Raw genomic sequence first — 62740 nt, 5'->3', positions numbered from 1 at the left:
GAAGGAAGTGGCCATTATTTTTGCCGCTGCCCAATGACTGTGTCTATCATTTGACTAGAGCTGCGTTGCTTGACTGCCTTCAGGAGATGGAAATTCAGTCTCCATCATCACAGTGTGTGTATGTGTATATGTATATGTGTGTGTGTGTGTGTGTGTGTGTGTGTGTGTGTGTGTGTGTGTGTGTGTGTGTGTGTGTGTGTGTGTGTGTGTGTGTGTGTGTGTGTGTGTGTGTGTGTGTGTGTGTGTACACGTTCTACAGCTGTTTGATGGAGACCAAGAGTGAAATAGTGCATATGTGTGTGTGTGCGCACGCGTGCACATGTGCATGTTTGTACGCATTCAGCCAATTTCCCTTTCAGATGGGCTCTTATCGGTACACAGGCGAGCCAGCCAGCCAGCCAGCAGAGAGAGGTAGTGCTGGTCCCTGTTTCACAGGCGCAGGCAGGCAGTGTGCGCTGAAAGCACAGAGAGGAGGGGGCCATGGGGAGGTGAGTTGAGTGGTGGCGGGGAGGGTGCACTTCCGACTCCATATATGGTAGTGCTGGAATTCCCCCCGCAACAGGGCAGCTCATCTTTGGGTGCGTTCGGTTTCCTTTCGGTTTGTGTCACTGGAATCCTGGGGGGAGCGGAGGTGACAGGAGGGAGTCTCCTCTGCCGTGTGATCCAAAGGTGACACCCATCGCCTTCGACTCCATCCACACGACCTGATGGTGTCGCTACCAACCGTACAGTGCCCTCCTTTCATTCACTTCCAGGCAGGCACTATGTGTGGTGGAAATCTTGTATCTCCATCTTACTTTACCGGCAAAGGTAGAGAAAATAGCTGTTCTACAAGCTCACAACATGTTTAGAGAAGTTTGATATGCACAGAAAAGGAAAGCCAGGTTGAAAGTGGTTAAGTCTGTACTGTATGTGGAGGGTTTTAGAAACTAAATAATAACTACATTGGAACACAGGTTATGTTTTTCCTCATACAAGGTTTCTGTCCGACATAGCACTGTCACGGTCATGACATTTTAGTTGACATTTAAAAAAGGTAGAGTAAGTGATATTTCTTTGTTAAAATAAGTGTTAAATAACTCACATTTCTGAGAGTGTTAAATAACTCTAATTCATGATACAGTAGTTCTCATTGATATAGAGTGTTTGTTCAGTAACAGGAGTCTCCATGTATCTCCAGATCTTTAGTAAACAGAAAATACATTTTCAGGTCAGGATACCAATTTTATCCAATCAGGAAAGCGAGCTCACACAGGATACATATTAAACAAGTGAAACTGGAAGTGATGAAACAAAGACATGAGCAGACAACATTGGAACTGGAACACTATAGAATTGAAGCTGATAAATGGGTACTCTCTCCTGTAATTCTATTATGAGCTTGTAGACCCGCTATTTTAGCTCATCAACACATGCATGTATACAGATGAATCTAATTGATTCTGACGATTATGCAAAATAATTGCGGCTAGGCGATTATGTAATACTTGTGGCAGACCTCGTCCGACAGCGGCGATATGCTCACATATACAGTGCAGTACAGTAGGAACACCGTGCAGGCTATCAGTTGTCAGATCACTAGCTGGATATCAGCCGGAGGGTTTGACTGCTTCATGAAACTAACTGCAGTGTACAAAGTGGATTCATTTTTGCCGTTCATCAGATGATTTGCCTACTGGAGCGAGAACAGAACATATGAAAGGAGATAAGAGAACATGGTTTATCATTTGAGTGGGAGGAATCTATGCCATACATGAAGCCATACGTGTGTGTGGGTGGGTGTGTGTATGTGTGAGCGACTGTGTGTGTGCGTGTGCATGTGCGTGTGTGCGCGCACGCCAGGGGATACAGCCTATTATAGTGGTGAGATAAAAGCCAGTTCCTGCTTCGAATCCCACTAGCACAACCACTGCCTTCATGATTAAATGTCACTCTAAAAAAGGTAGCAATGGGAAGGCAAATCTCCAATTAAAAACGCACGCACGCACACACACACACACACACACACACACACACACACACACACACACACACACACACACACACACACACACACACACACACACACACACACACACACACACACACACACACACACACACACACACACACACAGAGCAGTGAATTCTGGCTTTCATTTCCTCCTCATGCCTCTTTGCTTCTCTTTCCCTCTAATTAGAGCTGGAACTCAAGCACAAAAGGTCCCCAACCTCCTCTTCAATCCCTCCTAGTTTTTTTCGGAGAGCCGTCCCCATCCCCGTAACGTTCTTCTCCACCTCTGCAGTCATATCAGTCTCCATCTCTGCACCTCAACTGAACGTAGGAGGTGCCGTTAAGACTACATTCCCAGCAGAAGCAAAGGGCTTGAGGGTGGTGACAGCTATAGGCTATACAGTGCATGCCAAGAGCTGTAGGACAACAGTTGGTATAGGAGGCCACGGGACACACTGCAGCTTCCACCTGCACAGCTGCTAGGCAGTGTTAATTTCGCCGACTAAAAATATGACGAAATGTTTTGATAGACTACGTTTTTTCACTGACGAAAACTAAATAAAAACGAAATAAAAACTAAGCTATGATGACTAAAACTAAGACTAAATATATTGACAATTTCGTCAGCGAATAAAGACTAGACTAAAATGTTAGGGAGGGGACTAGTGGAGAAGAGATCCAGTAGAACAAAAAAACAAAAACAAAAAAAAAACATTTTATGTTTGGTTTTATGTTTGTTTCAACTGTATATTTAGTCGGCTAAAACTAGACAAAAACTAAAACATTTCAGATGACTAAAATATGACTAAAACTAAGTGGAATTTTATTCAAAAGACTATGACTAAAACTAAATGAAAATTTGCTGTCAAAATCAACACTAGGAACGGCACGTGCCTGCTAGAGTGCACATCCAGGGTTTCCCGGGTGGAAGTGTTTAACAGATGCGCGCAATCCCTTTGAGACAGAACATACTGACTCTCTAGAGCAATTAAACGTGTAAACTCGTGGACACCTCTGCCACGTACTGAACATGAACATGTCGAGGAACGCCCTCCTCTTACATAATGCGCAACAATAGGCAGACAAGGTCATCACCGTAATGCTTAATTGCGACGCGTTGCCATTAAGAATAGATTAGGCTGAACCACTTAAACCCTATGTATTGCTCGTCATTGTAGTCCCGTAGGGGTCTATACTTGCCCCCCTTTTCCCTCACAATGTGTCGCAACGCGACGATAGCTTGTATTTTCGACGACATGGTCAGAATAAGGACGCTGGGGTCCATATGGTTGAAGCTGGTGAAACGCTGCCGTTGTTGCTAGAGACGCAATGGGAAGGCCTGGGCTGAAAGGAAGCCTGGAGCCGGGGAAGACTCAGTGGGATAGATGCACAAAGCCGGCCGTGTAGCTCCTTACAGAGACAATGGAGTTTGAAAGCGATGTGACTAATCAGGGGAGGGGGGCGGTGATCACTACTTTGACACAATCATACTGGAAAAAGCCGGTCTTGGTGGAACAACGTAAGCTAATCATGGGGGGTGGTGGTGGGGGGCTCCTGAACTCACCTCAAATGATCTCAATTGCAAGAGAGAAGGGAACCTCGCCCGAGTCACTCGTCCACCCACGGGCGCTATTTGTGATGTGACATGATACAGGAGTGTATTCATCATCCCCATGCATGCGTGTGTGTGCGAAAGGCATGCATGAGGAGAGGCTGATGGAACTGTGTTTCTTTGAGAGGATAGACAGTGTTAATCTGCCTATGGTGAAAGATGCCAAAACCCCCCTCCCTTCCTCCTTCCACTGCTGCACTCATCCAACCTTATGGGCTGGATCTCTCTCACACACACACACACACACACACACACACACACACACACACACACACACACACACACACACACACACACACACACACACACACACACACACACACACACACACACACAGAGAGTTTGTGTCGGTGCTGTGTAACTGATAGGCAATAACTCATGTGTCGCCATTGGTTTTGACAGTTTAATGGACCACAATCCAGTTTTAAATGAAACCTTCCTACAAAATCGAATACTATAGTGGCCAGTGGCCACTATAACATCACAACAAGCATAATATTATACAGTATGTTTGCTGTGAGGTTATTATAATACTATCACAAGTCTATTGTGCCGTATGATTTATAGAAAGCAGTTGGAAAACGACTGTTGTAGAGTGAAACTCTGTTTGCCAGTAACGCTCCAGAGAGGAAGTAGGAAGAAAGAGCTGTTGACAGAATGTACTTCTGTGCTTATGGGGATCAAGTGTTTGTCAGCATTAACATTCCTCTCTCAAGAACAAATATTTCTGGCATGTGTGTGCATGCGTCATACAGTATGACCCATCTACAGCCTCAGTTCTTGCCCTTGTGCCTTGAGGCTCATGCTGGAAATATGACAATATTTACAAGTGGGGATTTACGGCCTACGGCAGCTACCGGGAGACAGCAGGTGATGCAGTTACAGTACATATGTGCATCCGAGGCTTTTCTGCAGGGAAGATTGATGAGTCAGCCTTAAATAAAATTGCTGGGTCACTTTAATAGCAAGTTTCATTAATTACCGTTCAGCAACATGGTATTTACTCATAAACAAGTAAATTCCACACACACACAAATGTTATGGTAATCAATCAGCTGAACCAATCCAGTCAATAATATCTCCATCATCATTGTCTACCTATTCAGTCAAACATAAACCAGTGAGCTGACAAACATCAGAACAAAACTGCTCCTGTCTCACCACATTTCTTAAAGCCTATCACACTGCCTTGGCTGAATAGATACGTATTAGGCAAACATGGGCGCATCGCACGCACACACGCACACACACACAGTGCATGTATCTGTCAATCCAAGGACACAAAGCTAACCACATGTTACAGTACCCAGAACATTCACCGTGCCATTCACCTGGCCCACAGTGTGTCATTTAACGAACCTTAACGTCCCTATTCTGGGGCAAACAGTAGATTGGCGAAAGTAGCCAATCTACAAGCTCACAGTGTGTAGATCAGTGTATAGATTTGGTGTAGACGTGACAAAAGGAGAGGGCCTCGAATAGATCCCAGGGGAACTCCGGTCAATGAAGTACGTACTGTATAGCTTTTAAGTGGTTAAATAACACATTTAAATTGATACGCTAACTGTTTTAGCAGAGCAAGAGATTAGAGATTTGTTTTAAAAGGCATTTGAGGCTACAAATTATATTACGAGGAGACTACAGTATGTGACAAAGGTGATGATTACATTTTAATTTGGCCACTGTCAGATCCAAAGTGTGTTAGAGTAACCATTACCACACACACACACACACACACACACACACACACACACACACACACACACACACACACACACACACACACACGCACAGTTGTGTGTGTGTGTGTGTGTGTGTGTGTGTGTGTGTGTGTGTGTGTGTGTGTGTGTGTGTGCACCTATGGGGTGAAGGTTGGCAAAATGTGAGCAAGGTTGCAGCAACCCACATTCCTGTCCACAGATAAATTCCCAGCCCCAGTATCAGTCAGTGATATGGAGGCTGAGATACGCACGCGCGCACACACACACACACACACACACACACACACACACACACACACACACACACACACACACACACACACACACACACACACACACACACACACACACACACACACACACACACACACACACACGCTTGTGTGAGTCACACAATATCGCGTTCCCACAGCTCCCCATCTTTCAGCAGTGTGGTGATGAGATTACTCAGCAGTTGTCAGGTTGAAGCATTCAGTTCAGTTCTTATATTGGCTCAATGTGGCTGAACTGCCTCAGTCCTCATTTATAATTTGTGGTACAACAGTATAGCTCACCAAAAAAAACTGTTCAAACTTCTATTCTTGGCCAGTAGGCAGCTGGCTGGAGGCTACTACACTCTTGAACTCTTCAGTTAATTACCCTGCTCTCTGGTAGTTTTGCTCTATTCATACCAACAGTGTACAGTTCAAGCCCCCTTCTCGGCCTACATGCCACTGGTTCTCAACATGGGACACCCAGGGGTCCTTGAGGCCTTGCATCTCTGCAACTCCGCGAGTGTACACAAACATGGAACCAAATGGACTCTAATGGGTCCCATGTTTTAAAGGACCGCTTCACCCATTTTCAACCCATCTTCATATAATAGTTCCTCACTAATGCCCATTATAAGAATAATGGCACCATTTCTGATCTCAAGATTTTACACACACACACACACACACACACACACACACACACACACACACACACACACACACACACACACACACACACACACACACACACACACACACACACACACACACACACACACATCGGACCCAAAAATCTACCATCGGTTGGGGCGTCAGGCAGACCATATACCGTTTGTTCTGTTGTCTGGGATCACTGACTCCTGCTTGACTCTGGTGCACTTGCACATGGACTACTGGGATGTAGGCCTACCCCACAGAACCAATGACTAATTACCCAACACTTGAAAAAAGGTGGCACATTACTAGCTGGGCTCACAATCACACGCAGCCAGTTCAAAAATCTCTCCATTAGCCATCGAGTGCCAGTGTGTGCCACCATCTAAGCCTCGACATTAAGCCAGAGAGCATCAGTCGCTCACAATCAGTCCCCAGCAGGAGGTCATATTAGCAGTGTTCTTCTGCCTCTCTGAGCACCTGCTGCTCCTGTAATGATGCTTCCTGCTGATGGAGGGAGGAAAGAAATACCACTGTTGAACGTCTCTGAAACAGAATTCTCTTTTCGCTGCCCCTGATTTTTAATCACTTTCCATTTTTAATTTACCATTTTATTTTACTTTAAAAAAAAATGTTTTACTCTAATCTAGACTACGTTTTTCAAATTGTTTAGAACTAGAACTAGACCACTCTGGAATGAGGCAAGTTGGAAAAGCATGCCCAACCCGGTTATGCAATACCCGTTGTACCTGTTGTCTGTATATCCCTTATATGCCCCTATGTGGAGATTTCTGTAGGCTATCCCTCTACCTGTATCCCTTTTAAGGCCATATATGGAGTTCCATGTCAGACATGCCCAAACATGGAGACCAGTCCAGTATAGGACGTCAGTAGCACTATGACATCATATTGATGACATCGTGTACTGTACTCTTACTATGGAAATAGCATTCGGATCGGCGGTTCTGGACAACACAATCTCCATATCCGACCAACCCGATGGCAGGCACGGCACTCCCTCGGGTCGTTGCTGACGTGTGCGCCGAGTTTTTCGCACATTTATGGTAGGATAGATTTTCCACTTCTTGACAAAATATTGGTCAAAACATTACTAATCGCTGGGCTAGGACTCTCCAAAATCGTGATCGCCATTGGACCCCAAAATCCATCCCTATTGCTGGCCTTTTCTCTTCTTGACAAGGATTTTCTTCTCTGCATCTCTGTTTTTTTTTACTGCTTACAGCTTACTTCCTCCTCATCCAGTTACTCCTCCTCATCATTATCTGCACTCTCCTCTTCTTTCTTTCTCCCCCTGTCCTCCTCCTCCCTCCTGTCTTCTGGCATCTCTCCAGCTTTTAATGATCCAACAGAAACGTCCCTCAGGGTCACAGCGGCAGGCCTTGACTTCCAGAGTACCATTGATCCCCCATTAGAATTCTTTCAAGAGTGTGTGTGTGTGTGTGTGTGTGTGTGTGTGTGTGTGTGTGTGTGTGTGTGTGTGTGTGTGTGTGTGTGTGTGTGTGTGTGTGTGTGTGTTGTGTGTGTGTGTGTGTGTGGTCGGTCGCACGAATACCTCCAAGGTCTAAAATCTCACATTAGAAATTTAATCTGCACCTGTCATCATCACTTCACTATATCAAAACAATAACTTGAATAGGCGGCACATGACAAACTTTGGGCTTTGAACAGAAGTGGTTATCTCTCCTCCCCACTTTCTAGTCACATAACACCACCACCAGTTACACTGCCATTCCTCTGCCAAACGTGACTCCGTCTGTGAACTCTCCTTGACCTGCAACTAGTGTTCTCCTCCTCCCAAACCACAAGGCGGAGCATCAGTGTCTGCACACACACCTGGCCTTACAGAAACCCTTCTCTTTCCATATTAATTTAGAGTTAAATTGAACCACTTCACCGACCAGAGTACGCCAGTTTCTATACTTGTGGTCCCCCCCCCCCCCATCAACACAAAATCTCCTCACGGAAAATAGCCGATCTACAAGCTCAACATGTCTTCTGAGCTTGTACGTCAGCTATTTTAGCTGAAGGTTTGACCGAGTGCTTGGGTTCAAGTGGTTTACAAATGGATTCAAGTGGGAATGTTTTCACACAGTTTATCTAATGCATCATCCACTATACTTTACTTAAACTTGACTAAGCTACAACATTAACCTTTCACTATTCAAGATTTGGATTTAAAGATCTCTGGACTGGACTTCAGAGCTGTTGTTGGTGATTATAGCCTATCTCTCTAATGAGAGAACAATTGAATGCAGACATGCAGCTGAACTCAGTCAGTTTCATGTAGTGACTGACAACTCCTCCCTTATCATGTCAAAATGAGCAGTCACTCAGCCAAGAGGGAAGCATATAATGTACACTTTGCCGAAGCCCTGATATTATAGCTATAGCCAGTGGTGGAAAGTAACTACGTACATTTACTCAAGTACTGTACTTAATAAGTACAATTTTCAGGTACTTTTACTTTACTGGAGTATTTCCAATTGTTTATGTTTTTACTTCACTTTTACTCCACTACATCTCAGAGGCAAACATTGTACTTTTACTCCACTTCAATTATTTGAAAACTTTAGTTACTAGTTACTTTGTAGATTTAGATAATTATTACAAAATATACATTAACCACTTCAGCCCTATTTAAAATTCTATTTGAAAATAGCAGATCTACAAGCTCACAACACATCCCATGCTGACACCTTGTGAGCTTGTAGGTCTGCTATTTTCAAAAGATTTTTAATACATTTTAGACATAATGATATCTTGTGAAACGGGACATTCTGCATGAGTACTTTTACTTTTGTTACTTGAAGTATATTTTGATGACAATACTTTTGTACTTTTACTATGGTACATTTACAGGGTATTTCTACATTGCAGTATTGATACTTTTACCTCAGTGCATTAAAAAAAAATACTTTTCCACCACTGCAGTTTGCCCAAGCCCGGCTATTACAGCTATACTGTAGCTAGACTGGCTGCACCAATGTGTGAAGAAGCCAATGTTAAATAAACGACATTGCAGGCAATCAAATCGACAATGCACAACAGCTTGGACAAATGGGACGTTTAGAAGTTTAGCCGACGACTCGTCCGCTCGTTCCGAAGACAGCTGTCGACGGTGCAGCGGCAGCAGCAGGTGTCACCAATACACAAATGGAGTTTCGTTATTATTATGCAACATGCGGAGTCAGCGGAACGAAACAGCTGGTGGACACACACATAGACGCATCATCATCTTACCTTATATACATTCTCCGTTATACGGTGCACGTCGTCGGTCCGGGACATCTTTGAAGTGTCAGCCTGAACAACCATAGACAAAGATCTCTTCTTGGACTGATATGGGGAGCTTTAACCCCTTTAAGTTGTTTTGGTGGGGGAACTGCAGCGGTGGTATAATTCTTCAGCTGAGAGAGAGAGAGAGAGAGAGAGAGAGAGAGAGAGAGACGAGCTCGTCTGACTGTGGAATCCCTGCTTTTATAGGAAAGCCCTCCACTGCACCCACACTGTTGTGTGTCCCACGCAGTCAGTCAGTCAGTCGGCGGTACAGTACAGTGAGCTATGTGAGCGCAGAGGCGCACTTCTCACAGAGCGCCTGGTGCCATTTGAACGAGCCACGCCTCCTCTCTCTCATGCGCTGCCCACGACGAAGCCGCCCGCCCGCCTCTGCGTAAAAATCATTCATAATACCTGAATGATGCTGCTACTGCTGCGCCCCATACAAAAGCATGGAAAGGTTATACCTATTACCTACTAGCCCTACGCAGTAAAATACACAGCTAACTCCCGAGAGTGTACACATAATGTGTTACACAATGGATAACCCTGGGGATTTGACTTCTACTGTGTGTAGGGCTATGTACATGTGTGATTGTATATTTGTCTCCGCCAGGCCGAAGGCGTGGCAGATACTATGTTTTGCACCCTGTCCGTCCGTCCGTGTGTGTGTGTGTCTCTGTGACCAGCTAATCTCCAGCACCGTTGGCTTGGTCGCAGTGAAACTGTGCACACACTCCCTGGGTGCCAGAGCTGAACCTCTGCCCCAAATCTTTCACATGGGCCTGTTATAGCGCCACCAGGAGGCCGATTTTTGCAAAACTGTTTTTTTTTTACAGTACTCTACAGATTTTTTTCCAAACATAACGCAAATCGGTGGACAGTATCTCTATAGTCATTCAACGAAACTGGTCTTTCAGATTCTTCATATTCCATCCTGATTGCCTAAGACTGGCTTCCAAAGTTTGCAGGAGTTCTCAGTTTTGAACAAAATGCCTCAAATCATTAACACAGCGTGCGATTTCCGCGAAATTCTGCACCCACATTCCCACAAGGCCAAAGAAGAAATTCCACTTGAAATCTTTCAGCCTCATGGTGGTGCTATAACAGGGCGATTTGCGTTTTTACCTATAACTGCACCGATCTGCGTAAAACTTTGTATGCACACTCCCTAGAGTCCAAGGAAAAATCTTTGACCTGCATTTTTCACATCTGCCTTTTATAGCGCCACCAGGAGGTGGTATAATACTCCTTCAGATTTTATCCAAATTTCACGCAAATCGGTACACATGATCTCAATATATCATGTGATCAAGACAAATCTGTTTGATTTTTTATATTCCATCCTGATTGGTTAAGATTGACATCTTAAGTTTGCAGGAGTGGCCCGTTTTGAACAAAATGCCTCAAATCATGAATGCAGAGGAACAAATTAATTACTCCCTACAGATTTTGTCCAAACATTACACACATCGGTACACATGATCTCTATAGTCATGTGATCTAGACAGATCTGTCCGATTCTTCATATTCCATCAACTTTGCTGGCCCACAATAACCTACCTGACCTGGCGGAGACCTTCTAGTTATTTAACCTTCTATTTATTTCTACATTCCTGTTATGTTATTTTAACAACCATTTTTTACAGAGGATCGTTTGGTAAACAACATTTCACCTAAAGATCAATACAGTTAGGCTGTTTTTTTGCCCGGCCTTGCTAACCTTTTCTTTGACTGAATGTGGGTGCACATCTTTTCAAGTCACGATCTGTAGCCTTAAAATCAAACAATCAATCAAATATAAAATATATTGTTCATGAAGCCATGTAGATCTATAGGCCCCACCCAATAGGATTGCAGCAGTCATTTAGGGCAGGCTACATGTCTTATTTACAGGTACTGTTTTTCGTGTGAGACAATATTTCACTACACAAGGGAGATTGAAATTGTGTACGTTACTTGGCTAAATGTTTCCATTGTTCAGTGAGATATGAACATTCTATTATCAAATCCAGAAAGTTTGTGAAAATCAATCTTGGCTGGTCTTTGGAAATGTCATTGTTACGTGTATTTTGGGTCAAATTAGGCTACACTTCATTATGGATATTAAAACGATGAAAGGTGTGTAATATGTAGCCTACAGTCAAAGTATGTATTGTCTTCTTGATGTCACCTGAAATCAACAAGGCCAGGCCCAGGGCAGTTTGTAACAGTCCACTAGCCTACTCACACTGTTCTGTAACTGAAGATCGTGCATGTGATGATACAGTGAGTGGAAGACAGAATGAGAAAGAGCAGACATGGATAAAAAGAAATGAATAACGCGTGTCTCTACAGCGAACCTTCTGACCCTCACACAGAGACCCTGGAGGATGAGGTTTGACTGTGGAGGACGAAGGTAGGTTGTCTTAAGAGCCCCCACCCCACCTACACACACACACACACACACACACACACATCAATAAATGCACACATCCTTTCTGCCACTCTGCAGAGGTGGCCTAATCCCCCTTCTTCTACAGCCTACTCATTGCAGTTCTCTCAGGCTCTCTCTCTCTGCTTTCATTAGTGAATCATAAGGCAACGTCCTCTACCATTCAGAAGTCTCCCTGCTGTCGACGCATCGCCCACTCCCACCCACGTCACCCCCACAGTAGTGGTAGTGAGCAATCAGCCACCAGTGGTGTAAAGTAACAAAGTACATTTACTCAAGTACTGTACTTAAGTACAGTTTTGAGGTATTTCTTTTACTTTACTGGAATATTTCCAATTATCAGTAGGTAGGTAACTTTAGTTAATAGTTACTTTGATTAGATTTGTATTACTAAACATAAATTAATATAATTTGGCTATTTACTACTGAAATATTGTGAGCTTGTAGATCTGTTATTTTAAATAGATTTTTAATTCATTTTGAGAACTTGAAATGAGACATTCTGCAGAAAGCTTACTTTTAGTTTAGGTACTTTAAGTATTTTTTGATGACAATACTTTTGTACTTTTACTCAAGTAAATTCTGAATACCAGACTTTTACTTGCAACAAAGTATTTCTACATTGCAGTATTGATACTTTTACTCAAGTAAAAAAATTGAGTATTTCTTCCACCACTGTCAGCCACCAAAAGATAATGGAGGCATGGCAACTCATTAAAAGTAATATCTTAATGTCAAGGTTGTTTTTTCTCACAAACTCCTACCGAAGTTCAAATGGTGATAATACACTTTAATATTTCTGGACTGTAGTTCGGATATGGAAACGAAATATGAGTGATCTCACGGAAAGTGTCATATTTATGAGTCCAAAAATAAATACTAGAGGTCTAGTTCTTAATATGTAAAGCCACCTGCTGCACCTTCCAGTTGATAGTGTATTTGTCATTTGCTGCCACCTAGTGGGCAAACAAATACAATTCACCAAAGGCAAGCTCAAGTGTGAGAATGAAGGGCAGGGCAATAAAAAAGTTTTTTTTTAATTGTTAGAGAACAACAATAAAGAGGTAAATTTTCTGAATGAACCAGTTTAAATAGAACTGGTTTGTCATAGTCCCAGTTGTGAAAGAACTTCCACAGCTTGAGAGAATTAGCAATAATAAGAGTGTTGCAAATCTGTCTGCCTGACAACCTGATTGTACAGATTAGATGTAAGCGTTAGAATGATCCTCTGTGTTGCACAACACAGTCCATTGTACTCTGGCACACTAATATAAAGTACTGTATTAGCATAAATCTTATGCAACAATGTGAGTTTAACAATGTGTTCTGTGTGTGTTTTTTTCTGCAGTTAAACGTAAGTCAGTCTACCTAAGTGACTATGTGGTGCCGTATGTACAGTAAATTACCAACTATATTTATAATACTCATTTGGTTCATGCTCTTATTTCACCAATTGCCATGTCAGTTTGATGTTGTCAGTCAGAAATTACCGTGGACAGATGCTAGCATCCATCAAATAATTGTTGTATAGAGTACAGAGGTAAGGCCACCTTACAATACGATTAGCCTTATCTCCAATCAAAAAGAAACAATCCACAAGGGAGTGGATAATTAGATGGTTTAAGCTGTTTGCCAGAAGGGGTCAGAGTGGGACAACATTATGTGAAACAAATGCTTACGCAAACATTCCAATGCAAAGAATGTTCAAGGACACATCATATGAGTCTTACATCTTGGGCAAGCCGTCATGGCTGGGACCAATAAGGCAGACCGGGCCAGAGCTCAACGTAGAAGATAACACAGCCTCTAGAGGCCCTACATGTTATCGTCACTGTCAGGTGGAAAACTTATGTCCACAACCGTAACTTTTCAGGAAATGGAGGAAAGAACCTGTGCTCCCTAGGGATCCAATGTAGTTATTTGGTTACACGCTCTTGTTAATACTTTTCATTGGTTCAATATTTATCAAACCCACAGACAGACTTGACCACTTTCAATTAAAAAAATAATGATCTTGTACTTTTTTGTGACACTGTAGTATGACGAAATAGGGCATTCATTTACGAAAAATCACAAAAAGTTGAAATATGGAAGGTTAGATTTCTGCCCGACAGCAAAGTTATGTTATGTCAATCCTGCCATGATGTGTGGTTAAAATGAAAGTTGTAGTCACATACTTCAGTAGAGAAAAAATAAAAAGTGCCATATATGTGTTAGTTCATCGCAAGTGAGTAATATAATTAGTCCTTCACAAAAGTTTAAACACAAAATAAAATGATCAAATAACGATGGGGTTTAGGCACAATTACTGAAATCCTGTACGCCTTCAATATTTATGTCAATGTCCAATAAGCTAGGCGCTGCATCCAATTTGCTAGATAGATAACTAACCAGTTATTTCCACAGCCATATAGGGAGAACTGGCCTGTATCCGAGGCCAGAGAGGGTGTTGGCAGGTAGGCATATTACATGGCCAGATGCTGGCTGTAGCTGGATAGCTGTGAGGAGGTCCAGTCTTCATCACTGCGGATGGTAATCATAATGGTAGATAATATCAGGCCTCTTGGTAGACAGATCTCCAGGCAATGTTTTTGTGTTGTGTCTGTGTCTGTGTCTGTGTGTGTCTGTGTGTGTGTGTGTGTGTGTGTGTGTGTGTGTGTGTGTGTGTGTGTGTGTGTGTGTGTGTGTGTGAGTGTGTGTGTGTGTGTATAGAGGGCAGTCTGTTGAAGAGCCACCAGGTCACCTGAGCGGTTCAGGCATGTATCTAGGCAGCAAGCATCTCTCGTTCAGGCTTCTTCCTTGGCCGCTCCCTCTCTGCAGCAAAGACAAGATTGACAAGCAACACAGTGACATGTTTAGCCTTGTATGCTACAGACAGACATCACAAATGACCGGTAGGGCTGTCACGATTACAAAATGTAAGTTGACGATTAATTGTCATACAAATAATTGCGATTAACGATTTAATTGTTTCCGTCATTGAAAACTGGAGCATGATGCATACAAATTACATTTCTGTTTGGCTTTTAGGCTTCGTAATCAAAAGCTGCACAGAGCAGATGACTTGAATTTACAAAGAAATTACTGACATATCTAATCACTTTTAACTTTTAAAGGATGTAAAAATAGCGGAAATAGCTGATCTACAAGCTTACAACGCGTCACGAAGTGACACCAAGTGAAACGTGATTTTTGATCATGGAAACGATCTTGACGATTATGCAAAAATAATTGCAATTATCTCAAATAATTGCAATTATCATAAACAATTGCGATTAGACGATTATGTAATAATTCTGACAGGCCTAATGACCGGGCCACAGCAAATACAAGGAAGGTGTAACAACTGAAACCTTAGGAAAAAATTAAACAAAGACGGATGGACAAAACCAAGACTGGCAAACTTTCCTGTATCTGTGTCACGTGGGTTTAGGAGACCAGAAGTCAACACACACACACACACACACACACACACACACACACACACACACACACACACACACACACACACACACACACACACACTTTGGAGATCCAGCAACACTGATCATAGAATGTTTGCGAGATCTGACGGTCACACAGATGGAGTGATTGTGCCCACTTAGGAGACCATGTTGTGTACAGTTGTGTACTGGTGGTGAGGCGTGGGATTGTCTATCGTGGTAATATTATTGTCGCTGTCAGGCAGAAACATTTATACTTTTAATGGTTTTTTTGTAAATTAATGTCCTCATCGGCCTTCGGTTAAGATGGCGGTATGCCGTCTCAAATCGGCCTTCGGGTTAGACGACCGATCAACTAATTTTAGCTTTTTCTAAAAACTTTTGAAAGTGTAAGTGGAGTGTGTGTGTGTGTGTGTGTGTGTGTGTGTGTGTGTGTGTGTGTGTGTGTGTGTGTGTGTGTGTGTGTGTGTGTGTGTGTGTGGGCTTTATAAACATTGAACCATTGAACCAAGTATTAACAAGTGCTTGTGACTAAATAATAAATACACTGGATCCATTGGAACACAGGTTCTTTTTTACATTTCCTGAAAAGTAACAGTTCTGGACATATGAGGTTTCCACCCGACTGTGACGATATCAAAGATGTTTGATGAAAACACATGCCTGGCCTCTCCTCCTCTGTTGCCTCTGGGACTTCTGGCAGGTCCTCCGTGGGAACCTCAGGAAGCTCCACATCTCCCTGAAAGTAAATAACAACACATATTGACTGTGAGAAAAGCATCGGAGCCTGGAACCATAACAGATAGATGAACAGCAGCACTGAACAGAGAACTGGCAGTGGTAAATGATCATTACACCTTGTTTTAACCACTTGAACCCTGACATCTGAAAATAACCAGTCTACAACGCACAACGCACAAATTGAGCTTGTATATCAGCTGTTTTCAGCAAAGAGTGGAGAAGGAAAAAAAGTGTGGACCAAGTACATTTGACCCTGGTCAACTAAGTATTAGTTTACTAAGTACAAAGGGTGTTAACCCATTAACGTGTTTCACGTGTTTTAACGCTATGGTGCAACGTGCCATTAACGTGTTTCACGTGTTTTTGAAAAAAAATAGAAAAAAAACTCAAGATATCATTATTTGAAGATTTGCAGCTCCATCCACTCCTTGTTTAACTTATAACTGAAAATATGTATCTAGCTTCCTAAGCACTTTTTTTTTTACTTTGAAAAAAAGAAAAAATCTAGATCGTACGGGCCAGAAATAGCCAGAAATAATTCGGGAACTCAATGAGTTAAGTGATTAATAATACATTTCTTCACTGTCTGCATACTGTATATCTGTACAGATATTCAAAGCTTTATGGGACAGACTCTTCAGATCCGCTGAAAGAGAGAGTTACGACAGTCTTTGATCTCGCCACGAGTATTGAGTGCGATTCATAACACATGATGAATGGGGTTCAAAGCTGGAACTACACAGTAACCATTGGTCGCCCGTGGCAAGCATTACATCTGCATACTTCTTGTTCTTGTAATCTCTAAGCACACCAAAACAAATTCCAAATCCAGTGTAAGTTGGTTTTGATCATATATTACTGAACGTTCTTAGTTTACAACAGAAGTCTCTCTCTCTCTCTCTCTCTATGGCTCAGACCAGGTGTCACTTTTACATCTCACTAGAAAATAGGACTGGCCAGTATATCCATATATTGATATCTTATGAGACTAGATATCGTCTGGGATTTTGTATATTGTAATATGGCATAAGTGCTGTCTTTTAATGGCTTACGTCTGCAATTTGAGCTATTTTTGAAAAATTAAAAAACAAAATAAAATGTATCGTTACAATATGGTATTTCCACATCGCCCAGGCAGCCCTACTAGAAACACTGACCTGAGTGATAGCCTCCAGCTCAGCCAGTACAGCATCTTCATCTTCTTGTGTCAGAGACCCTGCTAGCATCTCATCTATTTGCTGTGTGGACAGATGACAAACTCTCAATAAATAAACAACCAACACATTTCAATGTTAAACCCACGATAGTTTCAGAAATTAACGATGGCCCAATATTTCCTGGAAAAAGATACCAAGGTGTCGGTTTCATTTTCATTTAGACCAAAATGAAAATGAAAGCATTATCTGGAGCCCTCACCCTTTGGTACTCAATAGAATCCTGGGTTTCATCCATGATCCGTTCCACTTCCTCAATGGACATCACCTAGTTTGTGGAAAACAAGAGCTCATCAGTATCCAAGTAGACATCCTTAGAGCACAGTATGAGAGACATAGCCTAGATCAATGGCTCTCAAAATGGTCCTTGAGGGGGTTCCAGGTGGTCCCCATCAACATTAGGACAAGTTATACACTTAAGCCCCATTTATTTTTTTTATTTTTTTGTAATTCAAATGTTTATTTGTTTTTCAATATGGTACAATATGTAACTTCAGTGGTACAAAACAGCATACAGCATAAAACAACAGTACAGCCATTCCAAGAAATAAAAAACAAAATACAAAATAAATGCTGTCTAGCAATCCCAATATCAGAGAAGGTTCATATATGTCCAAAATCTGTCCCATGTGTCCTTCATCTTTCCTTCTCCATTCACTCTACCCAATTTTTTGACAAAATCTGGACACATCTTTGCTAATGGGGGTCCCCTGGCATAACATCTTTTCAAATAAGGGTCCGCAGAAAGATACATGAATTTGGAGGTCCTTTACATGAAAATGTTTGAGAACCACTGCTCTAGATTGCATGGTATGGAATTTGGTATGGAAAATGGTATTTTTGTTGTGCCTACCTCATGCATTTTTTTCAGACAGTCATTTCCCACTTTCAGCCCTTCGATGACTTTTACTTCAATCTGCACAAATTCAAGATCTTGAACCTGTATTGAGTGAGAAATAGTTGCATTATTTACAAGTGGACAAAATCAAAAGTGTTGGTGCATTTGCATGTCAATGACAGCTGTCAGTTTACTCACCATGCGCTCCAGGTTGCTGATCTGGTTCTCCGTCTTGTCAAGGAGCTGGTCCTGGTAGCGCTTCTTCTTCAGCAAGAGCAGGGCTTTTCTGTTTGGAGACAAATAGAGGGTCAAATCAGAAACGATATCAGATCACTTTGCCCAAGGGACTGTGTTGGGACTCAGTTCCAAGCCAATTGTAGGTTTGATAACAGATGGCATCATGGCACAGTAGGCGGTATATTTTATGGCTGTCTTATTAAGATGGGGGTTTGTACTTACTCTTTCTTTCCATTCTTCAGTAATTGCTTAGCTAGAAGTCTCTCCTTCTCTAGGTGCAGATTGATCCTCTTCTGATATTGCCTCAGCTTATCTCTCTGTTGTTTCAGTTGCTGAAATGAGACAAGAAAGATAAGACATAATGCAGCATAATAACACACAAGACAAGTCAACATGAATGCCTGCCTGCCTATACCGTTCCTGTCATTTAAACCAGTGGTTCTCAAACGTTTAAAAAAAATATAGATACATAAGTACTTTATTTCAAGGACCCCCATAACTCAAGTGTACAAATGGGACCCCCCACGTCGAGAACCACTGATTTAGACCAAGTTATATTCCAAACAAAACAGGTGTTTTCGTAGTGCAGTTTCTCATGACAGTAGAAGTACAGTATAACGTTACAGTTAATGCTAATACTGGCTATAGCTAACATCACTCACCAATATCGCCTTGTCTTGCTCTGTCACTCGAGTGCGTTTCTTCTTGCCAAAGATATTCCCCATAGTGACACCGCATACCAGCCGGTAAACACTAATCTGAATAAAAATGTAAGATTAATACTAGTTAAGTGTCAAATCCTGCAAATATAGATCACTGCTGGTTATTAGCCTCCATAGGCTGTGTAGTCATCTGTTGACAATGGAACCGTCCGCACCCACACCAGGAAGTACGGAGGCCGGAGAGGGACATATTGCACTTTCCATGAAATGGATCATACTCATAGAGTTAAAAAGATCATACTGTACAGCAGGGGTCGGCAACCTTTTTGACATGAAGTGCCATGTTTTTATTTTCTTGATGGTCAGTGTGCCATCAATATTACGTTTATTTATGACACCCCATAACAATAAATAAAATACATTTTGATTGCCCATAAATAAAACAACCTTTTTTCTTCTTCTTTTGAAATATTTACATCAGGACATTGTAATGATCATTAGAATCAGAGCAATAACCCACCTATATCTCCCAAACTCCCTCCCCAGTCAGAATTCAGAGTTTGAATGAATGTAGAATTATGTGCAGGATGTAATTTGCATACAGATCATGTGAGGGAACTTAATTTAATTGACCAAATGTTTTAAAGTATTTTATTTTAAATATCTCTCTCACTTATGCCAGTGTGCCAATGTTGGCACCTGTGCCTAATGTTGCTGTATAGTCAAGAAAGACGTATTTTGTTTCTCAAGCTTTTTATTTCAAGAACTCCCAAATAATATGCATCTTTTGGCCACAGCTCCTCACCTTTTTTTTTGTTTGTGACCTCAATACTGTACAATTCTCTGTTAATCTAACTCAGGATGTACAAATAAAAAACAAATAATTAACCCGTAAGGGTCCATTTGTACACTATCTGAAATACAGAGCCATATGGGTCCATTTGGTTCCTAACCTGAGGACCCCCATGGAATCCTTGCACGGGTCCCTGGACACCATGTTGAGAACGAACTGGTTTCAACAATTTACTCACTATTGTAAAAGAAGATAAAGACTACATTTTATTTAATATTTTATTCATGAGAATGTGGCATAGGGAGGGGAGAATTCATTTATCACCTGTGTTCATTTTGACATGGGGCATTATAGGAGCAAATCACAGCACACTGCTAAACCACACAGTCTTTAAAGTAAAATCAGTGCATAAATAATCTTACAAAGATTGCATAATATACAGAAAGGTTTAACATTTCCCAGAAATAGTGCAATTATACCACCACCAGGAAAAAAACAAAAACAAAGAAAGATTGCCGTACCAAATGCCTATAATTATATACTATAGAGCCAAAAATCTGTTCCAGGTGAAAGACTCTCGGTTTAAATTATTTATTTTCTTCCAATCTGGTAGCAGGTATCAGAAAAGTGCAAAAAGAAAGCAGATGATATTTAAATGGCTACATTTGACTGCGAATGACAATTAAAACCACAAACACATGGATATTGCAGTAGTTGACAACGTTCATATTAAATGTTTGTAGTGAACACCATGTATCTACAGTACATGTAAAATCCTCAGTGTCTGTCTATACACGGTCAGAGTAACCATCTCTCACCTATCCCAATCACACGCAAATACCAACCTAACTGTAAGACAGATAGTCTACTCTATGTACGTGCCCCATTCAAGTGCACAAGGCTACATGTGTGCAAAAAAATACATATGTCAAGTAAAATAAAGGTCATTCAACTTCCTCACTTTGTGTGAGGTTCAATAATCTTTTGGAAACTGCCCCCCCCCCCCCCCCCCCCAACACCTCCGTTATTAACTTGATACAAATAGACAATTGTAGCTCAAAAAAATATCTTGTGACAATTAAGTAGAAATGTTTAAATAGATGAAAATAAAACATTTAATGGCAAAAAAAAACTGCAATATTTTTGAAGACAAACATCGATCTCATAATATTCATAATCAGATTGAAAATGCTCTAAAACATGACTTCAACATTACACAGCGGGATGCCAAACCACATGAATTCTAGCATCCCTATTCCAGGCATGTCATAATAGGCGAACATTCGGGGAAAATAATCGAACATTCGGCTAAAATAGCTTTCACTATTTGATGTACAACAAGTGTATAGGGTTTAAGTGGTTAAAGTGAAGCACAGGTTAGTAAAACAGCTTCTCTGCGCTCATCAGTGACAGTAAAAAAAGATAAGAGCCCATAAAATCCATTACACAAAAAAGAGAGGACAACAATTCTAAGCCACTTCAACCCAAACACCTGTAATACAAAAAAGCCCCACACTAAAATGAATCATTTTAGGATCGGACAACTAGTACAAGTGTTGGCATCTGAAATTTTGGAGTTTGATGCATGATGAAAGATTTTAGCTTAAGAGACTAAATTGAATTCATGTACACAGTAAAATCCTTAGCGTTAAAGCTGCGATCCGGAACTTATATTAATGAATAAAATGTTTTTTTGAACCAATCTCTATACGTTATAGAGTACGTTAATACATTATCTATCTAGCACATCTGCAGTGGTTGGAGGTGGTCTCCCTACTCCATTGAAAAATGTAGACCCTGGTGTCTGGAAGCACAAACAGCCCTGTCTGAAGCTGATAAGCCCAATATCTCCCCTGGCCAAGGGCGGATTCCCTCTTGTCTGAGCAGTAGATTGTTTGGTTTTCCCACACAGGAGACCTGGCTTCTATTGACCAGGTGTTACTGTTGCAATTACCTCTCGTGACAGGACATAAAACTTAGGGATCGTAGCTTTAACTTCTCTCTGAAACCTAACCCGAGTGTACAAATGGAACCAAATAGAACGACCTCATAATGTAAATTGTGTCTGCTGCAACTTACTGCAGAAAGCCAGAGGCAATAATTGTCATACTTTGAATTGAGGACTGTCAAATAAGCAGCACATAAAAAAAAGGTTAAGAGCAGCCTCAGCTGTTCATCGTCAGTTACAGGCAATCAAGTGAATACTCTACACTTGAAATTCCTAAACACCTACTCCTCCTCTCACCTGCATATAATAATAATAATAGGTTAAATTACAATTTGGAGGGTTGCAGATATTGCACCAAAAATGCATTTCAGTACAAGTACCAGCCTATACAGGCATACCCCTACCATCCCACCCTCCCCCCAAATAGTCACCATCTGTACAACACATACATATACAACTAAACACACAAAATAGGCTAGAGGAATCTAACAAAATAATGGTCTTTCTATGATTAAAAGCGGCACCAAAGTGTAAAGCCTGAGTTATGCTTACTTGCGCGTGGGTGTCACGCACCAAAAAGATCTATAAGCTCACAGCGCATCTTCGGTCCACGACACTGGCACACAACTAAGTATAAATCAGGGATAAGAGTGACATTGGAGCTCCATAGATTTCTTTCCAGAATGGTATGGAGTTAGCCCACTCCTGCCCTTCTCCTTGGAGGCCCAACATACATTCAAAATCTAATGTCAAAAATATCCACCCCCATAAAAGTTGGCGGAGAAAAAATCTTTAAAATATTGTCTTGAGAAAATGACTGTATGTACATACATGTATTGATTCAAATGTGATGCTGCCACGACTCTGAGGTTAGTGCCCGTGCCGAGTGTTTGATGAGAATGGTGTGCTAATGGCGTGCTACATGTACTGGAGTGCATATTCTAGACTACATTCTCAGGCTATTTATTCAATTCTGAAGCTTAAACCTACAGAGAGGAAGGCCACGGGGCAGTGAGCATTATGTCCAAAAAATCAAACATCCCAATGAATGTCCATCTGTCACATTCTAAAAGACTTCCTCTCCAGCATGCACGCTGTAAGCAAGGAGAGATTATGTCCGAGCTCAGAGAAAAACAAGCAGTAGCAACATCTCTGCTGAGCAGTGAAGCGTTCACCAGTAATTCCTTTTGGGACACTCTAGGGCAGTGGTTCTCAACCAGTGGTCCGGGGACCACCAGTGGTCCTTGAGGGGGTTCCAGGTGGTCCCCAGCTAAATGATGTTGAGTTGGTAACCAAATGGACCCTTATGGATATTTAACTATTGAGAGTGTAAAATGAAACCATAAACATCTGCATTGCTTAAATAATTGTTATTTTGATCAACGTTTGCCTGTTTATCTCTGCTATGTTACCAACATGACTACAGCATGGAATTGTGGACAAAACCAACAAAATCAAACGACAACAAAATCTTTTTGGGTCTGAGAGGCTAAATCTCATCAAACGGTGGTCCGTGGCTCAAATGCCGAATAAATAATGGACCTTGATATGAAAAGCGTTGAAAACCACTGCTCTAGGGGGAACTGCGAGAAGGGGCACTCTTATTCTGTACAACATAAAATGGCATCTCTCCACAACTTATATGCTTCATGCATCTGTGCAGCAAATGGGCATATGCACTCTGCCTCCACTCCCATTGAGCAAGTGCAATTTCATCCACATGCTACCGACACTAAAAAAAAAAGTGCCCCTTAGTGTCACTGTGCACAGGAGTGTATGAGTGTGTGTGGTTTAGAGATGTGCTGCTTTGGTGCCATCGTGAACGGATCCCACTACTGGTAGTTTTTAATAAACACCTATAAACCACTATAAAGTTTCACAAAAACAAATGGATGAAGAGCAAACACGCTTACTGTAATGTCTCCCATCGAGGAGAATGGATGGAAAGGTTTACAAATTATAAATATCGTGTGTGTATTTATATATACAAATACACTTTATATATCGTCTCTGTCGGGTGGAAACCTCATATGGCCAAAACGGTTACTTTTCAGGATTCAAATAAAAAAATAGCAAAAGTAGCAGATCTACAAGCTCAAAATGCGTCGTTTTGATGCTTTTGTGTGACGCTGTAGGATGATCAAGTAGGGCATTCATTTACTGAAAAACACAAAAAGTTAAAATATGGAGATAAGAGGTTTCTGCACGACAGCAAAGATATATTTTCTCTGTGTGAAGATAAAAAAAAGTAGGTGTCGCGTTAGTGCTTCGTCTGCAGGCTCCACGGTCAGTGCAAGTCAGAAAACACAGAGCACTCTGCATACAAGAGTTATAGACGCACGCACCTCAGCCCCGTGGACAGGGAGCCTTAATACCCCTCAGCCCCACCACCCCACCCGACCCCAACATGCACGCACACACACAGATCGGCCCCATGTAGTAATACACGATCCCCTCCAGGGTCCAGCCCGTAGAAGAGGTCCGTCTCATCCACACGGGGGTGGGTGGGCGAGCGTGGAGCGGGGCGAGTGCTAGCATGTGCCCCCGCTGCCCCGGTGGCAGTTGTACCCCGGCAGGTCAGTATTAGTTGATCGCCGCCCTCCCTCAAGGTGGGTGGATGGGGGATCACAGCTGATGCACGATGCTGTCCGTGTTGTTGACTGACACAGGGCCGTCCTGACGCAGTCTCTGCCACTGGAAGGTGGTGCTCAGAGAGCCCACCTCCTCTTCCTCGTTCTCCTGCTCCTTGGCAAACTCCATGAACACCTAGAGGACGGACGGAGAAGAGAGGGAAGGGGGAGAGGTGGTTTAGTGAGCGTTGCAGGTAATGCTGACCTAATTGAAAAAGGTAGAAAAAACAGGCGGAACAATTAGAATGTATACCTGCTCTAACGTAGACTGTGAGAAGTTGTACTCTTCAAAATTGAAGCTTTGCTTTGCTGGAGGTGAAAAGAAATGCATGATTAATCTGTTAACCCATTGAGACCTGGACCTGTGTCATTTTTAGATTTGAGCTAAAAAAGCATTATTTTACACTTTGGGCTATTCAAAAATAGCAGATATACAAGCTCATAGCGCGGCACCGAGTGCCACACTACGAGCTTGTAGATCTGCTATTTTTGAAAATTTGTGAAAATGTGTTCAAATCTTTGAATATATATATATTTTTAAAGCAAACATTTTTAACTCAAATCTTTGCTTCTGGGGGTCCCTGGAACAAACTAATTTGATGGGGGTCCGCGGCCAAATACATATAATTTTGGGGGTCCTTGACATGAAAAAGATTGAGCACCACTGATATAGAAACATACGTTTTTCAGAAAACTGTTTAGGAGACATGTAGAATCGGCTTCAGGTCTCAATGGGTTAATATCCATTAATTGAGGCAGTACACATAAGGCAGATGACCAATGTGTGTGTGTGTGTGTGTGTGTGTGTGTGTGTGTGTGTGTGTGTGTGTGTGTGTCTGTGTCTGTGTGTGTGCGTGTGTGTGTGTGCGCGCGCGCGTGGAGTGACGACTTACCACTCTCTAACTGAGAGAATGCTGTGGCCAGTGATTTAACGTCTTCCATGGGGATCTTGTAAACCATCAGTGTGGCAAAGCTGCAACATGGTGCCAAAAAATCAGACAATTCCGTTCGAAAACAGACCCACACATACAGAGTTATATCTGATTTATACACAGCATATGGCATAAATTAGGCATGAGGTCTCACCTCTCCTGTCGGGCAGCATGAGGGAAGATTCTGAGGATCTCCTTATGCAGCAGTGCCACTTGTTGCAGACCCGTCAACTCCTCTCTGAGCTTCACTTCCAGGCTGTAGCCTCGGCCATACTTCCCTTTCAGGTGTTGGATAGAGCCGATACACCTGAGAGAGAGAGAGGGTAGGGTTGTATTGTGGTAGATTGTGATGCTGTTCGTTTTGCCCTCTGGGTGTGTGAATCATCAGCCTTATGTTTTTCGTATGTCGTTTGATTATGTTGTGTATGATGTTGGTTTGTTATGTATGCCTTTGGTTTGTTTCTTGTTCTTTGTTTTTCTAATTTCATTTATATTTTGTATTGTGGTATTGATTTTATCTGTTAAAATCCTGTTTTTATTATTCATTGAAAAATGCCTGAAAAAAATGCAAAAAACTGCAAAAAAAAAAAGTATGCCTGCATAACTGTAAAGCCTGATTTATACCTACACCTATACTCGATCGGCTATGTTCGGCGTGCTTGTGTGCGTGCACTAACCTCAGCTGACCAGACACCATGATTGCTACACGGTCGCACACAGCCTCAGCCTCCTCCATGTAGTGAGTGGTCAGGATGGCTCCCCGCTGTTTATTCTTGAAAGCAGCACGAATTGCCCTCCTACACACAAGAGGGAAAGATAATACAGTCATAAGCCATTTAGAATTGGTAACAACAGAGGTCAACATTTGGACACCTTCTACTAAAAAGACCACCCCAACAAAAAAAACATATTTGATGCCCCATGCTACAATTTCTTTTTAATTTCAGCTGCAATGAAGAGCTTTTATTGTCTCACCACATGCGCTGTTTAGACTTGGGATCCATTCCTGTTGAGGGCTCATCCAGTAACACAATCTGAGGGTTCCCCAGCATACTAAGGGCAAAGCACAACTGAAAACAAGAGACAACAGGCTGGTCAACCACAGAAATGCAGCAATGATTAATCCGTGAAAGAGAAGCTCTATAAGAGAATATGCACTTGGGAAATGAGCTGAAATAGGACAAAATATTCAAAAGAACTCAACGAATTGTACACAACAAAAATAAATAAATAATGTTGTCTTCTTTAGAGGCCAAAAGCTGAAAAGGGTCTGGATGGCCGTGGGGGTAAAATAACGTTTTATTTATACTTAGTTGTGCACAAGTGTCGACACAACTAAGAATCCAAGCAACAATCTAGGGGGAAGAGCTAGAGGGAAGCTCTTCTCACCTTCCTCTTGATTCCTGCAGACAGTGTCTTGGCTTGCTTGTTCAGGTGGTCCTTCAGCTCTAGAGCATTGACAACACTGGAGATAAAAGAAGAACTGTGACTAAGTGTAAACCACATGGACAGACATGGTGATGAAGAGACAGTGCAGAGGAAATTAGATGCAAGTTGAGATTTCCAGTGCCAACCTAGCAATCTATTTCAATAAATAATTATAGGAATTTGCATTAACATACCGTTCAATGATACCTGGCACCTCCTGTGCTCGGATGCCCTTAATGGCCGCGTAAATTTCTAGGTGCTCCTGTAGGGTGATCCTGGGCCACAGAGGGTTGACCTGTGGACAATACCCCACGTGCTCCAGGGGACTATCCACCGGACGGAACTCTGTACTGTAGTCACCCATTAGCACCTGGGGAGGAAAGGTTCCGCACAGACAGTCATAACTTTGAGAGTTAAAGGGATATTTCACTTTCAAATATGTTTGGGGTCATTTTATCGTCTACTCAGGCTTTTGTGATCACCCCAGACAGTTTTTAAGTTGCTTGATTCAGTATTTACATATTTGATATTCATTTTATCAGACACGCCACCTTCAAACCCATTGTAACTTCAAACTCCATTTTAACCATGTTAGATTCATTGAAAACACCCGTCGGTTGGTTCTGGTGATTCATATTGTCCTTCTAATACACAAGTAAGACGCGCGAACGCTGGAAGCAAACGCAGCTCGAAAATATTGTGTATTTACGGACTGTGTGTGTGTGTGTGTGTGTGTGTGTGTGTGTGTGTGTGTGTGTGTGTGTGTGTGTGTGTGTGTGTGTGTGTGTGTGTTTTGACTGCACTCTGGTGCCACTCTGTTGGTTGCACACAGGCAGTGCAGTGCACACATACTGCACACAGACAGAGACACAATGAGAGCCTTTTTTTAAATAAAATACATTCAATTATTTGATTATCTGAAAAAGTAAATCGATAGAATAATCGCTAAGTAGAGTTTTTTTGTAAGTGAACTAAAGAGTCTTTTTACCTGACCAGCAGTAGGGTCTGTGTCACCAGACAACATATGCATAATGGTGCTCTTCCCTGCTCCGTTTGGCCCCAGCAAACCGAGAACTTCACCTGAGGGAAGGAACATCAGGGACAACATTAGTGAATCAAGAATTTTGCACAGTGAAATATGATCAAACATAAGTCTATCAGGCAGTTAACGGCAGTGTGGTCTGAACATACCTTTGCGAACACAGAAGGAGATGTTTTTCGTCGCCACTTTCCTCCTCTTATGCAAAGAAAATCCTTCCCTCCTGCCCTTATACTGCTTTCTCAAGTTACTCACTACCACCACGGGTTTCTAAAGGGGGACGGTGTCGAGAAAAGGAGATAAATTAGATTTGCTTGTAGTCAGGGCTTTTGATGCTGGGATAAAGCGCAGCCTGCACACTGTAATGCTGCTTTAGAGTTGAAAAAGTCTAGTGTCAGAAGTTGTCAGATCAATTGAGTGCATGGGCTGTACCATTTATTGAGAAACATTAAGATCGGTACACTTTCTGACAGTAACTGACTCCTTGTCTTGAGTGCATGAGCCGTATGAAATTGAGAAACTCACTTTCAATTGAATGGAGTTTGCCAAGCACTACTTACTTCCTCACAGCACTGGCAGGTGATGGCCTCCCTCACCCTGGCCTTCTCCATCTGTACATCCTCATCCTCCTTCAACCCTTCCTCTGGGTTCCGCTCTACTTTGGGCTTCCCCTTCGATGAGATCCTTTAAAAAAGGAAAATGAGCATTCGGATCAATTCACTCTAATTTGGTTTATAGAAGGCTTACAGTTATTTTATGCTTAATAAATTGTTTTTGTCCAGATGTAAAGTGATTTGACTTGAATGGAATCTTTAATCATTAGTAAATAAACTGCTGTTTAAAAGTACATTCATCATAAATGTATTAAGAGCAATAGCTTAGAGCTTTAAGGTGTTTAAAAGTACATTCATAAATGTATTAAGAGCTAGAGCTTAGAGCTTTATGGTGTTTAAAAGTACATTCCTAAATGTATTAAGAGCTAGAGCTTAGAGCTTTATGGTGTTTAAAAGTACATTCCTAAATGTATTAAGAGCTAGAGTTTAGAGCTTGGCTTTTAATCAAAGCCAAGCTTTATTTTAACTTGATCACCTCCTGTTTGATTGTTTGTATAATTGTATTTGATTTTATTGTTTTGTTGTACAGCAGTATACAGTCGAATACAGTCGTTTTTAAGTGTGCTATATAAATAAAGTTTGATTTGAAGATTTGTCTAAACGACATCTACAGAATCACCTGCAGAATTGGTCATTCTTCATGGTCCTCCCTCCATAGCGGATTTCCAGCCAGCGAAGGAGGAACAGCAGCAGGATGCACTGAAGATAGGGCTGCACACACACACACACACACACACACACACACACACACGCACACACACGCACACACACACACACACACACACTAAAGGATCAACGTTTCCTTCTACAGCAAGTGTTTTCTATATGTTTGGACGTCAATGTTTTGATGTACTACATACGGCCACGACAGCAATGAGCAAGTTCTTCCACAAGAAGTTCTCTTCATAGAGTGAAGGCAGGAAGGTAGCCTGGAGAAGGACAAATGCACTGAGTGACTGTAGTGTGGGATTTTATCACACACACACCAACAGGGTGGGGACCACCGGAAATCAGGTGTGTACTTAATCTTTAAGTGCATCTACATTATGTTTTTGGCAGATTTGTACTTAGCCACACTGATTTTGCTTTAGTTAATACATTCCCTACTATGAGAAAAACAGTTGGCTGAAAATACTGTACTGTTGTATGTATCTTGGCTTTGAACACCTATGCGTTGTTATACCTTTCAAGCCGGGAACACCTCTGTGTGTAGTTGTTGCTATATACCGTATATAGCAACATTCATTTATTTCAGAAAACTTAGGTCAGGATTTAGAAGCCGTTTTTAGAATCGGCCTAAGGTCTAAATGGGTTAAGGTCCTTACTCACCGGGAGTATTTTCATTTATTTTGCAGTGTGATTAACTCACCCAAAAATATGTTTTGTTGAATACATCCACACTGAACGTGAATATCATGCGTTGCTTAAGCAACAATTTGTTTCTGAAACAAGGTCGGTTTTTCACAACGAATAAAAGCATCATCCTGTATGAATGAGGCATCAACTATATGAGTAGTTTGATGCTTGTAGATCGGCTATTTTCACTATTCCTTGTACAACAAAGTACTGTATACAACATACACTATAGGGTATGGTGTTCTGATTCTGATAAATACACTGTAAAACTGCAGGAGTAACTAAGAAACTGGCCTACCTTGGTGATGCAGTTGAGGCAGCCCATTAGAGGGTACAGAGGGTTGAAGAAACACAGCGCGTTGTGCAGGTTCCTGGTCAGGCCTGGGTTGTCGTTGACAAATGACAGCTGAACCAGGGAAGCAGACACTACACACACCTTGAAGCACACAACACACATTAGGGTTGGATAGCTTTCTGGTTTTATCAATGTGATGCCACGGATGACTTTACATCGGTTTCATTATATACAAGCTAACTGTACCGGCATTTTTCATTATGAGATGTTCTGGCAAATTAGGGACTGTGTGCAGGATTTTCAGTGTGCTGGTTTTAATCGTTTACCAGAATCTTTTAACATTATGTCACTTCTTTAATTGTGGAGTGCTGATGGTGCTTCCCGTTTTTCAAGACAGACTGTTGGACTCTGTTTTTGGACGGTGTCCACAGTTAAATTTTGTTAAACGTTTTAGCAGAGCAGCACTATTCATCAATGTCAGTTTTATAACAAGTGGCCAATCCCAAAGAGAAGGGATGGGACCAATATTAGTTAGGAGACTTATCAAAGTCTGCATTGTAATGCAGAAGACATCTGATCTGTATACATAATACATAAATTATATACAGTACACATACATTAGATTTGGAAAATTTAGAATATGAACACCTCATTTTCAAGAGGGATGCTTCTAATGAATATAGAACCCTGTCAGAACTAGAAAACAACAGCATCCATATCATTGCGTCCTCTGTGTTTCTTTCAATGTGATCCCCTAGAGAGCAGCTGAATCATGTGTATGCACCACCTAGTGGTAAAACATCAGTATTATTCAGTCAAATCTAATGTTAATTCTGAAAGTGCATTGTTATCCAGTGTATATTTACAATATCCTGTAGGTATTTCTGAATGTTTCTGTTGCATAAATTGTAGAATGAACCTGTCTCACCATCATAGAGACCACAGAGAAGAAGTCCCTGTTGCTCTGGACGCGGGCGAAGCCAAAGGAGACGACATAGGTAAAGAGGATCATGGCTGGGCCGAAGCCGACAGTGCACAACACCTTGGTGAGGAGGGGAAATAGCAATATTATGGCAATGCATCCATCAGTGAGTGTCTCACATCAGTCTTGGCGTCTTTCTTGGTGAGTTACTCATTGGCGGCTGCAAACTACCAGTGGGTCACACATCTGCACGTCAAGCTTAATTTATACTAATTTGCACACCGAAAATAGCCTATCTACAAGCTCACAAAGTCGCTAAAATCTTAAACTACTTTTTGAGCTGTAAACATAATCATATGAAAGCTTGTTTTTTTGTTAATACACGTGATTCATCACACTCAAGGTGTCCAATAACCCATGGGCTGCTCAATCCATCGTTTATACTCTCCCTTGATGACAAAAAAATGTGACATTGCTGCATCTGTAGCTTCTTTGGTGCAACAACAAGAGGTGCAATACAGTATTTTAGTTGAATTGGTGTGAGTGGGCAACAGCTTTCCAAACGTTGACGACACCAACTGTGGCAGCAGGTGCTCTGGTCTAAGTGCCAACCCTCTATCTAGCCCACTCACTTCCTGTATTGTAGATTAAGCAGATGCCCTGTGCCTTTTCTGTCAAAAGAAAATAATGATTTAGCTTTTTTACAGTGTTGTTCTGCATGAGGCTAGCCTTCTATAAGAGGATCTGTGGGTGTCTCTGGAGCTAATCTCGCAAGCCGCTGGACCAACCAGCACCAAACATTGTATGCAATATGCATGCTGCCATTAGTCCACAGAAGTACCTCCACTAATATTTTCACATTATGCAGATCATTTATACTTTTTGAAAGATTTAACAATGGGGCTATGATCAGACTGAAATTTTGCCCAAATATGGAGTCATAATACGTAATAGTCATAAAAGGACTGGCATCATAGATAGATGACCGATGTCACAAACCGGCACATGAAGTCCGACGCATTGTGAGCTTGTAGATCGGCTATTTTCAAAAGATTTTCTATACATTTTATACATTTGAAAACTTGTGAAATGGGACATTCTGCATTGTGAGTCAGTACTTTTTCCACCACTGGTGGGTACTACTAACCACAGCGGTGAGGTTGCTGGACGTGAGCAAGTTGCCTGTGTGGAAGCAGAAGAGGATGACGGTCATGCCAGACAGGATGATGTAATAGAAGGGGATGTCCACCGCTGCTTGACCACACCAGTAGGCCGAGGGCACCATGCCCGAGATGCGGAGAGTGGAGCGACACTTGATCTACAACAACGGAACAATTACAACAAGGTATGAGGTCACTGAATCAGCACTGTGCCGTTGCGTAACTCAGTGGTTCTCAACCTGTTGGTCCCCACTTGATTTTTTTGGGGGGGGGGGTCCCCAGATGACAGTGAAGTGACAAACTATACTATAAAAACTTGTCAAACATTGGCAAAATTGTCAAATAATGTAAGAAAGAGGCAACAATTTTGAAAATAGCCGATCTACAAGCTCACAGCGCCTCGCGTTGCCAGTTGTTATGAGCTTGTAGATCAGCTATTTTCACGATATTTATCTGTGGAACCGAGTCAAACAAAATGTAATGCCTCAACTCCTACAATTCTAAGTGCTTGTCAGGGTGGGGCGTCCCCAGTTCAAATATGATTATTTTGGGGGGTCGCGGGCTGAAAAGGTTGACAACCACTGGTGTAACCGATTTGTGTACGGCAAAAATAGCCAATTTACAAGCTCACAACATGAGCTTGTAGATCTGCTATTTTTTGGAAATGTTCACTTAGGCATAATGACATGCCTAAAATAGGAATGCCAGGTTGAAAGTGGTTACACCTAAATAACAGATTAAAATAACTGAAAGCTAGTCATTTTCAGCAAACAAAACCGCCATACAATGAAGTATAACTGTAAGTATATTAACTGTAAGTATAAAAGCATGATGTTTGGTAGACCTACTGTATATCAGAATACACACACAGGATCCATCTAGATCCAACTCCTACATGATACCTACACAACTCAATAAATGCTGAGGTGCAGATACTGCTTTCAAATTAAGAGCTACTTATGCTAGACCAATGAAAGGAATGAAGTCTTAACTTGATCATCAACGGAACGGTAATGTACGCTACTGTACCTCTCTGTCTCGGGTATGGTCCATTGCAAAGTACGCTGGCATTCCAGCTGCCAGCATGCCAAGTATGATGGCCTCGATGTACACCAGGGCATAGGACGTGGCTTCTGGGATTTGCTGGAGGATTCATTTCCATAAACACATGCATCGAATCAGTATTTACATTTGAAACATGCTTGACACGGCCAAGCTAATCTGACATTTAGATTGTGTGTCTTTAGTTAAAATGGTGTCTGGGAAATGCTCACATAGTCAAAAGGCTTGGTCCAGGTTCGGATCCGCCCGGTGCTGTTGAGGCCTCGCAGGAGAGCGTTACTCAGGACATTGACCGCCATTGGCAGCGAGTGCACTGTGGTGCTGTTGAACGCCACACTATACCGGAAACCCTGTTAATAGGTAGTAAAATGTCGCTGTCAGGCAGAAACCTTGTATATCCATGTTTCATGTTTTTCCCCCAGAAATGTATGCTTCATCATACAAAAGTGTCACACCAAAGTAGTGAAAATAGCCGATCTACAGCGCATTGCGATGCGTTGTGAGCATGTAGATTGGCTATTTTCACTATTTTAAATGCTTTTAAAATAAATGTAAAAAGGAATGGTTTTGCACATACTGTACGTACAAGGTTTCCACCCGACTGCAACGAAAGGGCATTGAGCCTAAGGCATTGAGCCTGGCACCAGTGCACATTCCGCATGCCAGGACAAAATGTCAGACGATCACAACAAGTGTCCTTTTAAAGAATTTAACGTCTGGCTTTCAATAGACCTCTTAGTGCAGTAGCCCTCAAACTGAGTGCACTCTTGTTTAGATAAATGGAAATGCAACAAGGAAGATGTCAGTCCATGATTAATGTTATATCTCTGATAACAGCCAGGGGAACGTATATTACATTCTTATAGCATCAAATAAACTGTGTGTATGCATCATGAAATGGACCTTGCTGGATCCTGTCACGTTGATGGCAGCGCTGTGAGGAGCTGCTGCCATGTAGTCCACCTGCTTCATCATCTCCACTCGGACGTCCTGAGACTCCAGGTTGTGGACGAGGTCGGATATATCTGAGCCTGTCAAGACATGTGAGTTACATTTATTTGTATACTGTAGTGCTTCACAGAAAATAAATAATAAAAAAAGACCTGTGTCAGAGAAGAGAAAAATACTATAGGAATCATGATCATCCATTCATCAGCAAATGACACGGCATAAGAGCAGGCGTAATGTGTGTTTACAGTTTTAGCCCAGGCTCAATTATCAACAGCAAACATCGATTTACATCTATATATGAAGTCCATCTGAAGTCCATAACAGAAAGTTCAAGGTATAGGATTCATATTGATCATTTGCCTCTATAGCAGAGTCAAATGATTCTAGAAAAGGATGTGGGGGGAAAAAAACGAAACTTTAGCCTAACCTGAGGAGTTGCAAACCAGTAAGCTGGTGGCGTACTTCCTGGGCGCCTGGTGGCGTTTCAGGAGGTAGATGGGCAGGAACTGTCTGTCCGGTGAGTGGATCTGGATGTTGCCCGTGGCCAGAGACAGGACCAGCACCGCAGCCACGAACACCAGGAACAGGGCCAGTCTGGGGACAAAGGAAGGATGGAGAAACTGAATGAATACATCATTGCGTGTTCATTTTGACAGCAAATTTTGATTTAGTTCAGTCATAGTCTTTTGAATAAAATGTCATTTAGTTTTAGTCATATTTTATCTGAAAAGTCGACTAAATCTACAGTTGATTTTGTCAACAAAAATGTATTTTGGTAATGGCAGATTTTACACATAGTTGCATGCTGAAAATAGCCGATCTACAAGCTCACAACGTGTCGGAGCGTGACGCGTTGTGAGCTTGTAGATCTGCTATTTTCAGAGCGCAACACCCAAGTGCAACCAAAAATAAAATCACTTGTCTTTTAGTTCTATTGGATCTCATCTCCATTCTCCCTAACATTTTAGTCTAGTTTTTATTTGTTAACGTAATTGTCTTCAATTCCGCACACTCACGTGTAGACGAAGGCTTTCCTCTCCCTGCGCATGTTGAGCATGTGGAGCCAGGCCACGGTGCTGAACTGCTGTCTCCACAAAGCGTGGCCCGACACGGCGTCAGACCGGCTGTCTGAGAAGGTCAACAGCCGCTGGTCGGTGTCGTCCACGGAGGCCGTGTCACAGTCCTCCTCCACCTGCTGCTCCTGATTGAACACACTGTAGTCTGAGACACAGAGAGAGAGACAATAGAAAGAGAGAGAAATCGAAGGGCACAGAGGCTTGTGAACTGCAACTGATCAAACATATCGTGGAGGATAGCCTGATATTAACCCGTTAAACATTCTATACTTCGTTGACCAGGGTCCACCAGGTGTCTTTACACCATATTTCTTTGCTATTTTCAGCGAACATTCACCCCCGTAATACGGACACTAGGGTTCTAGTTAAACACTGATTGGGGATGTGTCTTGGAAACATTGCTCTCGTTGCACACTTACCAGCTTGGTCTACTTCTGCCTCAGCTTCCAAACGGAGGAATACGTCCTCCAAAGTTGTCATAGAAACGCCGTAGTTAGTAATCCCCAGGTCTGGCCTGCAGTCGAGCTCAGAGAACAGACCTGAAGAGGACATTAAATGTGACAACTCAATGACTTACTCGGTAGTTGAAATAGTAGTCATTTGTTTCAACATGTTAGGGTCACCGGAAGGGTGAGGTTTATCATTTCAGTTATTTGTCCATCATGTAAATGTTCACTACATTGACTTTTAACCCATCAAGACCTGAGGCCAATTCTACAAATGCCTTCTAAATCAGTAGTTCTTACACTTTCACTATTTTTCAAAAATGTAAAAAAATAGTAGATGTACAAGCTTGCTGTGAGCTTGTATATCTGATATTTTTGAATAGCTAACGCAACAATCTAAAATGAAGCGGATGCTTTCCAGGTTTTAATGGGTTAAATGCCTTGCTGTCCTTACTGTAGGATTATAAAACAAATTACAGTTACATCTAATGCACTTCCAAATTCTATAGGGCTAATTTCTGGTAATGGTACCGCTACAGCCACACAGACCACTATTACTTTGCTGCTTATGTAATTCCTGTGATCTGACCTGCAAAGGTGTCCATGCTTTCAAAAGGCAGAGTAAACGTAAGCTCTGCCTCTTGTTGCCTTGACAACTGTGCCTTGGGAACGTGCTCCTTGACCAGTGATGTGACTTTATCTGCCCCACATCCCTCATTGACAGACATTCTGTATTCAGGAGAAAGAAGAGAGTAGCACATCAAATAGGTATGCAAACACAGTTTTTTTATTTGTATTATCTGTAATATTAAAACCCCCTCAATACAAAACACCCTGGAAAGAAAATACACTTCATATGATAAAGATGATATAATTAAAATCAATCATTTAAGCCCTATATACTTCGTCATATCGTCGCCTTGCTAAACTAATGGCCCAAGTCATTTTTTTAAGTTTTTCAGGAAAAATAAAAAACTGATCCAAAACAAAACTATATGATATTTCTTAATCATTTCACCCAAAATATTTATAACAAATTATGACTATTTAAATAGAAATAACACTGTCTATCAGTTATGTAACATAAGAGATTTAAATAGGTTTAAATAGGATTCAATCTGACTGGCCAAAAAAAAAAGCAAAAATGTTTTCAAAATGGCCTAAATCAGTAAATAATTTGGCTTAAGTCACAAAACCATGCTGACTTAGGCCAAAAAAAAGCCTATTTTGGCCTAAGTCACACTAGGGAGTATAGGCCATTATACTAAAAGGGGAGTGAACAGCATGGTCCTTTTCAATTAGGAGTTGGGCGATTTTACCAGAGGTGGCCAGTGTCATGAGGAGATGATTTAGGCAAAAATATAAATTTCCTCAAAAAATGACTTAGGCCATTAGTTTAGCAAGGTGACGATATGATGAATAGTGAAAATAGCTATTTTTGCAACATTTTAGCATATAATGACATGTCCAAACTAAAGGATGTCCCTGTTTTGTCCAAAGGACAAAACAGGGACGCCAGGTTGAAAGTGGTCAATATGATTGTGATTGGAAACATCACATTTTAACAGTAGTATTAGCTACTTGCCTGAGGTGATATCCCACACCGCACTTGGTCTTGAGATACAGGGACGAGCCAACACACTTCAGCTGACCTTGAGAGATCACAGCTTTACGATCTAGACACAAAAATGTACCACAGTCAGTGGTTTAAACTATGTAAGGTCAAAATGTAATGACACCAATGAAGGCTGCAGGGCCAAAAGTGTTGTTTTAAAATGAATGATGAAAAAAAAAAAATATCTCAAAAGGTGAGTGCAAAACCATTCTTCAGCATGAGGAATACTGAGGTAGAGGTAGTCTAGCAAAAACAGACTGCACAGTACAGTGCTGTCACGTTAGCCATGCTAATACAGAGGACAATCCAGTACAATTTATGCTATTAGTTTATGAGTTAACATGAAAAGGGCATACCGGCCAGAATGTCAGCCTCGTCCATGTAATGAGTGCTGAGAACAATGACCCTGCCTGCTCTGCGACTCCTCAGCAGAGACCACACCTGGTGTCTGGAGCAGGGGTCCATCCCTGCCGTGGGCTCGTCCAAGAGCAGGATCTAAAGCAAAGCACACAGTCACACGCATGTCAGTGTAAGAGGGAGCAAAAACATACTAATTCTTTTGACCAGTACCTCAACATCGATATTGTCATTATTTTGTGGGAATAACTACTGGTGCTTTGACAAAAGATACACAATGCCATTTTTGATAAATAATCATCAGTAATGTCTATAATAACTAAGTGATTAAGGGCAAATAAAAGAACAGCTAGAACAGTCAGGTAATTTCATAATATTATATCACTTTACTGTAATGCAGCCTTTAAAACCAGGAAAAGAAGACAACACTTATCACAAATACTACGATATCCAACATCCCACACGATTCCTTGTCTCTTATTAACATATTGCCCAGCCCTACCAATAAGCAACCTAGTATTAATCTTCTTGACACACGCCAATACGAGGCAACTCCATGTGACTTATAGACCCCAACATGACTCATACGATGCTCATAAACACGTTCCGCTTCAGTTACCTTAGGATCTCCCAAAATGGCAATTCCCACAGAGAGCTTCCTCTTCTGACCTCCACTCAGATTCTTGGCCTGAGCATGCATGATCTTCTCCAAGTCCAGGTCTTTCAGGACTTTGGACACCTAAAGGACGGAGAAAAAAACCACAGTGGGCCATCAGGGTAAATCCTGTGTAACGTGCTGTTAATCAGAGAAGTTGACATACTTGTATCTACCACAGAAAAAACACCTAAACCCCTTCAGTGGACCAAAACACAGATCACTGACATTCACTGTAGCAGCTCTGTGATAAGCAAATGAAACTAATGCGGAATGGCTTCCTCAAGCCATCATGATCAGGTAAATGTTCTCACCAGCTTCCAGAATCAGTATCAATTGATGGGTCTAATTTGTTTACAGGCAGGTTGCTCACAGGGACACATTTGAAACAAGAGAAACAGTAAATGAAATTGATGGAAAGTACTTCATGGGAAACGGAAGATATGCAGGTGATCAGACCTCTAACCCTTGGTTTCCAAAGAGTATTATTTTGGGGAATAGAAGGTCTCTTCCATACAATCTGCACACGGTTTCACTGAGCCTCACTAACTGCATCAGTATCAGTATGGCTGCCAGTGAAGCAGAGTTAGTGGCCATGTCCACAGAAAGCGTTATTTTGTTTCTTAGCAGCACTTTTCTGCCATGCATCTCTTGGGTATCTCCAGCGTCAGAGCATCGCATTTCAGCACCAGCGTGTTTTGCAGAATGCTTGAATGCTTGAAGCAGAAAATAGTTCATGTTTTGCAGAGGAGCGCTGCTCATCAATGTCATGTTTGATCCTCCTGGCTAGTCATTTACGACCTGACATTGAATCGTTACCACAGCAGTCCATGATTACAGTAGTTTCAGCTAGGCTATTTGGGCTAAAAACACATATGACACAATGTTTGAGCACAGCGGGCATCAATAAACGCTCCGTGCGAGCTCTCTGGATATTCAAAGCACTACTCCGCTCATGGCCCCTTAACAGCGATTTACACTTAGTAGTGCGCCGGTGTCACGTACCAAAAATTGCCGATCTACAAGCTCGCAGTGCAACGTGTTGTGAGCTTGTAGATCTGCTGTTTTCAGTGCACTACATGGCACACTTCCAAGTGTAAATCAGGCTTTACAGAACGTGTACATAGTACAAACCTCGCTGTCAATGTCCGCTGGCAGTATCCCTTTGATGGCGGCGAATATCCTCAGGTGCTCCTGCACGGTGAGCACGTCGAATATGATGTTGAACTGGGGGCAAATGCCCACCAGCTGCTTCATCTCCGACCCGTCTGCGATTTCTGCCACCGGGGTGCCGTAGATGGTGGCTGAGCCATCGGTTTGCGGGCAGATGCCGCACAGGATGTTCATCAGGGTGGACTTGCCGGCCCCACTGTGGCCCAGCAGTGCCGTGATCTGGCCCTCGTAGATGTCAAAGGTCAAACCTGAGGGCAGGGTCCGTCAGAGGGGAGCGGGAGGAATGGCATCAGAGGGGAGGATGCAGCTCTTTCTACAGACATCACTACACAGCTACACACTACTCAGCTCCTCAACAACTCATCTCGATGGAACACACTGGTACAGTGTTTCCAGTGACTTAACTGCATTCACCTGGCCTTCTTGTCAGAGATAATTATAGTTAGATGCGGCACACCAGATGAGTGCTATCAAAAGCACTATTGATCACCGAGAGTGCATAATGACTTGGACTCAGTGGAAAGTATCCGCTAGGGGTGTGCCGATATATCGTCCCACGATATATCGCGATACGTTTTCGTGACGATATGTATCGTTTTGGGGGAAAAAAATATCGTTTTGAATTATTATTATTATTTTTTTACAATCATTATAATCAGGCATGCAAACAGCCCCGAGGTGAAAAGGATGACAAAATGTTGTTGTTTTTTCGGGTCAGGTGTCACACTATTGCCCTATTTGGATTAAAAACGGCTATTATAGCTGCAAAAGCTACAAGTTTGCATGTCTGAATAATGCAAAAACAGAATTATTTGCTTGCATTTACTTTTTTCCTCCCCCATATATTCATAATAAAAAAAGTGCGTATCGTATTGATATCGTATCGAAGTTGTGAGCCAAATATCGTATCGTATCGTTTGGTGAAATTAGTGTATCGGCACACCCCTAGTATCCGCCAATCAAGTAAATGTACCGTAGTCCATAAAGTCCATATGGACAGGCCACAGGATGGTCATGCTGTGGTTGAATGACTGTTGGGGAGACAGCCAACTAATCAGCACCCATTATGGCTGCCCCACTTGAAACAGTGCTCACATGATAAACAGACAAAATGAAGTACTGATTACAAGTTAATAATAGGTTCTCCAATGACTGAAATGTATGAGGGAACATTTGTATCTCTTTTTGTAATAAACAATACTAGCATTTTAGCATAATAGACTATTAGACTCCCAGTCAATGAATCTGCTCTACTGGCTAAATCCCAGAGGTTATGGTGCTAGCCCACAGAGACACATCTCCACGCTTGGCTCTAAGATCAATAAGGAGCTGGACTGATAAACAAAGTGCAACTCTATCTACTGCATGAACTCCATTGATGGGTCCTCTAAGAACTCATTGATTTGTTGTTATATCACATTACGTGCAATTTGAGAAACCGCTACCTGAACTGAACAACCATTCAATAGAACGTGCACAGGCCTCACCTCTCAGAGCCTCCACCATGTTGTCTTTCTCTTTGTAGACTTTACGGATATTGTTGATGCTGATGGTGGGGGGAGAGAGGGAAAGTAAACAACGATAGGGTCAGCGTTAAAAAAGCTCTGGCTGCAGACGGCAGCCTTCTGCTGGCCAAGGCTAATGTAATGAATGAGTGACGAGTGGCACTGGACCAAAGACTGTACTGTACTTCCATCAGGTTGACACTTTAAAGTGGATGGAAACTTTAACCACTTCCAACTATATGCTTCATTGATCAGGGTCCCCCAGGGTCAATCCTCTTTTTTCCCTCTCTACACCAGATCTCGTCACTGAATAGAATCGGTCGGAATTGGTTGTGTTTTGTGCGGTTGTTTTGGTGTGCACCCAAGTTCGATTGTTGCTTTCACACCTACCCTAACAACCCGTACCAAAGCACTAGGGTTTGATTCAACCGGACAAACGACTACACCTCAATGAACTACCTGTTCAGAGCACAATGACATAAGGATGAAAAAAAAAAGAGATGAAAAAATCTGAATGCAACAGGCATTTGTGTGTAAACAGGTATTTACCGGATAGCTTCTTTCCCTCTGAACTCTGGCGAGACAGGCTCAACAGACTCGTCTCCTCCCGAAGTGCCGTTCATCTCTGCATCGTATACCGAGCTCACTTCCACATAGCGCTTACTGCGTTTGGACCAATACGATGGCTTCAGGAAGTACAATGGAGACCTTCTTATCCCGAACTCACCTGAAGGAGGGACAAAAAAAGGATTTTCAAATGTGATGCGAAATACATTTCAATGGTTGTATGAAAGTGAGTGTGTGTGTGTGTGTGTGTGTGTGTGTGTGTGTGTGTGTGTGTGTGCGTGTGTGTGTGTGTGTGTGTGTGTGTGTGTGTGTGTGTGTGTGTGTGTGTGTGTGTGTCTGTGTGTGTGTGTCTGTGTCTGTGTCTGTGTCTGTCTGTGCGCATGCATACCCGGCAGCACCTGATCCAGGTACACAGCTAGCAGTAGGTAGAGGATACAGTCTATGATCAACATGAGCAGGGGGACATAGAGGGGATGAGGTCCATTGGTCAGGCTAGAGAACACAGCCCCGTCACCCTGGGCCTCGAGGTATACCACCTGACAACACACAGAAACACAGCTGTGAACAAACACCATGGTCCAAGAAGAGAGGCTGTTTGCATGGGGCACAAAGGACATACGTTAAATACTGACAAAAATCCTCCTGAATACACATGTGCCTGGATTTCAATGAATAAAACCATCTTCAAGGCTACAGCAAGGCGAACCGTAAAATATTGTGTGTCATTCACTTTAATTGTCCTATTGTGCGAGTACAGCAGTGAAAACAAGATCACTAGAGACGGGAACATTTAAAACAGTGCGTAGACAACACAGCCAAACTTTGTAAATACACTTGTAGTTACAAATGAATGTATTCAGTCCTAACGCCTCTGGGTGTCCAACAATGGAGATGCACTGTGTGTGTGTGTGTGTGTGTGTGTGTGTGTGTGTGTGTGTGTGTGTGTGTGTGTGTGTGTGTGTGTGTGTGTGCGTGTGCGTGTGCGTGTGCGTGTGCGTGTGCGTGTGCGTACCTGGGCGATGCCAATGGAGAATGCACTGGGTGACAGCAGGCAGAGTAGCCAGACGAGGGGCTGTGGGAAGTCTCTCATTAGCACAGTGAACAGAGACAGACATCCAAACACCACTGTCAACATGGAGCCCACAGTGCTGGCAAACTTTGGCTTCTTAAACAAAGGAGTCAGCATGAAGGAGAAGAAGATCTGTGGAAAGAGAGCATATACAGTATAACCAAACAAGCTTAAATATAGGAAGACTTATGCTAGCGGAAACAAAGCGACATGTCATTTTCAATGGAAGCCTGTGACATGAAGCTACAAAGTGATGCCCGACACTTGCTGTGTGACAGTCATGACGCGCTACAAATCAGCACTCTTTTCAGATGATGCACTGACTGATGCGTCAATCAATAATGTTGTTTTTGTTTCAACATTCCCATTGCCCTTCTCTCTCCCCAAAATTCCTGCTTCATTCCGTAAAAGGAATAAAACCTCATTTAGTTTGTCAAAAATACTTTTACAGAATTTTGTGGAGAAATGCATTTCTCCACAAAATGCTGATGTAGTGAAATGTGTACGCGTCTCACATCATTGATCTCCTTACATCTTAACAATGCTGCTATCAAGGTTGAAAATCAGCAACATTAGCCTTTAATCCTGAGGATTTTATTGTGTATATCAACTCATGAATCAAACACTATACTCACAGAGGAGATACCATAGAGAAAGATTAGGAAAAAGATGACAAAGAAGTCACTGTTGGGGAAGAGGGCGGTATAGGTGGCTATGATGGACATCAGGATGGACATGGTGGTTACCAAAGCGGCATACAGGAGTCCCCATGACAACCTGTTTAGAACACAAAAACACACACACACACACACCCCAATTAGAGGCATTTAACAGAAAATCATGCAATCCTCACATTCTCTTAGCATTAACACATTGCCTGCCGAGCATACGTCCTTTTAAATAAAACACTTGCTTGCCATAGAGGTAAACATAAGTCTTTTTTTTTTTTTTTAAACAATAGGGCGCACTAACACAACTTAGGAATGATCGCTTGACGCTAAGAGAAGGACTGGACGGATGTGTCATCATCCCAAAAAACGTCACCTCCGTCCACTCCTATAGTAGGATTTGTGGAAAAACACATGTAGCTCGGATTTCTCTTTTTTTTTGGTGAAAATAAGCCTTATTCAACGGGCGATAGCAACAAAATGGCCTATCGCAGTAAAATTGTTTTTCCTCCGGTGGATAGAGGAGACCCTCCCCCACTCGACAGACACTTTTTGTTTACTTCCGTGTCTACAACTTGGCTTCTGCGGCTCTCCAAAGATCGTCAATTTAAGATAAATAACGCTGACATGGGGATAGGTTTTAATCTCAGGCAGTCAATGTGTTAATGTCAATGTCAGTGTGTTTTTATATATTTATAAATATTTAACTAATAGAAAGTATTAACAAGTGCTTGTGACAAAATAATGACAACATTGGATCTATTTACCCGCTCAGTTGCCTTGCGGTTAGAGTGTTCGTCCTGAGATTGAGAGGTCAGGTTTCGATCCCTGGCCGGGTCATTCCACAGACTATAACAATGGGACCCAATGCCTCCCTGCTTGGCACTCAGCATCAAGGGTTGGATTAAGTCCCAGCGACTGACTAGTGTCATGTCCAAAGGCCTGTCACATTTATTACATAATTGTCTAATCACAATTATTTGAGATAATCATTATCATTATCTTTTATCATTTATCATTATTTTTGCATAATCGTTTCCATTTAGAAAAAAAAAATCCCACATTTACAAATATAAAAAAAAAAGGCTGAAATAGCAGATCTACAAGCTTACAACGCGTCACGTTGTAAGCTTGTAGATCAGCTATTTCTGCTATTTTTAAATGTATAAAATTATTAAATATGTCAATAATTTGTTTTGTTTAATTAAGTTATTTGTCATGTCTGCCCTGTGCAATTTTTAATTACGAACCTTAAAAGGCAAACAGAAATGAAATTTGTATTCATATGTTCCAATGTTCAATGCCAAACACACAATGAAATCGTTAATCGTAATTATTTGGGTGAATTAATCGTCAACTTAAATTTGTAATCGTGACAGCCCTACATGTGCAGTTGTACATTAAGCTGCCTCACGCTACAGAAACAGGAGATAGGCTCCTGCCCTATGGGCCTCATGGCTCGGCAAGGCTAACTTATTGGATCTATTTGGAACACAGGTTATTTTTGGACACACAAGGTTTTCCACCCGGAAACATTCGGGTGCACATCTCCAATCCACCCCTACCTACCAGAAGGAGGTGTCATACAGTCCCATCATGCTCATGGTGTCTTTGAGACGGTGCTCCTTTTCGGCCGCCACGTTGACAATGAGGAATGTGACGAAAGGCGTGAAGGCCAGGACGAGGTAGATGGAGATGAGGGCGTGAGGGAATTTCTGCACCTCCACAGAGCCCGGCTGGCCCATCATCACTACGCGCAGGTCCATCTCATTCCGGACCGAACGTTTGGTCTGCATCTGCACACACACACACACACACACACACACACAGGAATACAAGTCAGTTTGAAAAACAGCATGGCAGTACAGTAAAATAACTATGCTAAGGATAAAAAAAAAGGATAACTCAAAAAGCCTGGGAGGGCTTGTTTTCTATTGTCGTCCAATGTAATCAATGAATCATCATGACATACGTTACATATGAAAAAACTAAAGGGAATAATAGTTATATTTACAGAAAAAAAGAAAAGGATGCATTTATCCAATTGTATTTTGAGGACAGCCATATTTGTAGGTCTATATACTTTGTGCACAATCTATGTAAAGTGCTTTGGATAAAAGCGCTATATAAATGCACCATTTATTTACCATTTGTTGTACGTCTAACAGCGATTTATATAATCTATTTTTGCCATTTAAAAAAAGAAATAGGCACACTCAGAAGACATCCCCAAAGTGGCCACAGCTCATGCAAGTAAGCGCTACCCGCTTGCCATCTCTGAATGGCATCTATAATGATACAACCTGGGAAGAAAACCAATTTAAAATTACAATCCAGATTGATGTATGCATCTTTTGTGACAAAACTAAACAACGTTATTTTGACCAATCTGTATGGAAGATTATGTTACAACACAATTTAACTAGCACATCTGCAGTGGTTGGAGGTGGTCTCCGTACTCTTCCATTGAGCAATTTGGACCCTTGTGCCAGTGGTCAGATAGGACCAGTGCACTACTGGTTGACAAGTGGTATTGCCTGAAGCTCAAAGCACATTCGACAGTTCGAATGCTGGGAAGGACAGAGATCTTGCGTATTGCAGCTTCTAAGATCCACAAGAATGACCATACATTTGACCATAAGTTAGACACCATTTGTGCTACACAATTTCTTTGTGACCTTAAATAACAGGCGCAGGGAGCCACCCGGACAGCAGCATCCTGCTGACGCTTGGACCATCTCACCTGGATGATGGCAGCGTCGATAATAGACTGCAGGCGGATGAAGCCAGAATACCAGTAATTGGCTGCTCTGCAGTTCACTGAGCTGGCAAAGCAGTTGGCTGAGGGGGAGCAAACACAGTGACCACTTCTATTACAGTCTGTTGTACCTCAACATTGTATACATTGTATTGTAACACAGTATACATCTACGCCAGCGATTCTCAACCTGTGTGCTGGGGCCCACTGGTGGGCCGTGATGATACTGTAAGTGGGCCCACAAATAATTGGCAAAACACTAAGATTCGAATGACAATGTAACATTAATATAGTTTATACACTTTAAATTTGTAAAAACAAAAAGTCATGGTCTTTTTTTTTCTTTAAAACACTGAAAGAACGATTGATTGATTGACCATTCAAATAAACAATAAAGATGCTCTGAAAATGCAAGCCTATCGGCTGCCGTGTTAAGTGGTCAGCTAGGTGGGCCACAAATGCTTTTGAGATTGTGGGCCCTGATCCAAGAAAGGTTGAGAAACCCTGATCTACGCGAAAGACACATGAAATGCTATTATCATGTAGGCCTAGAAATGGAACTAAGCAACAATACAATACACTGTTACCAATAGATTCGGTGTAATCGCTTGGTAGGGGCAGCTGGTTGTAGGGGAAGCGGAGCCTGTAGGAAGTGGCGGAGCTGTCCAGGAAGACAACGCCAACGTACCCCGACGGCTCATACAGGCTGGCGTTCTCCAGGTCCTCTTCACTAGAGAACATCTCCAGACGATCCTGCATGTCTGGAAACACAGAGGACAGGATGAGTACTTAGGGACGAAGTACTGTACCACAAACCCCATACCGTACTGTAGCAGCTTCATACAAGTGACAAACTACATAGTGAGATTTGTATAGAGATGACAGCACTCTGTCCTCTTATCGCTTGACTGATTTGCATACGGCAGCTTGCTTTCTTCTCTGCTGATTCATGCGTGTTAAATCAGGGTCTCTTTCTGATCTACCAGGTGATCAGATTGTGCTAATCAGGTGATCAATTGAGTTGATCAAAAACAACCATTATTAACCAATATTGTTTGGTGTTCATAAATCTTTTCTCCACAGATTTGAGATTTCTATTACCTTTCTTATTGATATTCAATTATTGACTCATTCTTTGTTATATACTTGTATTACTGTAATTATTACCAGCCTGTAATGAGACAATGGTGTTTTTTTTCACACGTGGAGCGGTCGCTGCGACGCAATGGTGATCATACAGTATGCCCGAAAAGCTTGCCCACCCCTGTGTTAAATCAACACTTGCTGTCAAGGATATGCAGGATGCAAGACAGGATTGCATCCTGCATAATGTGCATATTCTTGACAGCAAGTGTTGATTTAACACAAGTGTTATATATTAACACAGGGGTGGGCATACTGGGTGACCTTTTCAGGGCACATGATCACTTGCTGCGACGCTGTCACGTCGCAGCATGACGCGCTGTGAGCGTGTAGTTCGGCTATTTCAGTTGTCGGACACCTTCATTACAACAAAGAATGGAAACAGGCTTAATGGGCCAAAGTTATACTCACGCATCTCCTGAGCCACCTCTTCCATGATGTGGTTGGTGACGTTGGTGATGGGGGTGTAGCCCAGGCCTTTGAGGAAGTGGTAGTCGTCGCGGTCCAGCTCCATGGTGCTAATGCCTCCGTAATAAACATGAGGGTTCAGTGTGCTGATGAGGATCAGGAGGCCGAGCAGCAGCAGCGGCAGGATCAGTTCCTGGACACACAGGAGACATCGAGGCTCACATTTCACGTACATGCACAAGTCCAATCCTGAGTTAATTTAACTCCACTAAGAGTGTAAGACTGGACCCTTATGGGCACATTCTTACACTCTTAATCACTTAAACCCTATATTCTTAGTTGACCCAGGGTCCCCAAGGGCTCACTAATACTATACTCCTTTTTCCCCCTCTACACCAAATCTCTTCACATCTCTTGAGCTTGTAGATCTGCTGTGTAGAATGGGGACATTAGGATTTATGCGGTTGAGTTAAATAACGGCCCGGACGGCTGGCGTAGCGGTCCGGGCACCTAGGCTGCTAACAGCGTGTTGCGGGTTCGAGTCCCGATCCTGACGACCTTTTCCGCGTCACTCCCCATCTCTCTCTCCCCATTTCCTGTCAGTCTACTGTATTCTATCAATAAAGGCAGAAAAAGCCAAAAAAAATCTGTAATAAAAGAAAAACAGAGTTAAATAACACTCAGGATTTTGCTGAGTGAAGTATGTTTTTTTTTTTCTTCCTGAGGTTCCGTACTGAAAAATTAAATATAAAATAAAGTCAAGTTCACTTCTGTACTTCACTAAAACCTCAAATTCCCTTCTCATCTATGACAGAGATGTAAATTTGGCTCTTGGGAAGCAGCCAAGAAAGCCTGACTGTTTTAGATTCACTGCATTATGCTGGCTGTATCTGGTGTGCTACCACACAGACAAGAGCCTGAAAGGATTCCTGTGAATTTCTCAGTGGTGGAAAAAGTACTCAAATTTTTTACTTAAGTAAAAATATCAATACTGTAATATAGAAATACTCTATTACAAGTAAAAGTCCTGAATTCTAAATTTACTTGACTAAAAGTACAAAAGTATTGGTATCAAAATGTACTTAAAGTAACAAAAGTAGAAAGTATTCATTATGCAGAATGTCCCATTTCATAAGTTTTCAAATGCATAAAAATCTTTTGAAAATCGCAGATGCGTTGCGTTACGATGCGACGCATTGTGAGCTTGTAGAGATATTTCCAAATGGCCAAAATGTATATAGGGCTGAAGTGGGTCATGTATGTTTTGTAATAATAATCAAAATCTATAAAGTAACTAGTAACTAAAGTTTTCAAATAATTGTTGTGTAGTAAAAGCACAATATTTGTCTCTGAGATGTAGTGGAGTAGAAGTAAAAGTACTGAAAATTGTTAATACTCCAGTAAAAAATACCTAGTCAAGTACAGAACTTGAGAAAATGTACTTTGAGTTACTTTACAACACTGGAATTTCTGCCCCATTCTACAATAACCATGACCCAATATTGGCCATGCTGAAGGACTACCAATACAGCTGTCACCATTAAATCCCATGAGAAATTACAGACACGTGCACACATAGCAGCCAACCAGCGCCTTCACAGGAGAAAGTGTCCTTTGTCATGCCTACAAGATTTCTCTCAAATCGTCGCTGTTGGGTGGAAACCTCATATGTCCAAAACTGTTATTTAAATTTTTAAAACTAGGAAAGAAATTGCAGATCTACAAGCTCCAAATGCATCGCTTGTAGGCAATTTTTGCTACTTTTGTGTGACGTAGTAGGGCATCAATTTACGGGGAGAAAAACACAAGACGTTTCTGCCCGAGAAAAACACAAGACGTTTCTGCCCGACAGCAACGATATACTCTCCTGCCAAATGCTCTCCGGCTTGATCTCATTCAAAACAAAGGCTACTGTAGGTCATTTAGTTTTCTCCTCCTGATACAGTAACTCTAGTTTTAGCAAGAAACAAGGAAACTGCTGTGCTCTACTCTAAAGACAGCAAATTAAGTTATCAGCACCTATTGAATAATTCCCCTATGTAACATTTAATAATGCAGAAGGAAGCGGATGCGTTTCCTCAGTGTTTCTGAGACATACCATTGCTGTCAGGCACAAACCTTGCATTTCCATATTTCAACTTTTTGGGTTTCTTCCCGTAAATAAATGCCCTACTTTGTTATACAAGAGTCATGCAAAATCAGCAAAAATACAATCTAGAAGCGAAATAGAATGAAAAAAAATGTAAGCGGTCAAATCTGTCTGTGGGTTTTATAAATAATATTAACAAGAGCTTGTGACTAAATAATAACTGCATTGAACCCACTGGAACACAGGTGCCGTTTTCCATAAGCTGAAAAGAAACGCTTTTGGACATTTCTCCCCAAAAGCAACGAGGTGTGAATGTGCACATCACGCCCAAAAAAAGAGTACACATGCTAGGTTCCGCTGAAAGGCTCAAAATTGTTAGGGATTGTCTATAATCATTATCATCCATATTGTTATGAGTAAACCCTTTGAGCTTGTAGATCTGCTCCTTTTGCTACTTTTGAATCCTGAAAAGTAACAGTTTTGGACACTATATGTACACTGGGTCTAGATTGTTTAGCTTCTACCTCTAGTAATTAATGGGCAATTTTCTTCTTGTACAGAATTATGTTTTAATCAGTTTGCACGTTTTTGTAAATTTTCTTTGCACACGTGTGTGTAGTCTGTGCATGGCCATGACAGATGATCAGGACCGCTCACTGCGTAAACACGATGCTACAGCACGACCTTGAGCATCAGAGAGTCGTCACATCTTGCAAATAGCTATAGACCAAGTGACATAACTGTATCGGACAGGACCTGTGGCTGACTGCATTCAAGTGCCTTATAGCTGCTGTCTGGAACTTATTCTAACCAATCTGTATGGTAAGTAAGCCTTGCCGAGCCATGAGGCCCATAGGGCAGGAGCCTATCTCCTGTTTCCTTAGCATGAGGCAGCTTGACGTACAAGTACACCACATGGACATGACACTAGTATGTTGCAGGGACTTACCCCCCAATCCAACCCTTGATGCTGAGTGCCAAGCATAGACCGTAAAATAATATGGACAGTGTCACGTCATTGGTTTCTACAGACCGTAAATGAAGCCTATTTTGCAGCAATTTCAAAGTAGCAAAGTAGAAACCCTAGAAACATACTTTATCATTAATTTTAAAATAAATGGGACCATAATTTACCAAAACGCATATCATGGTGGTGATTGACAGAAGACTTTAAACTAGCGACTGGAAGCATACAGTATTTATGACAATTTATAAAGGTAAAAAAATCAAGCGTAAAGTTCGGCCAAAAACCCATCCGCTTGAATAGAGCCTAATTGCTTCTGCAACCAGCAGGGGTGAAACAGCGAGACTACAGGCCATTGATATGAACTATCACACTTCCTATATAGCCTCAAACCGTGGACCTTCTGATACCCAGACGGCCTCTCTACCCATTCAGTGGCTGCCCTTTTTGCTTTCCCATGCGGGAGACCCGCCGGGTTTGAGTCCCGGGTGTTACAGTCTCTGTGTCAGGAGAGGACATAAAACATACAGTGTTGCTTTCAGAAGATCAGGTATAACTGCATTGTATTCAAACAAGAAACAGCATCCTAGGGGACTAACACAAGAAAGCATAGGTCTAGACCCTTAGAGATTTAGGTTAATGCAGGGATGAGTCATATACACAACAGATAAAAAAAAATGCATCTGGTAAACACTTTGTTAGCCTGCCCAGACAAATCAATAGCTTTACTGTCAAAGCTGTTGACAGTGCTGTTGAGTCAGGCCTGGCACATAAGAGCATGTGACATGATTAATTTGACTCCCACCTAACAAGCTCTGGAAGGATTGCATGAGCGTCAAGACATCTGATGACAAACTGCCATCTAGGGCTGCAACTGTCGATTATTTTCTTAGAGAGATTATTCTATCAATTACTTCTTTGATAAATCAAGAAGTGTTGTATTACTTATATTTTATACTTCTTCAAACGATGGTGTCATGCAGAAATAGTCAAAATAGGGATGGGTTGATTATCGGTTATTAATCAATTAGTTTGATTAACTGTTGTACCCCTACTGACATCTCTGGAAGAAAGGGTAGAACAAGAGCTATTATGCACTATTCTTTTCAGTTGCTTCATTCCAGGAGGCCGCCGGGAAGAAAGGATGAAACAGAGACACGCATTAAATATGCATTGGTGCAACTTAAATCCAAATGAAAAATGCATGGTTTTACAAAGACAGAAAGGGGGGGGGGGAGATGGAAGGGGGGCATAATGGTAATGTTTACTCAATTCCTAAATCAAACGCGGGAAAGTTGGGAAGTGCTCTGCCGAGAGGAGAGAATCGATCAGGGTCTTTTTTTCTCCCCCCTGCTGCTCACTGCAGTGGCTGTAGATGAACGTGTGTTTTAACATGTAATTGCAACAGAAATAGGTATAGCCATAACAAGTAAAGAGAGAGAGACAGAGGACTTGGAGAAACAGACAATGTGGCCATGATAATGCACTAGTAGATCCAAAATGTATGAGGCTCATCACTAATGAAATACACTTATAATACTGTAGTTTTCTAATGTGAAATAGCTTATGGGCATCTAAATACTGGTTCAACTGTTTTTAACCACATGAACCCTACCATCTGTTTTCTGGGCATAGGTGAACATTTAATGACAATTATTATAGCCGATCTACAAGCTCACAACGCATCACAACACGACGCCGCAGTTAGCTTGTAGATCGGCTGTTTCAGGGAAGATCTGCTTTTTCCAGGGAAGAGATTTGGTTGGAGGGGAAAAAGGAGGGGGCGAAGTATAGACCTCTGTGGGACCCCGGTTAGCGAAGTATAGGATTTTAAGTTGTTAAATAAAATATTAAAATACACAAATCCCACTATTAGGATATATATTGTAAGAGGTACATTCTACTGTTGGATGACAAACAATAATAAACAAAGAATCAAAAATAAGCCTTACACGAAAATTGCATAACGGAATAATTAATTTGCACACAATTAAAAGACTTTAAGGCTACAGTATAGTCCAGATTTACTGCTGACATCTTTCACACCTCACAATGTCAACTGTCAATCCACATTTCAAGTCAATTAAACTAGATACTGTGCCAACTGGTTCCATTGTAAGAGAAGTACTGGCACAGGAGTTGCAACACCAAAAACATAGACAAAGAATTAAACCCTAACACATATAGTTCAATAGCATCAATAGCTAAATCAACATATTCCGTTGGGCTGTCCTCAACTAAATAAATTCTTAGTTGACTCATAGTCATAGGAATTTGTCGACTATCCAATTAGTTGATTTAATCAACAAATCTGTATAATTGTGTTGGCCGACAGAAAAATGAACGTTCTAATGTAACTTGATAGGCACATAGACGGGCAGAATGAAATGGCTTATATCTAGAGTTTACAAGAGATATGCATGGGACAAACAGCATGAAAAACAACCAGTCATCTGACTGTCTTGGTCAACCAAGACCAAACCGACCGATTAGTTATTAATTGACCCTTAATATTCAGAAAGATCCAGTGAAGAAACAACACCTGCAGACTCTGCTGTTTGGTTCTCCATTTGATCAGTAGGTTCTTGTAGAGAAGACTTCTTGTTTGGTGCCACACTCCCGCATCTCTCCTATATATGGGCTGCATGCTCGCAGCCTGCCTCATCTGGCTGACGTGTGGAGGAGATGTGCTCTCAGCTGCAGGTCAAGTGAAACAAAATACCAAATGAAGATGCTTCTACCACCACGACATTGTTGCGCATCAATGTAAAAGGCTTCTCAGGCGATGTGCATTCTACAAAGAATGTATATTTTCTAACACACTGCTGTAACATTGGCTGTGTGAGGTGTTGAAAGTGGGAAAATGCAAAGCTCATTAATGAATAGACATTGGCTCACTCACTGTCTGCTGTGCATTCCATCTATTTCTGAACTGTACACTTATCGGGTAACAAGATAGGTGGGCACCTCGGCGTTAAATTGGCTATTTTTTCCTAAATTTAAAAGAATTTAGTATTTGGAAAATGTTTTTAATTAAAGTAAAGTATAAATGATTAAACATTCGACAATTAAGGTCTAATATTTCGACAATTGCTACAAAACCTGTAAATCCAGTCATTTTGGGGCATAAACAAGATGTTCACATCATGTATACTTTACATTTATATATTATAGTATTGTATATTTGTCTGTCATTAAATGTTTCGATGAATTGAATGTATATCCCACTATCCAAGGCAAGTTATCACATAACGTTACTGTACGCAGTTACATGTGTAGTTGTGTACCGGCTATACAGTCCAGATGCCCTGATACGACTGTCATATTATATGACAGTCATGGATGACCTTCAACATAGTGTTTGTACTTTCTCCCTTTTTGGTCCGTACATCTACATGAACGTTCAAATTTCAAATATGAAGTGCTTAACCCATGGTCACGAATGTTACAATTATGTACGGGCCCTCAGAAGTACCTGTATCTTCCGTATTGTTCAATAAAAAGCATTTTAATCCAATTGGTGGTCATTTTCTTCGTATTTCCTCCATAATGCTTTCAACAATGGGATATAATCTATCGGTTGGTAGGTGTATTGCACTCTAATACATAATAACTCTATGAGAAAATGGCCACCAATCGGATTAAAATGCTTTTTATTTAACAATACGGAAGACTCGGGTACTTATGAGGGACCCGTACATAATTGTAACATCCGTGGCCATAGGGAAGGAACTTTATATTTGAAATCTTAACTTTTATGTAGATGTGCAGGCCAAAAAGGGAGAAAATGCAAACACTATGTTGAAGTTCATCCATGACGGTCATGACAGATGACCGTCTTTGATCCATAACAGTCCAGATGACATTCACTACAATTCGGTCTTTTAAATGAAAAGAGACATGATGGGATGTACCACGACCATTACAACATGTCTTCATGCAGAGAGGAGCTGCTAGCTTAACGTTAGCCAGTAACCAACCTGCAGATATATACGATGCTGGCTGGCTGGCTGGGTTAAGGTTAACACAACTGCACGCTATCAGATGTGACATTTTCCTATATTCGCTGCCGTTGCGACGTGGAAAGAAATGCACAAGCCGACAGCTGAGAAGAAGGTGACGCTGGGCTGCAGCAGCATCATCGACTCAAAGCTAGCATGAGCTAAACCAACACAACATCTTCACATAAATAACACCAATATGAAAGACACGCAAGCACGTAGGATACTCACGTATATAATACATTAAGGCATGTCTCTCTGGTGATTTTCCGAGTCAACGACCACGCATTTCAGTTTTCGGGTGTTGTTTTTGTGTCAATAAACCAAACCTAGAGATGTTTCTCTGCCTACTTCCGCCTGTCAGATGCAGGCACCAGTGTTGCCGGATTATGTGAGAGAAACAAGCAACCAGGTCTGGGAAAACAAGCCAAAAAGAAGCACTTATAAGTCTTATAAGGCCACGAGCATCGATGCGTTGAGAGCTTGGCTATTTAAAAAAAAAAATCTTGGGGGGAAAACAGGGAAAATTTGGAATATTTTAACAACGCAAATCTTGCATGGGGGTCCCTGGCACAAAATATTTGCAGATGGTGGGGTCGGTGGACAATTACATTAATTTGGGGGTCCTTGACATTAAAATGTTTGAGAACCACTGCTTTAAACGACATTAGGAAACGAGCCCAAATAAGCAACTACACCTGAGAAACAAGCCCAAAAATCCGCAATCAGGCACCAACTATATTTACAAGCAAATTCGGAGAAAAACAAGCCCAAAGTCGCTTATAATAAAGTGACATGGCAACACTGGCAGGCACGTCCCAGAATGTCACGTTGGCCAATCACTGCTCGTGTAGTGTGTTTACTCCAATTAAACAGCGATTAAATTCCTTTTTATTTAAATGTAATTATAAGACATTATCAACGAAGCAATGACATTTTCTTATTTATAATTTACAGGTTGCATTTCAAATTGTATTTCAGTAAAATGTTAAACTTCTCTCTACTGCGCTCTGACCACTTAGCCTGGTAAACCCTCCCTCCGGAAATCTCATTTCCATTTGATTGAGATTTCTGGAGGGAGGGTTTACCAGGCTACTGACCACTATGGTACATTCATTGTCCAGGTAAACTGTTAAAAATATCAAAACATGGGGACACATTCAGAAATTAAAGTCCACATTTTTTTATTATTACATAAGCCATAAGATGACAGACGTTTCGGCTATGCAGCCTTCATCAGTGTGAATAGTAAACAAACAAACAATCTTTTCCCCTGAAGTCTGGTTTGAGCAGGAAACAAGGGAACAGGTGTGCTCAACTCAAAATAATGCAAATTTAGTAATCAGCACAAGTAAGTTGGAAATAATGTTACAATCTATAAAAGGTTTGGTCAAATTGCATGGATACAAAATAATGTAAATGTACTATATAGAGAGGCAGAAAGTGTCTTTCATAGAACATGTCTGTGTATGTGTAAGGTATCGGTGTATGGGTGCATTTGATCTGACAAAGGCAGGGGTAGTGGGACATCTGCAAACTGGAGGTAGCCATGTAGTTGAGTGGGCAATGGGAGCTGCTCGATAAGCGTTGGATTTCCCAACACATCTCTGATCTTCAGCCTGCAGAGGTGGAAGAGAGATGGTACACAGTCTAGAGAGGATGGAGGGAGGGCGAGAGAGACAGAGATGGATTGTTAAAATTCCATTATTCAGAACATACTGTACTGTGAAATGTGTTAATGTTTTTTTAATCTGCACCACATGTCCATTCAATCAAACTTTGAATGGACATGGTCCATAGGTCAGGAGCCTATCCCCTGTAGCATGAGGCAGTTTGATGTACAAGTACATCCCCTGGACATGACACTAGTATGTCACAAGGACTTACCCCGAATCCAACCCTTTATACTGCCATAGTGCCAAGCAGAGAGGCATTAGGTATTGAACCCTGACCTCCTAACCTCAGGGTGGACACTCTACTCAAAAGGCCTCTAAGCTGGTAGACTCAATAAAAATGTAAATACAAGTTTTAAGAAAAGAAAAATAAAAAGAGAGGGGGAAAAATACCTAAGAAAATGAATACAATAAAATAAAAGCACTGCTAAAAAGAGGTGTCTTAATATTTATTTTCAAAATGTGCACGGATTCAGAGAACCTAGATCCTCCAGCAGGCTGTTCCAAAGGCTAGGACCACAATAGCTAAAAGCTGCTTCACCAAAGCTTTTCGTTCTAGCCCCTGGAACACTTTTAAGAGACCAGAATCAGGATCTAAGGGCCTTACCAAAACAGGCCTGTGGTGTCCAGGTCTTCTCATCCAGTCTCCACAGCAGAATGTTTCTCAGATTTGGCGACAGGGTCGACCAGTTCAAAAATGCCAGTAGGTAGTTCAACGACGCACTGTCTGCCTTTTCCAGCCTATGAAAACAATCACAAGAGGCTAAAGAGAAACTGGCCAAAAGGCTTGGTCTTTGGTCTATAGTTCAATGTGGGGTCCTTGAGGAGGCTACAGGGGGTCCCCAGCTAAATGATTTCAATTTAGGGAGTAGGAACCAAATGGACCCTTACAGGTTTGTAACTCTCTGAGAGTGTGCGAATGGAACCAAATGAGCGTATCCATGTTCCCCAGGTTCCCTGCTTACTTAACCCTAAACCTAACCCAAACCCTAATCCTAACCCTAAACGTAAACGTAATCCTAACCCTAAACCCTAACCCTAAGGTAAGTGGGGAACATAGAACCTGGGGAACATAGGGATGACCTCAATTGGATCCCAAGAAATAAAAAGTCATATCTAACCAGGATTGAGAATCACTGCTCTAACCCATTTGTACAATGTCAAATTATATCACTAAACACAACATATTTATGCAATGAAAACGTAGTTTTAGAGCTTACATGATGGGCTGCACCAGCAAAGACGGCTTCAGGCCAGCTTGTAGGAGCAGGGGTAGCCAGCAGGGGGCAAATTTCACATAGTTGAGTGCTATACACACCAGTGCCCTCACTTCAGTGCGCCTCAACACAGAGTCTCTTGGGCGGTCCGGTATGGAAAGGGTCCTGCTCATATTCTGTATCTTGGGGATACGTCTGTGCTGCAGTATCAGCTGCAGCAGGTCTGGTTTCTCAGTGGCCAAGGCAACCACCCACACAGCCTCAATCAAACTGGCTCCTGCAGCCATAAGCAACTTCGCCGTTTCACTGAAAGAGATTTTGTTCTGTATTTCAGCCATGTCACATAGCAAAAACACGGTATTTTAAATTGACAAATTTGACATAGGTGTTGACTTTAGCATGTGGATAGTTTAGTTTAACCACTTAAGGTGCAGTAAGTGATCAAATATAACTTATAATTGAAAAGGTTACACAGTATGTCTTCAAAAGCAAAAGAACAAATAAGACAAAAGGGCTAAAAACAGAGGAAAACAACTAAAACTGTTCAAATTAGAATGGTAAAAAGGGGAATTTGATTGTGTGGGGAAGGTGAGTCTGAAGAGGTGAATTTAAAGGAGGAGAGGGTGAGTTTCATAGGGAAGGCCAGTTAGTGAGAAGGCCCTGACACCTCAGGTTCAGCACTCTATCCTGGGGACCACCAGGTGGTTGGCATCACCAGACCTGAGGGAGGGGGTATGGTGAGGATGGATGAGGTCGTAGAGGTAGCGGGGAGCTAGGTTGTTCAGGGCCTTGTAGGTGGTGAGCAGTATTTTGGAATCTATTCTGTATTTTACTGGGAGCCAGTCAAATTCTGGGAGCCAGAAAGAGGGGTGTTGAGCTTGTATCTGTGATATTTTCAATGTTTTTGTTAAATGAGTTTGTGTACAAACCTGCACGGGTCATCATGCGTAGAAGACAAGGCGAAGGACAGTGGTGAATGATAACCCAGGATGAGATTGCAGTCCTGGGCATTTGGACTGTAACCCTCCTTCAAGAGCAGCTCAACACTCTTATGATGCTTATTCTTCACAGCCAGATACAGAGGACTCACCATGGCTTCACCAATGTCGCACGCACGGTCTGTAACAGCTATCAACCTATGAAGGATACTGGAAGCACAGAAATGATAAATACTCAGTATAGTAGTTACAAAAAGATACAATAATATACGATAATAATTATCATCATAGTTATACAGAGTATACTTATCATATAGTATGGTTATTTATTTTAGCTAGAAATACTGAACTCTGATTTATTGCACATATAATGGCTTTCAAGAAAGTGCATATATCATCAAAAACATGCATTAACCACTTAAAGCTGCGCTCTGTAACTTTCATGTCCTGCCGGGTATTCGAACCCAGGGCCCCGGTGCAAGTGCTGAAGTTTTTACACTGAACCGAATAGAGCATGCCTACTTGCTGAGGGGAGATATTGAATTTTGACCTTCTGGCAGAACGACTTTTCAACCAGTAGTGTTCAGAACCTGCAACATGATCTACATTTCTCAATAGAAGAGTGGGGAGAACAATTACAACAACCACAGTTGTGTTAGTTATATTGTATTAACAAACTCTACCATACAGATTGGTCAAAATAATATGTACTGTAATTCACAAAAAAAACTGACGGTGTAGGTTTAAGCTCTATACTTCATTGTACGATTGAATGAGCGAATATGGCCAATCTACAAGCTCACAACACGTTTTATAATGACATGCCCAAAATAGAGTCACCAGGTTGAAAGTGGTTAATGTCTGCAACTGAGTCTTAGATTTCCATTGAACAGACTGCAGTGTATACAGTATATCACAAAGAAACATCTTATGGATCAGTACCTGGTGTGACCAAACTCAGCGGCAGCATGAATGGGGAGCTGCGGCCAGTCAGAGCTGCATGGTAGGTTAGGATCAGCGCCGTGCTCCAAAAGAAGCTCCACGCAGCGTTCGTAACCCTCTTGAGCTGCGATAAGCAGTGGTGTGGCCAAGTCTTCTGCCGGGGAATTCACATTGGCACCTACGGTACAGTGGAAAACCTAATAGTAATAATCCTAATATTTAAATTGTCGTAAGGGAGGACCGGCCAGTGGGACTGACAGATACAAACATCTCTAAATATGGGCATAAAAAGGACAAGGACTGACAGATACAGAGATCTCCATATGGGCATATCAGATTGGATTGGCAGTATGATGTAGGTGTGAGGGTCACATAGCGGCCCAAAACTCTAGTAATAATAATAATGACGACGATGATAACAATAATGTAAAGCCTCTTATTGACATCATCACAAAAACACATAGTAAGAAAGATGGTTTACCTGCATCAATAAGAATCTCCAAGCACTGTTGCTGTCCGTACTGTGAGGCTAAAAATAAAGGAGTGATCTTGTGGTCATCAAGAACCTCCAGGTGACACACACCGACCAGTATGAGTAAAATGTCACTGTGACCCTTGGGGAATAAAATAATAAAAGTGTGACATGATTCATGGTATGAAATGTAAACTGTACATCTCTGTACATCTGTGTGTGTGTGTGCGTGCGTGCGTGCGTGCGTGCGTGCGTGCGTGCGTGCGTGCGTGCGTGCGTGCGTGCGTGCGTGCGTGTGTTCAAATATTACCTTATAAACAGCTTGATGAAGGCAGGTCCAACAGGAGGCAGTGTGTGTGCCGTTGACTTCTGCACCTTTACGGACGAGCAGTTCCACGATCCCTTTATGCCCAGCATCCACAGCTACAGTATATAGGAACACAACTGATAAATAACACTGATATACAGATTAAGTACCACGATGACAATAATAATGAGTGCGTTGCATACCTGCATAAAGAGGACAGGACAGATCATTGGTTGGCTGGTTAATGTTGGCATGTGCTTTCAGAAGGATTCCGACCACCGGCAGGTTTCCTTGCCGTGCCGCCAGGTATATTGCAGACTCTCCCTCATGGGTCAAAGAATTCACGTAGACGCGATGGCCGCGGGATGAGCCTGCTGCTTACCAAGTCAGAAAAAAACAAAACAGGAAGAGCAAAGGCTGTCTTTAACCACTGAAACTTTGCCATACGATGAATAGCCAATCTACAAGCTCAGTGAGCTTGCAGATAACTTTGTTGAAGGGAGCCATGAGCAGTCATGTGCGGAAGTATTTGAGACCACCTATTGACAATCAAAATATCAAATAAGGGTAGTCGTGTGGCACAGGGGTAAAGTGGGGTAAAGGGTTAAACGGCAGTTGCAAGCAGTGGGAGGAATTAACTGGCATTAATGACTGAATTGTGGAGAAAATAAGGGGGGAAATAATTAGCTACTCTATATAAAAAGAAAAAGACAATCAAATGTGTGTGTTACTGCGTAATTCTAGGAAGGAACTAGAAATCACCTATTTATTCATATAGATCAGTAGCCTTTGATCAATTGCAAGGATGGGTGGTATTCCCTGTTAGGTAGGGCCTTGCTGTCTTGTGTACCAGGCTGTGTACAATCTGTAGTGTATGTGTATTGTGTACTTCTCCCAGCTCATAAGAAATACTCAGGTGTCTCCTACTCAGTTTTCCTTACGATTCTGACTGATCCAGAATTCCTCCGCAGATGTACTGTAATGGGAGCAGTGCACGGTCACATATTACTGCATTTAAGTACAAATACAACCCTTGCTTACCAGCAGTAGACAGGATCTCTTGCACACACTCCTTGTTGCCAGCGGCTGCTGCCTCATGCAGGGCATTCCAGCCACGGTTGTCTCTGCTGTCAACACTGAACCCTTTGCGGATCAGCTTCCGAACACGCTCTCTGCACCCTGAGCGAGCTGCAGCTGCAACACTGGACACGGTGTCCCCGTAACACTCAGTGAAGTCCATCCCCTTTCTAAGTGATGGAATTTAGGAGGCAACAGGAACTGGGAACAGCAACAGCCAGGTCCGGGATCAATTGTTTTCTCCCCCCATGAATACCTTAATGGAGAGAGGACAACAAGTTTAACAACTGTAGCTTTCCAACCAAGAGTTATTTGTTGCAAAAATAATGAAAATGGCAGATCTACAAGCTCACAACGCGTTGCATCGTGAAGTGTTGCCGCCTTGTCGATCTGATATTTTCACTATTTTTTTTTACACTTTTCACCTATAATGACATGCCCAAAATAGCACAATTTTATTAAATGATTGATTATCAATTACTTTTATGATAGATTAAATTGATTAGTTTAAATGCTACACCTCTAATCTGATTGGACGTTACTACAACTTTTCCATCACAGTTTGCTCTCTGATCAAGACTGGTTGGTGAGTACATTTATCAAACGTTGCCCTATACATTTGCCAGGACAATTCGCTTGAAGATTTCATTTCATGCTGCTGCATGAGTCGGGAAAAAATAGGCATTGGCAAGGACAGCTACGCGTTCTTTCAACGTGGACAACATCTGCAGTTACTATAGGACACAACAGTAGACGTCTCAAGTTGATCTGGTGGTCTCGTTACAATCTGAAACACCGGGAACAGAGCAGTAAAATAGTGCTGAGTGGGGCTACTACCATGCTACCCCGCAGGTTTAGAATACTGTATGATTTTTATAGTTATATAAATATATGTCTACACGGTAATACAAACGATCAAGTGTAGCAACGAGGAAAGTTCCTAACCTGTGGGCATTGGTCCATTTATAAATATCAAGTGGTAGTTGGGAGTTTCACCAAAGAGGACCTCTTTTTGGTTGAAAACCATAAGATTCACCCATTGTTTCACCATTTCACGTTACTTCCGTACACACAGGGGAGCTACTGCTACGATTGGTCAAAAGTAAAGCCTCTGTGACATGATTGGATCAGGGATTGGACCAATGGATTGGACCAATTGTGGGTCAAAAACCTAGTGTGGGCGAGTGGCTTCCCCTAGTGGCCAATCAGAATTCCATGTACGGTATTGCATTTGTGTGTGAAACTGGCCGCTTCAGATTTAAGAAGGATTCAGGAAGGAGAGTTCGCACATAATTGTATATCAGCTCCCAGGAATGTATTACAAGTAGGTACAACGTTTCGACCCTATCGGGCAGGTCTCAAATTTCATATTTAAATCAGCTATTTACAGT

At 41.8% G+C, this 62740-nt stretch overlaps 4 protein-coding genes across 6 annotated transcripts in view; all 4 read right to left on the bottom strand.

Annotated features, from left to right (window-relative positions):
- baiap2b (BAR/IMD domain containing adaptor protein 2b) overlaps nt 1–9770 on the bottom strand; it is a 94710-nt gene extending 84940 nt beyond the window's left edge. For both annotated transcript variants that reach the window (XM_084078026.1, XM_084078027.1), the window contains exon 1: nt 9495–9770. In XM_084078026.1, coding sequence (XP_083934152.1) covers nt 9495–9569 — 75 coding nt within the window. In that variant the 5' untranslated portion in view covers nt 9570–9770. The remainder of the gene's footprint in view (nt 1–9494) is intronic.
- A 3216-nt stretch (nt 9771–12986) lies between these two features.
- Nucleotides 12987–19301, bottom strand: chmp6b (charged multivesicular body protein 6b). The gene is made up of 8 exons (XM_084078550.1): nt 19100–19301; nt 18660–18769; nt 18399–18486; nt 18216–18302; nt 17565–17630; nt 17306–17386; nt 16067–16146; nt 12987–14774 (listed from the first exon to the last, which is right to left on the bottom strand). Exons 1-8 carry the CDS (start codon nt 19160–19162, stop codon nt 14729–14731), a joined length of 621 nt encoding a protein of 206 aa, XP_083934676.1. The 5' UTR covers nt 19163–19301; the 3' UTR covers nt 12987–14728.
- An 865-nt stretch (nt 19302–20166) lies between these two features.
- abca5 (ATP-binding cassette, sub-family A (ABC1), member 5) lies at nt 20167–55086 on the bottom strand. The gene is made up of 38 exons (XM_084077522.1): nt 54955–55086; nt 53265–53419; nt 47673–47862; nt 46706–46879; nt 46104–46201; nt 44930–45156; nt 43328–43469; nt 42636–42824; nt 42012–42159; nt 41606–41783; nt 41039–41097; nt 39513–39799; nt 38343–38462; nt 37723–37861; nt 37337–37427; nt 36341–36480; nt 35725–35844; nt 35246–35450; nt 34657–34823; nt 34182–34309; nt 33491–33628; nt 33246–33359; nt 32204–32374; nt 31063–31176; nt 30138–30275; nt 29344–29412; nt 29103–29194; nt 28430–28553; nt 28022–28139; nt 27819–27910; nt 27025–27200; nt 26792–26867; nt 26378–26472; nt 26080–26199; nt 25557–25709; nt 25364–25443; nt 24724–24779; nt 20167–24606 (listed from the first exon to the last, which is right to left on the bottom strand). The coding sequence occupies exons 1-38, from the start codon at nt 54965–54967 to the stop codon at nt 24466–24468; spliced, it is 5037 nt and encodes a 1678-aa protein (XP_083933648.1). The 5' UTR covers nt 54968–55086; the 3' UTR covers nt 20167–24465.
- An 820-nt stretch (nt 55087–55906) lies between these two features.
- asb3 (ankyrin repeat and SOCS box containing 3) lies at nt 55907–62406 on the bottom strand. Of its 2 annotated transcripts, none has more exons than XM_084078804.1 (10): nt 62295–62406; nt 61314–61605; nt 60476–60646; nt 60276–60388; nt 59975–60107; nt 59494–59671; nt 58543–58761; nt 57617–57919; nt 57004–57137; nt 55907–56373 (listed from the first exon to the last, which is right to left on the bottom strand). In XM_084078804.1, exons 2-10 carry the CDS (start codon nt 61510–61512, stop codon nt 56174–56176), a joined length of 1650 nt encoding a protein of 549 aa, XP_083934930.1. In that variant the 5' UTR covers nt 61513–61605; nt 62295–62406; the 3' UTR covers nt 55907–56173. The 2 variants fall into 2 exon arrangements, with proteins under 2 accessions (XP_083934930.1, XP_083934931.1); XM_084078805.1 differs by having other exon boundaries at nt 61314–61519; nt 62295–62403.
- Between the last annotated feature and the right edge of the window lie 334 nt (nt 62407–62740).

This window comes from Gymnoscopelus microlampas (genome assembly GCF_963454915.1).
Source record: "Gymnoscopelus microlampas genome assembly, chromosome: 14".
Taxonomy (NCBI): Eukaryota; Metazoa; Chordata; class Actinopteri; order Myctophiformes; family Myctophidae; genus Gymnoscopelus; species Gymnoscopelus microlampas.
The sequence above is the reverse complement of the archived record's forward strand: the minus strand, read 5'-3'. Positions and strand labels throughout refer to the sequence as shown.

What these genes read in the sequence shown, in the direction of transcription:
- abca5 (XM_084077522.1), bottom strand. An exon ending in GGTGTGGGATATCACCTCAG is followed by an intron (nt 36,481 to 37,336) that starts GCAAGTAGCTAA and finishes TCCTGAATACAG; the next exon opens with AATGTCTGTCAATGAGGGAT. An exon ending in CACAGTCTACGTTAGAGCAG is followed by an intron (nt 24,607 to 24,723) that starts GTATACATTCTA and finishes TCCGTCCTCTAG; the next exon opens with GTGTTCATGGAGTTTGCCAA.
- chmp6b (XM_084078550.1), bottom strand. Translation starts at nt 19,162, where the DNA reads ATGGGGAATATCTTTGGCAAGAAGAAACGCACTCGAGTGACAGAGCAA. An exon ending in AGCAAGACAAGGCGATATTG is followed by an intron (nt 18,770 to 19,099) that starts GTGAGTGATGTT and finishes GTCTCATTTCAG; the next exon opens with CAACTGAAACAACAGAGAGA. An exon ending in AGCTGGAGGCTATCACTCAG is followed by an intron (nt 16,147 to 17,305) that starts GTCAGTGTTTCT and finishes ATTTACTTTCAG; the next exon opens with GGAGATGTGGAGCTTCCTGA.
- asb3 (XM_084078804.1), bottom strand. Translation starts at nt 61,512, where the DNA reads ATGGACTTCACTGAGTGTTACGGGGACACCGTGTCCAGTGTTGCAGCT. An exon ending in TTGCTGGTGCAGCCCATCAT is followed by an intron (nt 57,138 to 57,616) that starts GTAAGCTCTAAA and finishes TTGTTTTCATAG; the next exon opens with GCTGGAAAAGGCAGACAGTG. An exon ending in GACACCACAGGCCTGTTTTG is followed by an intron (nt 56,374 to 57,003) that starts GTAAGGCCCTTA and finishes CATCCTCTCTAG; the next exon opens with ACTGTGTACCATCTCTCTTC.